The 71,817-nt window shown below is 39.3% G+C and overlaps 5 protein-coding genes across 6 annotated transcripts; 2 read left to right on the top strand and 3 right to left on the bottom strand.

Moving 5' to 3' along the window:
- Positions 1-32,585: 32,585 nt before the first annotated feature.
- ergic3 (ERGIC and golgi 3) lies at positions 32,586-51,014 on the bottom strand. 2 transcript variants are annotated; one of them, XM_026167338.1, is made up of 14 exons: positions 50,820-51,014; positions 49,175-49,245; positions 48,178-48,265; positions 47,956-48,075; positions 46,615-46,711; positions 46,357-46,522; positions 45,433-45,490; positions 43,000-43,014; positions 40,464-40,495; positions 40,209-40,305; positions 36,565-36,629; positions 36,268-36,404; positions 35,901-35,956; positions 32,586-35,781 (listed from the first exon to the last, which is right to left on the bottom strand). In XM_026167338.1, the coding sequence occupies exons 1-14, from the start codon at positions 50,905-50,907 to the stop codon at positions 35,702-35,704; spliced, it is 1,170 nt and encodes a 389-aa protein (XP_026023123.1). In that variant the 5' UTR covers positions 50,908-51,014; the 3' UTR covers positions 32,586-35,701. The 2 variants fall into 2 exon arrangements, with proteins under 2 accessions (XP_026023123.1, XP_026023124.1); XM_026167339.1 differs by lacking the exon at positions 43,000-43,014 and having other exon boundaries at positions 50,820-51,013.
- Positions 37,384-39,839, top strand: romo1 (reactive oxygen species modulator 1). The gene is made up of 3 exons (XM_026167358.1): positions 37,384-37,524; positions 39,157-39,287; positions 39,585-39,839. The coding sequence occupies exons 2-3, from the start codon at positions 39,157-39,159 to the stop codon at positions 39,691-39,693; spliced, it is 240 nt and encodes a 79-aa protein (XP_026023143.1). The 5' UTR covers positions 37,384-37,524; the 3' UTR covers positions 39,694-39,839.
- Positions 51,015-52,726: 1,712 nt separating the features above from the next.
- On the bottom strand, positions 52,727-54,961 carry hesx1 (HESX homeobox 1). Its single transcript, XM_026167357.1, has 4 exons — positions 54,859-54,961; positions 53,924-54,033; positions 53,693-53,794; positions 52,727-52,912 (listed from the first exon to the last, which is right to left on the bottom strand). The coding sequence occupies exons 1-4, from the start codon at positions 54,959-54,961 to the stop codon at positions 52,727-52,729; spliced, it is 501 nt and encodes a 166-aa protein (XP_026023142.1).
- Positions 54,962-57,695: 2,734 nt separating this feature from the next.
- Positions 57,696-59,400, top strand: LOC113022205 (tripartite motif-containing protein 35). The gene is made up of 2 exons (XM_026167355.1): positions 57,696-57,765; positions 57,855-59,400. The coding sequence occupies exon 2, from the start codon at positions 58,337-58,339 to the stop codon at positions 58,973-58,975; it is 639 nt and encodes a 212-aa protein (XP_026023140.1). The 5' UTR covers positions 57,696-57,765; positions 57,855-58,336; the 3' UTR covers positions 58,976-59,400.
- A 1,510-nt stretch (positions 59,401-60,910) lies between these two features.
- Positions 60,911-65,700, bottom strand: cyc1 (cytochrome c-1). Its single transcript, XM_026167347.1, has 7 exons — positions 65,570-65,700; positions 63,827-64,017; positions 63,450-63,576; positions 63,101-63,258; positions 62,850-63,010; positions 61,887-61,987; positions 60,911-61,584 (listed from the first exon to the last, which is right to left on the bottom strand). Exons 1-7 carry the CDS (start codon positions 65,648-65,650, stop codon positions 61,480-61,482), a joined length of 924 nt encoding a protein of 307 aa, XP_026023132.1. The 5' UTR covers positions 65,651-65,700; the 3' UTR covers positions 60,911-61,479.
- Between the last annotated feature and the right edge of the window lie 6,117 nt (positions 65,701-71,817).

The following is a 71,817-nucleotide window of genomic DNA, read 5'->3' as shown; positions in this document are numbered from 1 at the left end:
TAACCATAACCTAAAGCCTACAGGAGAATGCTCAGGTGGCAGAGTAGAAATTTTGCAGCCTAAATACTGTGATCAATAATTGAGGTGAGCAAAGTGTATGTGGCAGTCCAGCTTGAGCTTCCTGCCTAAACTAGCTCACAGGCATCACAACATTTATTAAATACAAGTCTACAGCTATTGTCTTAAGATCTTATACACAGATTTTTGATTAGTTTTTGTTTCGCAGGTGAGAATTTCCATAAATACCAGATTTTGTTTCACTTCTTCTTATGTTAGTGAATGACACTAATTTATAAATAAAAAGTTGGTTTTTGTGTTTTGGTAATGCATAGACTACTCAGAGAAAAGTAAGCAGCCAGGTCTCCTGGCGATGGGAAACTGTTTTTTGTTTAAAATACATTAAATATGACTTTAAAGCAAATGCATTTTAACCGGAGTAATCTTTCGTGCTAGCAACAGATTCGTTTTCGAGACTGAGGGGGAGGCTTCACACTATCAACCATGGCAACAAGGTTCTTTTTTGATCCCTTTCTCTGATCCTGAGCTAGACCCACATCAGTGTTGCAGTTTATACTTAAGTGCTACATATATGCCACAGGTGCATCATAACTGCAAACCTCTGAACCCCTATGTAACCTGTGACATAATGACACATGAACCTTCCTGGAAATGGAACTCCACTCAAGTCTATGCAGCTCCCAACTATTTTGATTGGCCTGTTCGGTGTGGTTAATTCCTTGAGTGCCTCCCATCTTCTTTTCTCTGCTGCTTTTGAATTTATCAGTGAAAGAAAGACAATCAGCACTAAAATATAAGGGCTTGTATATATACTAGAAAGTTCCTGGAGCGAAGACTTGGAAAAAATATCTTTCCCTCTCCAACAAAAAAAATGACCAAAACAAAAAGAGGAGACGCAGGAGGAGGAAAACCTGCACCAGAATTTTATTTGTTTCTCTTTGAAAACAACAGGTTGTCACCACAAGGTGATTGACACATAATGCACCATGCAAAAACATGAATGATGACAACAGTGTCGGACACTTGCATGGGCTGCGTTGTAGGCGCTCAAAAACTTCACAGCAGAGGTCTCAATTAACAGTTACATAGTTCCACAGAAGTCCTGCACACCCATGTTGGGTTTTAAGAGAGAGGAAATCAGTTGCTTGTGCGTGTGTCTGTGTATGTGTGTGCATGTGTTTAAGCACACAATGAGTTGTCTGCTGTGTCAGGGGAGATAAATGAATCCCGACTGGCAATCAATGGAAAACAGAAAAACACTGGTCCACCCCACAGTGTTATCAGCAACAACAACACTGCTGTCTTAACACACACACAGACACATCACATCAATGTATATACACACAGACACACACACACCCACTGATAAGAAAGCTCTTTGCATTATGCAACACGCAGTATCTGCTCACTCACAGTCACACACTATCACTTGATTTCAGACAGGCATCTCACTTCCTCCAGGCTGCTGACACACACACGCACACAGACATGCTCACACAAAGTTACTGAAACTTCTGACTTCTCTTTAAGTTGAAAAACGTTTAAAAGGTAGGTTTTCCTCAGAAAAACTTCCCCTGATATGAATGAAGACATACACATCCCACCACACTAATTTAAGAGAACAATGTTGCAACCACATTCTGCACATTGCTGTTGTATTAACTAAAAAAAATGAGTGAGCACAAAAACACACTGCTTACATGAGCAGGTAAAGACAGACTGTCTACTCAGATATGCCTGCAGCCACAGTAACCATGACTGCTACTGACTGCGGTTGCCTCATGGGACGATCAGTCTGGATGGCCGGACAAAGCCTCCATGCAGCTCTGACTCCCATCATACTGATGCATTTTTGGCAGTCTTGGTGTTGCTATGCACCAAGTAATCAACTGTGGGCCTTGGCAAGTCTTGGAGTCATTTGGAAAATGAACCGATCTTTGCAGTGTTTCCTGTTTACACCACCACAGCGGATCTTAACATCAAACAAGATTTGATTGAAGTGCAGATTTTCATCTTCATGGGATTTAACAAAAGTGTTTGGGAATTACAGTGATCTTTATGCATAGTCCCCCATTTTCAGAAGCTCAAAAATACAATTAACTGACATGCTGTTTCCCTCATTATTCCATGACAACTTAAGCAGATATCTGGAGTTGATACCTGAAAGCTGATTGTATTTGCCAGTTTTTTTACAATAGCAGGTCCAAAGTGATGTCAACACAAGTGATGGAGGCATCATTAGGTTGAAAATCAAAGTAAACCCATCAGAGAGGTAGCAGACACTGGCCAATTCAGCAGCACCAAAAGGCTTGAATGACAATGGAAGAAAATGAAAGTGCATGATCAGAGAATTATTTCCATTCTTAAACTAAACTAAAAGTCAGGAACATCTTTGAGGAGGCAGGTGTATCATTGTTGAAGTCTACAATCAAGAAAAACCTTCACGAGAGGAAAAACAGTATTTACAGCAATATGCAACCTGCTGTTACACTTGGGCCAGAAACATCCACAGGAGTCTGATGTTATGGAAAAGTTTTGTGGACATATGAAAACAAAATTAGCCTACACCAAAACAATGGGCTGATAAAAGAAAAACGAAAGGAAAGCTCATGGTGTCCCATTACTTTTGAACCACTTATATCAACCACTATGTATAGAAAAAAATGCAATACTTCAAAAACATTATTATTTGATTTCAAATTTACTTTGGTGATGTGAAAATTCAAAAAAATTGCAAAACTTCCAAAAATCAAAGCCTATGTACAAGAGTATAATAGTAACTTTTATAATACTGTATATAAAAAAAAATCCATCCAGCTTATTGTCATATTGTTTATGTTGTAATCTTACATGTTTTTCAAGCTAGTTCTGCCAGTCACAGACAATGGCCTATCAACCTACCTGTTAGCTGCCTCCTTACTGACAGCTGCTTTAGTGCCTATAATTCAATGCTTTTCTGAACATGAGCATTTAAGTCTGCTTCCCTGGTATCTCATGTACTACTTGAATCACTGTGACTTTTAATTTTGACAAATGGGAAAGCATGAAAGGAGCTGTCAAAAAGCCTTAGATAGTCATGATTAAGACAAACACATAAGGCTGAGAGAAAAAAGAAGATGAGTGACAACAGACAAGATTTTGTACTGATGAGTTATCTATTGCTGCAAATTATGAAGATAGGGCTGAAAAGTCCAGTGCCATAAACATGCCAGTTCATTTTGTGTGGGATTACACAAAATGGAAAAGCAGAAAAAAAATGGACAGATGGATCACTATTCACCTTGCATAACACCTTTACCTTAACCTAAATTGACCTTTGTGTCATTCTTTACCCGTAAACGCAACACAGAAAGTGTGTCACCATCAAATGGCATGCTATTTATCATGCAAGATCATAATACTTGACTGTGAGCCAAGACAGCTTCGCAGTTACGGCCTAAATAAAAATGACTGAAATATCTGTAGTAGTGAAAATATTTTCTGCAGTGATGTTAGTGCTACTGTCCGCACGTACTTCTTCTTTTTGTTATAGATTTCTCACCTTGACAGCTAAAAGAACACACTGCAAAAGGACCGCCATACACTTGCAGCAACATTAACACATAGTTTGCAGTGAAGAAACTCCTTTAACCTTTCACTAAAAGAGGAAGTCTGAACTTCACTGACACCACGATATGTGAGAGATTAAGTTTAAAAAACTGCTTTTTAAATGTGATATTGGCTTAAATCTGTTTGGTTTTGTTGTTAAAAAATGTAATATGACTAAGACCCCAAATGCAATCATTTTTTAATTTTATGCCATATACACAGGGTAATAGGTGATGATGATGATTATCATTATTATTTATACTATTAGTAGTAGAAGTAGTCATGATAGTGGTGGTAGTATATGGCAGGTCAGTTGTAGATCTTTTCATAGCTCTGCTGGACTAAGATTTGCATTTCACATGTGATGAAGCAGCAGAAAATCAAACTGCTCTATGAGCTTTGTACACGTATTTACTGAATGAATAAAAACTATGAATGGAAGCATATCTCCCTCCAATCTGCACATATGTACACCCAGCCAGAACTTCCCCATTCATGACTGTGCAACAGGAGGAAGAGGAAGAGGCCTCCATCAGCCAAACTGCCCTGTTTTCTCTTCCCCTTTCTGCTTAAAATAGAAAGTATAGGATGTACCGGACACTTTGTGTTGCAAGCGTGGAGAACGTGTTGCATGCAGACCGCAGGGCGCACATCTCTGTCTCTGAGTACACTCTGTAAAAATGTTGAATTCAGCAGATGTGTGAAGAACTTACAGGAATCATGTGCAATGCTTTCCTTTAAACCACCATCTCTCCCTCTTACTTTCTCTCTTTTTGACAAATGTATGAACTTTGTTATCTAACTGTTAGCAGTTACTTTGTTAAACTGCACATATGACCAAGAGATAGATGTAACATATCTCTGTCCGCAGTTGTAGGAATCCACAACGTGCACATGACCGAAGTCTCGATTTATCATTTGAGAAGAGCAAGAAACTGAAACATTATTTGATGACCATGGTGCTGCTAGCTTTTCTTTAAAAAAAAAAAGTATTTTTGTGTTCTGGGAATATCTCCTGCCTTTCAGGTCATACATGTAAAGCACAAGGCATTAAGTCAGGTACACCCCAAAAGGAGAAGCTGGGATGTTGGGTTGCAAAGTGGCTTGCAATGCAGCAATTGTAGGTAGTCTAAAGCAGTTTCCCCTATTTGCATTCATAGCATATAGGGCAACATCCAAGCAGCATATAGGATGCCCTATATGGTAGCTGGATTTTTACATAAATATCATTGAAGCTGACTATGTGGCCTACCAGAACTGAAACTATGCTCAATTTTGATAAAGGATGCTTGCGATGTTATTATTTTGCTTTTCATTTGTCTTGTCTGGCTAAAGCCAGCACAGTGGTTGGGAGTTTGGAAAGAAGCTGCAAAATTATATGTGTTCACCACCAGATCAGCCAGTAGTTACCCCAGATATTTTATTCTGAACACCACACAGACTCATGCATCTACCTGTTTTCCTTTGCCGTCCAATTCAAGGTTGCGGGGGCCTTTATCCTATCCCAGCTGTCATAGGGCCAGAGACATAGTACACCCTAGACAAGTTACCAGTCTGTTGCAGGGCTAACACAGAGACAGACAACCATTTACTCTCACATTTGCACCTATGACAAAGTGAGCAATTAGTCTAACCCTGTGCATGTCTTTGGACTGCCAAAGGAAGCTGGATTACCTGAAGTGAGACCATGCAGAAACTTCATACAAAAAGCCCCGGTATCAGCAGCTCGGTAGATTTCTGGTAGCAGTGGATCTCCCTCAAACACAGTACACAATTGACCTTGGACCTTAAAGGATGTTTTTTGAACAACAGCTTTTAAGAACCTTACCAGATGTCTCAATGCTGTTTAGACATCTGGCAGAGTTGGCTTTGTTTTTGCATCTAGTCAAAACACCATCAGAAGAATTAACTGCCCCACAGTTACTTATTTTTTTGGCAATTAAGAAAAACTAGAAGAACCATTTATTAAATTAAAAGAACTGATTAGATGATTATGAGTTCCACAGAGTGAAGCGTGACTTTAGTGCTACGTGGTGGGGTCAAATTACAAACATTCGTGAGATTCCAAAAGACTGAAGCAGTTTGTCTGCATTTATCTTTTACTCATTTTTGACCTGTGATATTGCACATCTGGTCAATAAAAATTGGAAGATCACAGTGCTTCTTATGTTCACAGAAGGAGTAATTGATTTCTAGACATGTTGTCAACTAGTCCTTTCACATGTAATCACTGAAGGAGAGTTTGAGTAAAAAATCCATGAATTTAAAGGTCTCCTAGACAAACCAATCATTTTATCCTGTGCTAAAGTAAAAAGGGATTATTTACTTTACCAGGAATTTGAACTAATGGCTTTGCATTGCAACGTGGTAAAGTTGAGCAAAGTTCAAAAACCATTTGCCACACTGGCCTCATTAAAACGAACAAAGCTCTGGTAATGTTGATATTTACAAGGGCTTGGAGTTGCTCACAGCGTGAGGTTCCTGGGCTCCTCCTTTCTGTGTTTTCCGTGTGTCTGGCTTTGTGCCCGGTGTCTCCAAGCACTCCAGTTTCTACCACATTTTAAATTGTTCATAGGTACATATGTGGAGAGGATGAACTGCTAACCTTTGAATGTATCAGTGCTGTGATAAGAACAGAGTCCTTTCCAGTCTGTAACTCTGATCAGTGCAGAAAGAAAAATAAAGGCAAAAGCTCATTTATGTAGATGTCTGGTGAAGTACCAGCGCACAATTTCCCCTAAAAAAATGCAATGACATTTAAATGTGCTCCTGGTACAATTTTTAATCGTTTGTGGTACAATGCAACCCCTTTTTTGCTTTTAAAGGAATAATTTCACAACATTTTACGCTAGTTTTTATAGAAAGAAATACAGCAGCTGACGCAGGACCGAAGCCACTCATCTCTTCCTGCTGACCCTCTGGCTTGCCCCGCTTATAGTATACTCAGTAGTTACACTGATTCTATTGTCACTCAGCCAATATTGTACACAGACATAAACAAAGCACACTGTCCTATTGAGCTGAAGTTAATCTCCTGCAGGCCTCTGAACTCACAGTCACAGTTTCTCCTTTGTATGACTGAGTACCCATTTAGCCCCATGGAGACAATTTTACTGTCCTGTGAGTCCCTCATCACATGTTTGTTTTTTCACTATTAATCATTAAATGATCTAGAACAAGAGTGTACACAATGTTTTAGTAATAATGAATCCATTTAGGGACAGTTGTAACAGGAATTACTTACAGGAATAGAATAAGCACACGTTTCTGTACTTCTGTATTTTCTCTTTTCTGAAGGATATTGCATAATTAAGTCTTCCAATAAAACTTTTGTTACTAAATTCTGAAGCAACCCATGTAGAAAGAACTTTTTGGGATTTTTTCTGATACAAAAGGACCAAAAGAAGCTGCCGTCAGGAGGTAGGTTAAGTGGTGATGATCGAACCATACATGCATGGCCATTTTTGATTTTATTTTAACTTGCCATGGTTTTGGTAAAGACCCTTGTTTAAATTTCATTCTGCCACATCTAAAGGCGATGACACAAGCAAACATTATTCATACAGACATTGTTTAACTTTAAAGGGTAACTATAGTTCATAATAACAGTTTACACAAATGACCTTTGTGGTTGTTTCATGAGGAGGACAGTCCTCTCAGATGATGACCCTACAGTTCCAATATGTGACCCCACAGTTTGCTGGTGCGACTGACATCTGTACACATAGTGTCTACCGGACTTTGCACGATCATTAGTCACAGCCAACACAGCATTAAACAATTTTAAGTTTCAGGAACACCTGAAAACTATTAACAAAAGAACACGATTAAAGCAAGGTGAATTCAAACTTATTATGTGATACTTTAAATGCTAAAATAAAACAATTCATCGCCTACAACATGGCCTAAACTAAGCATTTAAAATAGGTGGGGTATTTGCTGTGGGGAGTACAAAAGCATTATAGCCACCATGTGATTACATGTCGATTTGTACCACAACTTACTGCAACCCAAAAAGGGCAAAAATCTTTCAAGCGTTTCAAGTGACCACCATCTTTGAGGCCCATGTGTTGTATGTAAGGAGCAGTGAAGAAACCACAATTACTTACCACAGCATTTCCACTGGTTAGAAAAACAGAGAGAGAAAAACACACTAAAACAGACAGTTGCTTCATAACCTTAAAATAAAGTTCTCATTGTAATTAATTTAAAAAAGCAAAAAGTGAACAAAGAAACCTTATCTCACAGCAAACCCCCAACTAAATCAATTTCAAATGTATGTCAAGCAGCATGTGTGAAGTAAAACGCAGTTCTTCTTCTTTTTCTTGGTTTATTGGTGGTTGGCAACTAGGGTAGAGGTGCATTACCACTACCTACACTAGTGACAGCGTCTCTCCAAAAAGGTCTTCTGAGGTAAAATTAATCTTCAGTTCCTTTAGAGTTCCTAAAAAAAATTTCATTTCCTCATTGCCAGTGTGACACTTCTCAAATTAAAGCCAAATTCTCATTTGATGATGGTGCTTTTTTGAGACTGAAATATTGCAAATACAATTCCTCTTTTGTCCTCTATCAAGATGCTCTACTACAAAGGGAGTTCAGTATACCCAAGGTATCTTTCCATTATCTAGATTCACTTACCCTATCATTGGCAGTCGGGATAACATTCACACAAAGCTGGTAAAAAAAACGTGCTGGTGGCAGTTTTTGGTCAGTCTGAAAGGAGTCATATGACTCTTCCACAGAAAATGATCCCTACGAGCGCCACCTTCTCCAATCAGAGACACTATCAGAGGATGATAAAAGATGACTAGAAATCTATAAAGAACATAGTTTCTTAGTTTAGTTTAGTTTAGTTTAGTTTAGTTTAGTACATCTCCTAAATGACTAAAATAATACCTGGACACTCCGATGAGGCACACAGTTCATGCTTTATTCAGTAGTTTCAATAAGGTATGGTGTAACAGCCTGCACCTATAAAAAGTATACTCCCAGAAGAGAGTCTATATCATACCTAACTCAGAACATAACCTGCTCAGGGTAGTTTTAGTTTTCAGTCTATCAGCTGCAGTTTTGCTGCTATTTAAGGATTTGACAGTAGAGAATGAATTTAAAAGGACAGTTTAAGATGGATTATCACATTTTACAACATATTCACAAATAAAACAAGAAAATGTAAAAGATAACATAAAAAATAAAACTGTATAAAAATAGTTTTCATTAGATATAATGATGCTTTGTGCTGCTGGGTACACATGCTGCAGGAACACAAAGTTCTCTTGCCACCCAATAAGGTAGCTGTACAAACTTGAAGTGGACCAATCAGATAGGGAGAAGTACAAACATACAGAATGTTTGGCAGCTAACAATCTCACATGTTAACTACATGTGAAGGAGGCAGACCGTGTCTAAGGCCAGCCACAGTTTTTGGAGCTGGCAGCTTGTTGACGTTCCCAGCATTCCCTGAAACTGGAACTGTGGAAGATTCTCTGAACTTCTGGGACGTACCAGAAGGAGGAGGGGTGGAAAAAGGGCGGGAGATCAGGGTTAGTGCGGTGGAGTGTTCTTACCACTGGACTTTATTTTTAGGACTACAAGAAGAAAGACTGGGAGAGCGAGAAATGCAAAGACAAGCTGCTTCAGTCACATTTTAGAAGAAAATTGACTTATCATCATGACCCCAAGAGTGTTTTTATCATAATCTGCTATATATTTATTTGTGCTGCATCACTTCTGCATTCAGCAGCCACACTTGTCTGAGTTTGCCCAGCAAATTAAAGAAGTAGCTTCTCCTTTAGTGTTCTTCAAATGAAAACCAAAAGCAAGCAAGCAAGAAAAAGCAAGAACACGTGGGAGAGAGGAAGACGATTACATGTCTGCACTGGGTTGGCAAAATGTGTGTTTTTTTTTGTTGTTCTGGCACTGAGTCAAAACTGTGTTTGACTGCAGACTCTGCAGAGTGGTTAATAACCAGCAAACATTATGAAATAACCAGTGAGAATGTTGTGTTTATCCACTTCTGCCACTCTGTGACTGCAATCAAAATGTGAAAAGGGGCCGCCCTCAAAGGTTAACTATTGCACCTAAAGTGTGGGTTTGCAGCCACGTTGACATTTAATGCAAAAAGCTGGAGTAATCTTTAAACTTGAGTTCGATTTTGACCACTCCTTACTGAATACGTTTGAACCGCCTGCAGGGCAGGTAGTAAAGACGTGCCTTTTACCAAGATGTTCCATTTACCGCAAATTCCCTGGTAACAAAATATTGTTACATTACTGATTATCAACAATAATGAGTTCATGAGGTTGCCAGTCTGTCACAGACCACTATTCACACTTAACTGGTGATGATTAATCGGTAATTTAGAATCACCAATGAACCTAACCCCTGTGGACTCTGGAAGAACATGCAAACTCCACACTGAAAGGCCTCAGCCAGGTGGAGGATTTGAACCCAGGAACCCAGTGCTAACCGCCATTTCACCATTCTGCCCAATAATGGACATTTAATAGGCTAATTGCGTTTATAACAAGTGATACTATAGTTAAACTGCAGCTCAATAAATGAAATTTCTGAGACCTTCTACTGTCTTTTATCATGTTCTATCCTTTATGTTCATAAATACATGTGGTTTGAACATGTCTCTTTTTCTTTTTTATTTAATCTTTGGATAAAAGCATGATACATTGCCTGCATCAGCTGACACTAGTATAGATCAAGATAACTTTTTCCCCACGTGCACACACATGCACACACACCACAATCCATTTGAAGGGGACGTGTTTGGATGCTTATCCATCCTCTCCATATTTGGCGGCTTTTTGCAGTCACACACATTCCCCTGCTGCTCCTTCTCACCACGACTGGGACAGAACCCAAGAACCTGACGACCTCCCTACCCGCCCCTCCTTATCCTGCTTCAGCAGGTTCACTGGGTGATCTTCTGGGAATCAAAAGCACCAGCACTGTTTTTGGACAGCTGGGCAGCGGGAGTATTTCTTTCTCCCTCCAGGAAAAGTGACGAAGTGTTCACAGAGTGACACTGAGCCTGAACTGTGTTTGGCCGCACAGCCATTCTATATTTGTAAGGTTAAATGCCAGCCTGCTCTATATCATATACAACTTATGGAAAAAAATACAAAAAGAATGACCTTTCTCTAGAGTTTACTTTGGAGAAAGTTCCTGTCACAAAGCCAAAAACATGCACCTTTGTAAAATAAAAAAAACGTATTTCAGTGATCCACACGGCACTCTTTCACTCATGATCATGTGTTTAAGCAGAGGTGGCACCAACACTGCTGATTGGCCGGCTATACTGTAGCAACTGGCCCCACCTTCACTCATGCAGCTGTAGCATGCCTCATTCAGAGTCCTCTCCAAGAATAAATGTGCTACTATGTCATCAGAGAGAATATGATGTGTGCAATGCAGCTGAGTGGGTCAGGTCAGTGAAATCCTCCACTCGCTCTATTTCAGGCAGGAATCTGCTGGCAGGAGTTTGCTGCCTCGACACCCCGGAGACCAAAAAAAAAAAAAGGCTTCGTCACAGATTCTACACCTGACTCTGCTCTCTAGATAGCCATCCATGCCTACTCCTCTACACTTACATACATAGCTTTGAAGGGCTGTACTGTTCGAGGCATTTGGAACAGTTCCAGATGTTTTTGACTGCTTTTTGAATTGTATTTATATATGAATGAAATATTACATATGGGTGCTGTCTTCCTTAAGCTCCTGTTGTCTAGCAGAGGCCAAGGAGTTGCGCAGTATCTTAGCTGTCACCAGGGACTACACTCTTCTAGACAGAAACTTCAGATGTTGTGTCTGGAAACTGCTGCAGCCAGTCGCCTAGTTTGAGGGTTACAGCTCCTAATGCTGTACCACTGGGACCACTTTGGACTTCCACATCTGCTCCAGTTGTTCCTTCAACCACTTACTTCTCAGTTTTCTCATTCTCTTTCTTTCTGATATTGCTGTCAACTGGGATCTCCACATCTATCAGTACTGCTCTCGTCTGCTTCTTGTCAAACACCGACATTTGCAGTTGGTTCGCCAGCAGCTGCTTATGTGTCTGGAACTGAAACTCTCAGAGGATATTAGCTCTTGTTGTTCTCGGCCACTTTAGGAGGTGTATGCCATCGGGACTTACAAACTTCTCATCCATAAGCAGCACAGATGTGGCAGACTCTCGGGGGAATCTTTGCACAGACAGTCCTACCATTTTCACGTTCTTAGTCCTAGTCTATGTGTGTCTTGTTCCAGTAGCCCACCTCTTATTATGTATTTCTTGGTCCTCGACATCTGACCCAGTCCTTGGTTATGGCAAAAGGGATAGTTTCAAAATCAAAATCCTTTGGCATCCAGGGATTTATTTTAATATACTTTTTTTTTGAATGAGTCGCCCAGTTTTGGAGAAATGCAAGCCTACTGTAAAATATAATGGAACAACGTGCCACTTTCTGTGTGGTGCTCAATAAGCCAAGAAATGCATCTGAAAAAAAAGATATTAGAAAATATCTTGCAGAAATGATCATGGGCTTTTTTTCTTTCTAAATGACACTCAGTAACTGTGGCACCGTGTCACACTGTGGAAACAAACATCCAGCTACTTACAACGCAACTGTATTCAAACACTCAGCTGACCTGTAATGTTAGCTGCAGGCTTTTACGTCAAACTGCTACCAAAAAAGATTTTTTGTAGTAACTGAGTCATGATTTCTGGAAAGAGACGCTGCTGATGAGTTTTTAAAATGCATTTTTGGGCTTTTCCACTACTGTCGGTAGAATGCAGGCTATAGTCAATGTCTCTAAAACGGGGTGCGCCACAGTAATCTAGATGGATAAGGAGCACTAAAGGCCAGAGGAAAAATGCTCAAATTAACTCCTTTTAACTTCTCATAGAAATTTACTCAGTGGCAGCACTTGTTTGGGGCTTAACCAACATGTAACCAAAAGCACACCATGTTCCCTAGCCTTAATCAAACTCATTGAATTTAGGATTGGTATGTGTCTCCTGTTATGTGTTCTGACCTTTCCTTCTTAAGGTCTCAGTATGTTTAAGTTCAGTTTTCACGGAGTACTTTGTTAAGTTGTTGAACGCGATTTTTATTTGATTCCGTGGTATTTATTGCAGGAAGCCTCACAGGTTGTAAACTCAAGCAGTCGGTCCTTCAGAGCTCTTTAAACACACACACAGACACACACAGTCAGTGCAGAGTCAGGCTGACACAGCTGACGTGGCGTCCACACAGCACGTGGAGGAATGTGTGGAGGGAGGTTAAGAAAAAAAAGGGCTGAGAGTTTTCAGTTGAAAGGATCTGAAGGGGGAGGGCCACATTTAAAGCGCTCTTTCTCACTGGCACACATTTTGAGCCCTTACACAGGCAAAAGCACTACAACCTAAAGCTCGTGTGACAACCCTGTGTTTGTATTTTTGAACGCTTATGTGAGTGACTGAATAGGTGGCTGCAGAAAGCTGATTGGCCAGCATGACAGCTGTGGTGTCAACAGCCAGCTTGTGGGCTTTTCTCTTTTTCAAACCTGCCCCCATCATGTAAGCAACACCTTTTGTGCAGCATACTGTGCTTACTATGTGCGTCATAGTAAACATGAAAGTCAAAAGTCAAAGTGCATGAATTCAACACAGTAAGTTGTGCTTTTATAAGTTTTCAACTTGGAGACAAAAATGTAACTTCTTATTTTTTCAGCATCTCCCTTTAGGGGTCACCACAGCAGATCATCTGTCTCCATCTTTTCCTAGAACCTTCTTCTATTAGTTGATGATCCGCGTGTTTGATTCAGCAAAGACTTTACACTAGATGCTCACCTGATTCAACCCTCATCATTTTTCTGAGTTTTGGTCTGGAACTAGGAGCACACTGGCTTGTGGCCCCATGTGGGTGGATTGTTTAACATCTACAAAAAATCTCCACCACACTAGTGACATATTATTAGTATCAAACCTGAAGCTGCATCACCACCATCTTCCTACAAGCTCCAAATTGTTTGGAGGGGCGTGTTGCGGTCCAGTCTGACCACACTCCCACATTTTTAAACATGCGTACAACAAATCAGCCTGGTTCTTCTCTTTTGGTGTGTGGTAGGTGTATAGCTTTAAATAGTCAACTAATCATTATGAGTACCTCATCTGGGTACTTGTAGCGTAGTACATGTAGCTATGCTTGTTAACATGAACATGTAGGTACTCGAGTATGCGGTATGAGGCAATTCTAAATACCCTCATGGAAGTAGTCAGAGCTGCATATGGAATGTGTAGCATTTTGTTATCTCTTTTCTCCTGTTTTTGTATGTCAGGCTCTGTGGTTTTAAGCTTTGGTTTGACCTTGGAGGTATTTTAACATAGGCTGAATAAGCCACATGCCCATAAATCTCACAAATTCTGCTGGAAAAAAGACAAGTAATAAATACTTGCATTAGCTTTTAAAAGCTATGAAAAATGGAGTTTCACTTCCATATTGTGTAAAATGCACAAATGATTCACCTCTGGCTCCTTGAGAAAATATGCAATGAAGTTGCAAAGTTTTATTGTTGCTCAGGAGGCTCATGTTCCTCACACCCACAACCAGGACTACATTTACATATGCACTTATGAGCCTACAAACATCATGACATTCAGAGGTGTAAAATGGAAGAGAAAAACAATATTCATGGCCAGAGCCTGTACATTCCTATTGGGTTAAAGTAGCAAATAAAACATAATCTGCTTCACCATACAAACCAGTGAAAGCTGCTGAATAAGGTCTAATTTGCTCATGATACCTATGCGCTGGTTGGAGTGCTTTCACAGCATGAATCTGCCCCCCTGAGAAGAAGCTGCTGGAGCCACCATGTCTGCAGATTGCACAGGACAACAGGAGCAACATGTCAGGATCAAACTGCATGATAGGAGTCTGATAATGGCTTTAGTCCAACAGACAGTGTGTCAGAAGCATGAGCGAGCATAGACCATGACATTTATCCTCTGGAGACAAAGCTTGATGAAGATTAAAGCACTCCTTTTTTCTTTTTCACTACTCTCCCTAGTCAGAGTGTAGCCTACTCAATCAAAATCATTTGTAGTTGCCAGAAGATCGCAAAAAGCAGTTTGTAACAGCTAACAAGTTATATTATGTCACAATATGTCTAAAATGCCAAGTTTTAATGAATACATAGAAATCAAACTTTTTTTGTGCATGCCTACACCCATCATACTCATCACTAGATTTGAAGGTGGTAAAGAGTGATGACATCTCCAGTCAGCTCTGACTTTAATTGGAGGGGGAAACTGCCTGTAGGTCCCATAAGGTCTGTTTGACCACTGAAAAACAAGCATAAGAGGGTGATTTTGAGGTCAACTTGGAGCTTTTTTTTAACCTCCTGTAACCTGATCTTAGTGTGAAGCACTTTGTGATTTTTATCTGTAAAATGTGCTATATAAATAAATTTTACTTACTTACTTACATGCAAAGTGTCACTGCTGAATGGCAGGTTTTATTGCCACTGCTTAAACCCTGACTAACTGCTTTGCCTCTCCCCATCTTTGTGCTAAACTGAGATAGCTACTTGCTGAAGAAGTGTCAAATTTAGGGTCATGACAGTGGCACTGGTATTCATATTTCTTGTGAAATAGTAAAATGATATTGAATGGTAGGGTCACATGGTGTGTAAGAGGGAGAAAAAAAACTACAGGCTGGTTTTCTGTGGTTGCCAGTTTGTTTGTAATTGGTAAATCATTTGTTTTTGCAGCTTGTACTATTATCATTCAGGTCCGCCCACTTTCATCTGTCCTGCAGCCCTTCGTGCATTTCTTGATCACACGAGTCCAGACTCACCGGTTCACCTGTTCTCTGTAAAAATGTCTGAAATGTTTCAGTAGTCTTGTCATGTTACTATGATCCCAGATCCTTGTGTGTGAAAAACCAGAAAGAAAAAGTAAATCAATGTCAGAATTTTAATATTACATGTAAGACTATCTTAACACGAACTTGGCTTTTGCAGTGTGTGGATGTTGCAGCACACACCTCTAGTTATGGCTGTGGCATATCTTTAAATTATAAGTTGTTAGGGTATTTTTTTATAGCTGACATTAACTGTGGGGATTTTTTAAGCCTCAAGGGTTCTTTAAAGTCATGAAACTCCTGCACAACCTCAGTTGCATTATTTCAAAGACACTTGATCTATTATTGCATTTTTTCCATCCATTTACACATGGTTTTATTGCACTAAAATATTTTCCAGTTGCATATCGGGAAAAATGTTTCCCCTCCTATGACTCTATCTGCAACAAACAAGTCCTCTTTGTTCTGTTTCAGCTTAGCAGCAACACCATTCAGCAGACCATGACTTTCTTAACTTGCTGAGAAACTACACCAGGAGTTTGTTATCTTAGCTGGCGTACATTTCTCCAGACATGTCTTTGATTAAATAGCTGTATTTTTCAGTCATTCTCCAAGCTAGCGCTAAAGGTCCTTCTTCATTACAGACACCAGCACACTTGCACTCTGACCCAGGTTGTTTTTTCATCATGAAAAGAACAGCCCTTTCGTATGCTGTAGCTGGAAGATGGGCATCTGCAGCATGAATCTTTTACCAAATCAGGCTAGCATAGCGTGCATAAACAGTAGTAAAACTTTAGAACTTATAATTTGTACAACCACTCTTTGCATTTGTTACTCCCTTATTAAGGTTTATGCAGAGCACCGACCAGGATCTACTCATGCAGCAGTGTTTTAAAGTGCAAAAAAGAATCTTATGCTGTACTCCAGGTATTGTTAGCAATACCAATGGCTAGGAAGCAACACACTGACAACCTAGCAAGACATTTTCAACCTACTGATTCTGGAATATGGTCATAAGTGGGACATCATTCCCAGCCTTAACACTCAAGATGTAGCATAAAGGTTCCCCTCTTTGGCTGTTTGCTTCACCTGGCATATTTAAATGGATTTGAGCAGAGGCAAAATAAGGTTTTCTGGACATAGACAAGACTTATGACCCTAAACTTAATAGGGTGTTGTATGTATGTAAAGTGCAGTGCTGGACGATGGGTGGCACGGTGGTCAGCACTGTTGATTCACAGTAGAAAACTATGAAACTCTGAGGCCTTCTCTGTGGGAGTCTCTATGCTCTCATTGTGGCTGTGTGGGTTTAGTTCCTCAATCCAAAGACATGCACCTTAGGTTGCATAGCAATTCCAAATTGGCCGTGGCTACAAGTTAGATGTAGTGCATAGAATAACTAAATGTATTGGTAAATTCCAGTCCATTTCCATAAAGTCAAGTTTATTTTTGATGGAATGTTTGAGACCAGGAACACGCTGTTTACTTTACATGGAACCTCGTGCATTTTTTGGTGCCCATATTATCAGGTTAGGGAAGCCACAAGGTCTGCATGACTGGGTCTCACCATAAATATAAAGTAAAACACCTGGTAAGTTATTTAACCATGTATGTTATTAGATCAGAATCAGGACTGTCTGTGGATACCACACGTTTGAGCCACAGCAGTTCAGTGAGGTGGCCTGCCACGCACAGTTTAAAGGGTACAAACCCTGCTTATAAGGTTTCACATTTTCTGATGAGTTTAAAAGACCACACCTCCCAGTGCAGCATCTTTGAGTTCAGCAGATTCTGTAGTTCTGCTGGCTTCATCATACTGTGACCTTCAGCTTTTTCATTTGAATATCCCAGTCTGTAGTCTGAGCTGTGGTGGGAACATTTTGCTGATTTGAATCACTTAATTCAGTTTAAAGCTCTGTAGCTGTTGTGTCTCATTGTAATGGATTAGCCTATACAATGTGCACAAAGGTAATTGCTCTCATACTGACTTTTTAAATAGGCTTTTAATGAGTAAATAAAGCACAGTGACTCACAGATGAACATGGTCCTTTATAAGTCACCATTGAGGGAAGCTCACTGGTGATTCATTTCAGTCAGCTGAACAAAGACAAAAGACACAAATCCATCCACAAATGCAGTCCAGATGCAGTGGAGTGTTTTTAACAAACACGTGTTTGGAAATGTAAAAAACAAAAACAAATAAACCAGCGAGGATTGTGATGAGGTAATGGAGATCAGGTGTGGTGAATCACATTAACTGATTCACCTCCTGTTTGGAGGAGGTGGGCGGACTGAGGGAATCCAGAAAGGCAGGGAATGTCGGAAAAACAGGGAGGGACCCTGATGCATTAGCATTTTAACAATTTTGGGAAGACGGTGCATGATATAAAGTGGCGCACAATACGGTTTCCGGTGCAATTCATAACAGAATGTTGTAATGAAAAGATGATTGTCCTAGGAGTACAATACGTCATTTACTGAGTACTTTAGAGCTGTGCTCATCACTTTCAAGTAGCACCAACAGGAAACCTACACCCCCACCTTCAAGACAAGTGGTAATTTCATATCCCACTTGTCTTGGTGCCTGTGCTGTGAGGGAAGCTCAGTATAGCCAGGATATCATTTCCTTATTTGGTTTTTCTTACATTACCTTATCAACTCAATAAATCAACTTGTGGTCTCCCAGTGCATGCTCTTTCCCAGTGCACGTTTGCGCAGAAAATCCAAAGAGGTTTCACAGTGCAAATGAATAATACTGGATTAAAGTTGGTGAGCTTTAGACACTGTGGTCAGTAGGACTGGAAAGATAGCAAAATGTCAGCTATAAAAGTGTAGAGCTAGGGATGTCCTGTTGAATTATATTACTATTTAAGGCCTAACATGGCTTTAGAGTTGCCATAAGACTGTATGCTGTATGCTATCAGCACACGCTTGATTTTGGACATGTTTACTGATGCCACGTTAGTATAACAAACCCAAAGTATTAACAAAGAACAACTAATTAATTGTAAAGTGTTTTATCCTAATGTCATTTCATCCAAAATTGTGAAATTACAAGAAAGGGCCTCAAAATCTGACTTTTTGCTGGGTTGACTGAATGGAATATTAGCTTAATATTACATTACGGCATGTAGTTGTCTGGCCTGTTTAAGCAATGTTATCCACTCTGAGTGTTAGCTAGTATGATAAAATGACTAAATTAACAACAATCAGAGAAATAGCTATTTTTTTGTGATATATGGCTATAAATATAGAGTCAGAGAGAATATCTGAAAAAGTCTATAAAAGAATGTTTTTGGGCTTTTCTGTTGAATGTTAGCCTCTGTATTATGTCACAGGTCAGCTGATGGCCAAAGCAGACGGGAGATGGACTCAAATGAGACTGAAACCATGTAAGTTTAAAATACGCAACCAACTCTGAATGTGTGCTATCATACTGACCATGTATTACTATAGTAGAATATAATGATTGCACAAATTCATAGTCACTAATGACACTTGTCACTAGTGCTGGGAGATGCTGCAAATTTTGGTATAGATCTGATACCAAGTAAATTAAGAACAGTATTGCCGATACCGATACCGATACTTTTAACCTAAGGGAGCTTGTGTAGAGGAGAGGAGTCTGTCTTGATGTATTCTGTCATTTAAATCTGCCATAGGCTATAAAGAATTAATGTGATGATATTTCTTCATTTTTAAAAAAAAAGATAAAAATGTATTTAACACAGTTCAGTGGGATACAGTGGGGTTAGGTTAATTGGGGATTCGAAATTGTCTGTAGATGTGAATGTGAGTGAAACTGACTGGCTGTCTCTCTGTGTTAGACCTGCCACAGACTGGCGACCTGTCATCGTGGAATTGCAAAAGAGAATGATGGACAGTGGGATACATACTGGACTTTGAGGATAGAAACAAAGTATCGATTCACTTGCGGTAGTATTGATCCGATACTGATACCAGTGTTGGTATCGATACAATCGATATTTGGATTGATCTGCCCACCTCTACTCATCACGTTTTGTTTAACAACAACAACAACAACAACTAATAATTTCCATAATTTAAGTTGAACAATAAAAAAACCCTGTAAATGCATTATGAGATAATGCATTTACAGGTGCCTACACAGGTGTGTCCAACATTTTCTGCCTTTTCTCTCTCCTAACACTTCTCAACACCACAGGATCCACAGGAGGATTTAGTGGAGGCTGAAGACTCTCTACAGTAAGACAGTATGCTGACCTTGGGTTTTTCAAGTATTACCCGCTTATTATTTGTGTTGTTTCACACAAATGTGAAAGTGTGAATATTTCATGTTTAAAGTATTACCAGAGAAATGTATTTCCTTTTGAAACACTTATCCTCATGCTAGTCCTCTTAATTATTTTGCTGCCAGTTGACATCACTGATTGTCACCTCTCAGTCTCCTTCTGACCTATCAGAAAGTCTTACATTTAAAAGTTGATTTAATTTCTCAATTACAAAATGAATCTCACACATCCTGTACATCACCTACTCTGCAGGAGCAGGTTAGTTTTGCAGCAGAAGTTGCCCTTGTAGTGTACAGTCTACTCTGGTAAGCACCAAATCCATTTGTTAAGTGAGAAAACCCAGTGTTAAACCTGAAGTAACCCCTCCAAGCCCTTAATCCTGTTTCGAAGTACAAAACTCTGTTTTGGCTGCTTACACTAATATTTCTCAAAAAGCTGAAATGTGACCTGGAAACATCCCAGTGTGTAACAGAGGGTGTGTAACTGATTTAACAATAACAGTTTTGTCAGCAGTCTGACCACAGCCAGCCAGACATGTGCAGACTGAATCCCTGCTATTTAAAGAACACTGAATGTAGAACTTCGTAATTATGATTATTATTGTTTGAAACATGTATGTTTTGGAAAAACCCGAAGTTCCTCCTCAGAATAGTTGATGGTAGACTGACTCATTAGACAGCTGTCTGTTGCCTTCAGTTCCTCCTTAACAAAAGAAAAAAAATAAATAAAATGAAAAAGAGGGATATTAAGAGTCAGGACTGACTCCTAATTCCTCAAGTTTAAATATAAAACAGCTTGTTAGGATATCATGAAGTGAAACTCAGACAAAGCAGTCTGAGATATGTTTCACTTGGGGTTTTTTTTTTCTCATCAGAGAATTAAGCAAACCAGCAAAAAATAATAATACTTTGGTTTTAATTAAATAACACCAGTTCTCAACAGCAGTCACTGCAAATGTGTTATATTGTAAGTTTATACCACACAATATTAGTATCAGAACCCTACTGACTACATGATCCTCTATGAGCAAAAACCTGGCAAAGGTGGGGAGAAAAAACTCCTTTTAAACAGGAAGAGATCACCAGCATACCCAGGCTCAGACAGAGGCAGCCATCTGTTGTGACTGGTTGGAGCTTGAAAGACTATGAACAACATCCAAGTCAAAATCCAAACTACGAGAGCAGAAATAAGAGGTGCACGCAAAAAGTCTTGGGTAAATGCATGGGGTGAGACAAAGAGGGAATTGAGAAGAAGTGTTAAGGGCTTCATGGGAAGACCTGCAGTCAGAGCACATATCTGATTATGGATGTGACAGTTTTGACAACAGGAACTCAAACTCAGAATAGGAGCTGGTTTAACAGGAGACAGGCCTGAAAACTAAAAGCTCCATCTCCCATTGTGCTTATAGAAACCAGAACTATATGTATGGAAAATGATTTTCAGCTCAATTCTGGATTTGACAGGGAGCCACTGAGGAGCAGTTAATAAAGGGGAAATGTTCATGTCTTTCTGGTTCTTGTTAGTGCTCTCTGTTTTTTGGATCTACTGAAGGTTTTCCAAAGAGAACAACAAAAAATGACAGTACTGTAGACATATGTCTGTGAAGGTTCTCAGTCATCCAGGTCATCGTAGTCAAAGGAGCTTGCAAAGAAAACCGTCTGGACTTCTTTAAGTTACATGAAGACGTTTCACCTCTCATCCGAGAAGCTTCTTCAGTTCTAAGGTCAAATTTGACCTTAGAACTGAAGAGGCTTCTTCAGTTCTAAGGTTCTAACGTCTGGACTTCTTTAAGTCCAGACGCTTTTCTTTGCAAGCTCCTTTGAGTACTGTAGACAGTATCATTTGTCAGTAACGACATACTAATTATTTTAACAATACATCGAAGACTAAATCTAAGATAACTGTTTAATGTGTGAGTTAAAGGACGTATCCTGATCAACACACTGACTCCAAGGTTCCTCACAATGGTGCTGGAGGCCAGTTCAATGCCTATTAAAGTATATTTCTGAGATTTTGGGAGCAAATGCAATGACTTCATTTTGCTTTGTCTAAGTCTAAGCATTGGTATGCCATCATCTTGAACCAAGTGTTGCAGAATAAGCACTATGTTATAATAACTTCACAAACTATAGAAACAGATATAATGTTTAACTTGTCTTAAACCAAATATCCACTTATACAACTCACAGGAGAAACACTGTTAATTCAGGGAAGGGAAGGTGCACAGATGCATACTATTACGGTGGTCAGGATATAGTACTAAAATGAAAGCACAGTACATAAATGATAGTCTATACAATGGTACAGAAGGGATTTGTAGATATGTTGTAGAAATGAACAGCACGTTTTATATTTACAGCACATTTTATAGATTGTTTGGCCCCACTGGATATTTGACTGGTGCTCTTTTAATATCACCATGTAGCATCTTTGTCTTAAGCAATGCTTAGAAAGCAGAAATCAGGAAATGATCAATTTTTTAAATTTTATTTAACAATATCATGACATTTTCATTACTGTATAGTGGGATTGGGGTGAGTTATTCATATGAGTCAACATGTTAACTTACACACTTTCCTGCACTTAATTCTTTATCAATACCTAGTTGACCAATAACCAAATTCATATACCATAGTAGTTTATAAAAATCAACAATGTGAAAAGTGACATGCTATAAACAGTTTGAAAATCTATAACACTGAACAATTATTTGGTATTTACTCATGTTAAAGTAATGACTTTTTTAACTACCCACAGGAATGTTGGAAATCAGGATGTTTTTTTTCCATAAGCTGAAAAGCCCAGAACAACCTCAGCGTGAGTCATTACAGATCAGAGGCACAGTAATGCCTGAAAAATTAAGAATAAAATGATGGTCAGCTTTTTTTTTTGGTGCTATTTGGTGCATGTTTGATATTTTCCTTTTCGTTGTGGGGAGAAATGAACCAGCTTCGTACGACAACCATGAGTCAATGAAGCTGTCTGTTCATCAAGGGAAGTATGGTCATTTTTAAAACTGTCTGCATCTAGCTGGCAGAGGAAATCGGTAAAGGAAGTTCATCAGTCATCTTGTCCAAAATCCCTTTGGTCCACTTTGTCGCCTGTTACCCTGTGTGATTGCTGTTGAGACTGGACAAAAATGACAGGATACCCAAAGGAGGAAAGGTCCTCCTGTCCATCTAACGTTCACACCAATTACCCGTTGCACCCTTTGTTTGGCTGCGTTAGATGCATATCGTGTTTTTTTATCTAGAACATTGTCTTTTATGAACACTGGCAAGAGGACTTTCCTGAACTTTCAGGAAAGGGGAAGTTTGTGTACAATAATTTTGTTTCTTATTCACTAAAACAAACAAATAGCCAGTGAAAAGTGAAAGAAAGCTAAACAATAAAACCCCAACAATCAGACGACCCTCTGTTAGCAAGTACTTGGTGACAATATAATGGAAAACTCCCTTTTAACAGAATAAAAACCTTCAGCAGAACCAACATCAGGGAGGGGCAGCCAAGACACACTGTGGGAGAGAGCCAGAGATTAATAGTAACTAATAATAATTAAATGCAAAATGGTTTCTAAACACAAGTAAAAAATGCATCACTGGAAGCTTCCAGTCTGGCCTATTTTAGCGCAAGGTTCAGCATCAGCTGATCCAGCCCAAACTATTTGCTTCATCTAAAAGGAAAGTTTTAAGCCTAAAGGTTCCACAGAAGAGAGGAGTCAAAGATGAAGGCTCTGCCTCCTAATCTACAACTATTCATTCATATCTCATGTTGTTGAGCTAATGAGCCAAATTACAGGAGACCACATTATGACAATCCAGAGGACCACAGAAGTAAGTTCACTATGCAACACCATTGCTTTGTACTTGGAAGTTACTTTTGACATTGCAATCTTGCATCTACATTTAGTGTAAACAGAAGGAAAGATTCATGCCAGATTACACTAAAATACAGACTCACATCCTTATTGAGGATCACATCTTTTAATAGCAAGCATAAATGAGAGTAACTAACAGGGCTGGAATAATCCAGAGAATGTTCCACCTTTAGTTAATAAATAATTAGGTCCAATAGGTATTTTAATGCAAAACAGCCTGCTGTCAAGAAAAATACATTTTCATGGGCTCCAGCCTGGCAGTCCTCATAGCTGATGCCACACAGGCAGTTAATGGTTCAGCCAAATAAAACAAATACCAAATATACCAAATATAACAACTAATATAACAAAAAAAAAAAAAAAAAAAAAAAGGTACAGATGCTGTAAAACATAAAACTACAGTTTTTATTACATTTTTATTTTAAAATGTACATCTGTATGACGTGTTAGTACTTGTAAGTTATCTGGTTATGCATCTCACAAAAAATAGAAGATGTTTATATTGTCCAGGTTATACAGAAAAGTAAATGCAGATAAAACTGGACAGTTTTACTGTGGTGCACAGTTTACAGTGATGGGCGTTGCACTGTGGTGATGTTTTGGGGTAATTTTCTGGTCACACCTCCAGTGCCTTTTTAGCTTCATTTAGCACATTTAGGACATCAGCAGGTAGTTTTATTTCAGTGAACAACAATGCTGTAACAGTACCAGTGCTTTTTGTATTCTGGGAAGTTAATAGAAAGCCAAACTTAAAGCTTGTTGTGTTCTACAATAGTTTTCAAACACCCAGTGTAAACCTGGCTGAATTGCCTGAAAGGAGGTTTTTTTTTTTTTAAATTGTCTGTTAAATGCTCTGACTGTTGTTCAACAACATTAAATGACTGTATTTAAATTGTTAGGTGTATCCTAGACATGCTAAGAAATATTCAATTTGCAGCTCAGTTTTAGCCTTAATGTCTAGACACTTGTGAATCACCAAATCAGTGCTTTGCGCTGAGGGAATTCACCACCTGCTGAAGCAAGTAGATGCGGTTTATATTGAATGTGTAGTAACTTGGCAATTGTGTAATAAGAGATAATCCCACCTGTTATAGATTATTTGTAATTCATCAGATTTTTCTTTTCTGTGTAACAAACTGAGCTCTGCTCTGTCCATTTTCATTCCTGGTTTCCAGACAGAACATCTGGTCCCCAGAACTACTGACTACGCCTTTCATTTTTCTACCAACAAACCACTGTGAGAGGTTTTTCCTGTGTGTGTGTGTGTGTGTGTGTGTGTGTGTGTGTGTGTGTGTGAGAGAGTGCGCGCGCGCGCATCCCAAATCCCAAAGCTAACATCCGAACCTAGTAGATCCCAGCTGATAGTTCAGCGGTTCGCTCTGATGGCATCACAATCCAGAGACAGGAAGTCGGTGGATGAGTATGTGGAAACACACAAACACACACACAGCTGACAAAGAGAGAAAGTATGGACTTGATGTGCTTTTAAACCTCAAAGAATCACTGGTGTTCATCAGTTTTGATGGTTTTATGTCATTCAAAGCTTTATACTAAAACACAGACACAAGAAAAAAAAAGACCCTTACAGCCCTGCTGTTGTATTTAATCTAAGAGTACAAGCTGTACCGTAGTAACAAAAATATAACCATAAGGAATTGTACCAATTTAACAGCTCTACACCACATTTGGCATGTTTGGCTTTTCATAACCTACAATTACCAGCTGAACTGGCACATGGGAGGACTTTGCTCTCAGGGCTTTCTGCCTGTCAGACTTAAGAGATTTTTAATAGTGCTGAATGTGTCCATTCAAACTCAAACCAAGATAATTTTTCTGAATCAAATCAAGTATTTTGATGCCTAACCCTAACTGTGACGGAAAACTTTATTCTTCTAATAGCAATAAAGGTTGCTATTGATTTCACTGAAGCTTGTTGCCCAGAGATTGAATTCTGGAAACTATTGTGATTCCTTTAATGCCATCATTGGGTCAAAATTAAAATTTATTAGCTTTTATGACCAAATACCTATGAAAATGATTAAAATCAGATGTATTTTTTAGTGTTTAGCTCAAACAAGAAGGAGATTGCATATTATATAAGATAGTACAGCACTTGAACAGTTTGTTTAGCATTTTGTAATTTATTTTATTTCCTTGATCCCAGTAAAATGAGCTATCCATACATTACCCAGCACAAAAAAAATATTTAAAACTACTGTCACAATCAGGAAATATGTGCGCTGCACTGTGCAAATGTTCGTGAACCAAAATGAATCTGGATTAAGAAGGTAGTGCAGTCTGCATCGTATCTACCTACCTGTCACACCCCCATTTCACAACATGAGGAAACAGCTTTACCTGGAGGTGAATTGGAGAAAGTGGTGAAGGTGTTTTGAGAAAGAAACCTGCAGCACTACGCCAAATAAAGCAGGACAAAATCTCTTTTTTTTGTCACAGTACAATATGAGCCACACTCCACTTTTCCAGATTTTACTGGAAATGTGTTCTTGTAATAGCTTATAAAAAGCACTACATGTACATGGAAGTGTTGAAGTATAGTGACCACAGCACACAAACTATTCCAGGAATTTTGTCCACTTTATCACTGATGCAGTCAAACTTGATAATCACAGTCTAAAGATCACAGGCAAACCTCCCCGAAGAGGGAGGAAGAAGAAAATCTAAGGGTAAGCGAGAGCAGAAGTGGGAGATGTTCTACAGTAACATTTAATCTTATCTCATTTGTTTATAAAGTCGTTGCAGTGCATGCGTCAGTTTTCTGGAAGCTGCAAGGATGGGAAATGGGAAGGCAGAAAAAAGAGAAAACTATTCCTTTTCATTCCACACAGGGTGGGAGACATAATGGTTTAATGGAAGTGAAGTAATGAGATCATTTCTAGAATAACAGCGACTGAGAACAGTTTTCCTTTTTTTCCTTTTTTTTCTTTTCTTTTTTAAACAAAACAATCAGACTCTGTTTCAACCAATTTCTTTGTTTCTATTCTTTACTCCCTTGACTGTTACAAAACATTCTGTACAATTCCAGATCTGGGAAATTTTTCCTGAATCGTATCTGAGGTGTTTTCAATAATCCGAGGGCTAAAGGAAATGAAAATGTTACCTGGTGGGCTGGTGTGTTTGCTGTGTGGACCCAAAAGTAGACACAAGAGAGAGGTAAAGAGGGAAATGGAAACACCTGGGGAAACACAGCTGATAAAAATCAACATGATGCCAGAGGGGAAGCAAAACTAAACACACTGAACATGGAAACACAAGACTTTCAAAATAAAGCAGGAAACACAAAGAGAAGTAAAACGGGACACACATAGGAAGGGGGAAACGGGCAACACCAAAATAATAAACAAAACAAAGCTAAACTGATTAAATAATAACTGAATAAAGACAGTATGACCTCCTTAACTTACTCAAAAACAGGAGAAAACGGGTGATTAAAAGAAACGGCAGCTCATTCCTACCCACTCCACTTCCTCAACTGTCACCAAGTGACCGCAGCCAGCGGCTGCCACAGGTGTACTGCTTGGACGTTGGGAGAAACACAAGAACCTCTCTCGCCGCAGCGCTCCAGCCTCCATTTAATAGGCGGGTTCTCCAGCTGGAACCAGTCACTCCTGAGCTTGATTGCACAAAACAAAGACATACAATGCAGGTTCGTAACATGGGCATACATGGCATGGCTCTGGCCTGGGAGCTCCTTGTCATTGTATGTTTATATGTGGGAAGCTGGAAGTGGTGAAGGCAGCAGGAAGTGCCAATCAGGCCTCACTGACAACAGATCATACTTTAATTAGGTATAATGAAAGGGTGAGCTGGGGTAGAAGTGGGTTGCAAAGCATCTTGCAGATGCACAGCAGCTGTAGGCAGGCTAAAGCTGCTTTCTTTCTTTCTTTCTTTGTTTCCAATACCACAATAAGGCCATGCTGCTTGAAATATCTTAACCCTGCAATGTCAAGTGTGTCATATTTTATACATGTGGTTTCTAGACCTGTACATTATAATTTTCCATTAAAAAACCTGAATAAATTGCACAATATATTGTTATGCAATACACAAAACAGCCAGTTTTAGCAAAAAATATGTAAATAAAACCTCCATGCATCCATCCATTTATCCAGGGTCATGAGGGGGCTGGAGCTTTTTCCAGCAACTACAGTGTGAGAGAAGGGGTACATTATGGTTCAGGCTTTACAGGGTTAAAGTTAGATTTCTTCTTTTTCTCATCTTTGCTGCTTAATCCCACAGACAGAAAACTAGCAGAAAAGGTTTCAATTTTTAATCAGTTCCAGCCTCTACAGTTTGAGCGCAGCACACATCTGGCATTTCCAAAGCCACAAAATACCCTAAACACACGCAAACTCTGTCTGACCTTTTGTCTCTGTGTGTGAAGATGAGCAAAAGTCGATAATGATAATTTAAGGTTATCACAAAATGTGTCTGTGTGCTTGTGCGAGTGTGTGTGTGCGAGGGGTTTACAGCATGTGAATTCACAGCCACAGAAGGGTGTGTACTGAAGGGTGGGACACCGTATGAGGTACTGCGCGCGTAGGTGTTTAATTAAGAAGATTTGTTGTAATCTGTTCTCAGACTTCACAAATAATAAATCACACATGAGCAAGAAAGACGAGTTGGGTAAGAGTTAGTTTGTTCCCTCAGTGGAAATGCTGTTATAGCACTTACTGCCAGCAAGTGGAGACCTCAAGTGACTTCATCCACACTGAAAAAGTATGTGAAAAAGTGCACAGATGAATACAAACGTTTCTACAGTATCATAACAGCTTATTTGGCCTGTTTAATTTCAGTATTGGGACATAAATGAGTTTGCAGGAAACTCATAACATTACCCAACACATTAGAGTGTATGAAAATTTCACTCTTTCCTCATGAGATCCAGACAGATGTAGGATATATGCCAGATCTGTCATTTCAACTCAAATTGCAGATGAGATGCAGATGAGGAGTTGCAGTGTGAAAACGGCCGAGCTCAACCCTTCAACTGCACTGAAAAAAATGGCAATACCATGCACACATGGTAAATTTTTTGTTTGTTTGTTTTTTGGGGGAAAATTGCAAAAATAAACAGCTACATTAATACATATTTTAAGAGGTCATGTGATTGTCTTAGATTATCTCTGAGCTGGCAGGATTATTCTGAAAGTTACTGACAAAGTGATTCAGAGCCACATGTGGATGCAGGACTTGAGATGAAATGAGATTTTTAATCTCAATGAGATTTTGTACCTGGATAAATAAAGGACTAATAAAAACAACCTGCCAAAGGAGCATTCTCCAAAAGTCTGAATCTCTGCTGTAGGGACGGAGCCCACTTTTTCAAAGATATTCCCGCATTTGGTGTTTTGATGATGCTGGTCTGGATGCTTAAATAGGGCACGCCTACTCGAACAATTTAGTAATCCCTTGTGTCTGGTGGATCGGGCTTTTGAATTCATGGAAGAGACCACTCCTGCCAGGATAGAAATGTTTCATCATCGGATAGAGGGGATTATTTTATGAAGAGTTCAGATGACTTAAAGTAAATCACAGATGCAATGGGCCATCACAGTGTTAAAGCACAACAAAAAGTGACCAAAGGTTAATCTTTTCAATAAAAAAAAATTATGACTGCGGGTCATCTGACAACATCTGACCAGTGGTAAATAACCTGGCACTTAAATATCACCTTTTTACTAAAAAATCTCATTCACAGAATTACACACAGATTAGCAGACAACCTGCTCTACTACCTGACCCACAGCCAAAACCCGCAAATCACCCACTATAAAAACAAGCTGAACCCCAGGCCAGCCATAAACTCAACCTAACATAATACATCAAAGCCTGAAAACAATCCCTAAACTTATCTTGATTTTACATCCACGGTGCCACCAGCTGTAAGTGCTCTTAAGCTGCTGACATTTCGCAACTGCACCAGGAGCTGTAGTCAAACCTGACCTCTGAACCCTCTTCAGAAACCAGTCTGACTTGACAGCAGCACTTAATGCAGTGTTAAAAGGTTGTGCTCATTTCAAGCATTTTTTTTACACCAGTGTAGGACTTTCCACGCCCAAAAGTCTGAGAGGATCCACTTGGGCATAATGTGATGTCAGTTTAACCATCAGGGCAAATGTTGGGCTCAAACGCGCCCTCTAATTCATTAATTTATTCTGACACATGCAGATACTACATTACAAGGGCACCAATAACACATGCGAAGTCCAGGCAGACATCAGTGAAACAAACAGCTACTTTTCAGTATAATCCAGGGAGCAGAGATCAGGACAATTCAGCCTGAAAACACAAACAACAACGCCTTAAACCTAAGACCTTTCAGGTGTCACATCGTCCCTCAATTTAAACCCAAAGATGGCCTCAGGTTGATGTCTCGACCACCCAAGACAGAAAGCAGGTAAGCCAGAATAGTAAATATTGTAAGATAACATCCTCCATCCATTCTCTTCTGATTATCCGATTCACGGTCGCGGGGGACCATATTGTTCTAAGTATACAGCTCTCGGCTGTCTGGATCAAGTTGGCCCTAAAAATACTATTAAACACATAATACTTCAAACTGTTAAGCACTAAGCAAGTCTTTTAAGGCTGCAGTGTTGTGTTTGTCATAGGAAACTTGAAAAAAATAATTTTAAAAACTCTGCAATTTAAAATAAGATCATCAGTTCATTAAAAACAGTTGAGTTAATTAAGAAACTGCTTTAAATGTTCACAGATCTTCACCAAAAACACAGTCATGGGTAGAAATCTCTTACAACCACATCTGGATGGGAAATGACCCCACATAAAGTCACGACCCAACAGCTGACGCAGGGCTTTATGAACTTGAATATGCACTTTTGTTTCCTCTGGGGCTCATTAGGTACATGCGACTGAGTTCACATCACTTACAGAGCACTATGACCCAGACACAGTTATATTTCCAGTATCCAACTACTGTCTGTGGACTGTAACACTGAACTGCTCAGCCTTGCGTGGCTCTGACACACTCTCACACACACACAGGAAGTTACTCAAGCAAGCTGTAATTTCATTCAGATGCTCCATCGCTCTGTGTGTGTGTGTGTGTGTGGACAGTTGAAACAAGTGGACTGGTTGAAGTATATAGTCGCCATCTAGTGGCTGATGTAACTACTGCCGATTAAGAAATAAGAAGGAAAGTATTTAATACTTTATTATGTAAAGATGGAAAAATAATAATTCAGCAGGACAATTAAAGTCACAAATCCCAGCTCTGCTATGATAAAGGCAAGCCAAATATAAGATGCTCAAATCTCAGGAGTAGTAATTTAGTGCTTTAGCACTGTGTGTCTTGAGCATCTTCCAGGCTTTTGCCTTACTTTGGGGTCAAAATGTTATAATTAAGAAAAAAATGTTAAAAAAAAAAAACCCAAATAAAACAAAACAAATTAATGTATAAAGGCCAAAAATAAATAAGGAGGCCAGTCTATGTACAAGCAAAGCCTACCCACCAAAAGTTCAGGCTTCAGCTCTAAGGACTCGGTTTCAGATATTTAGTTCTGCTCATCTCCCTGTATGATGTCTTTGACAGCCAATTAGTTGAAAGCCAGATTAAAGGGAGAGGGAGGTAAAACAGCTTGTTTCAGAGGACAATCTGAGAAAATGCACCACAGATGGTATGAAAGATGGATGTAGCTCCATCACCTACTGGTTTCACAGGTTCTGGTTTGAATCCTTTGAAATTTTTTGCATGCCCAATCTCTGAGTCCTTGCAGCCTGTCATAGGGCTAATGCAGGGATTCAGAGATTTTCAATTGGACATGCAAACAGTTTGATGCGACAAATCATTAGCCATTGAGTGTTTCATAGCACAGATAATCCTCCATTTTTTAAACATAGTATGACAAAAATTTATATAACAGGCTTAATTTCTCATTCGGGATGAGTTCAAATGAGTAACTGAGCCCATAAACAAACAGAGGTCAAGATAAGATCCACTTTCCCATAGACTTCTATAAGACAGGAAGTCTTTTTGGAACCACAGCTATCACCATCAGGTGGCTTTCAGATAGGATGCAAGTTTTAGACACTTCAGCACTGGTTTAATTTTTCGGACATGGAGGCTGTGCCCATGTTTGTCTTTAGGATCTCCACACAAGAACACCAAGGCATAAGATAAATAAGGATTATTTTGAACTGTTGACCATGTAAAGCTAATCTAGAGTCCAAGAACCAAACCATGGAGCTGGAAATAAGTATAATAGCTCCCTATGAAAGATCCAAACTCTGCTTCTGGTTTGATTTGATTAATTGTACAGATTGTACTAAGATTACATTACAATATTAAAACCAGCACAGTGATGCAGTGTTGGCACCGTCCCCTCTCTCTAGGCTTTCCGGCGTCCTCCGCGCATGTTAGATCTAAATTGGCTGTGGACGTGGGGGTGTGTAGTATAGGGAGTACCCTGCCTCTAGCATCAACTCTATCCCTCCACTCCCTTCAGTTGGATAAGAGGTTAGGAAAACGGATGGATGGAATAAAATAAAAAACAACAACAACAACAACCCACACACAGTGGAAGCTGGTGTATTCAACATTTATTGTCTGTCATTTTAAAAACTGTTTGAGGACAATCAAAATATAAATACATTTCTCTCTGTCACTCTCCCTCTCTCTCACATACACACACAAACACACACACACGACCCCTGCCCCTGATTATGATGTTAAAAGGTGCAACAAAACAACCATCAACAACTGAGAACAACCGGGATCTTTCAAAATCAACCAGATTTCAGAAGCTTTTACACACAGAGAGATCCTTAGAGTATACAGTCATAACAAGCAGGACCCACCACACTGACATGAGCTTCAGTCACAGATTCACACCATGTTTTGCCGTCCTCCTAAGACCATCATGACTCAATATGTGGAACAGTTAAAACAGAAGGTGGGTATAACTTGAACCATATTTGAGAACAAGTTTAAACTTGGACAGTTTGATGAGATTTGATCAAGTAAGAACTGTGAAGAAGTTATTTGCATAAACAAACATCAATACTGGGAGGAAATCTGGTAATGACTTTGCAACTGACTTTTTTTGGCCAACACTGCATTGACAGAAAACTGAACTTTGAGTTTAGAGGTCCAGTGAGACTTTGAGGGTTTCCAGCTTTCCTTGAACACAGCAGGAGGGAGAGCTTCTGATTCCCAGTTCCAAGCTGCAGAATCTAAAGCTAAAGATACCCAACACTGGACTGAAAGTTGGTCTTCCCCCAAAATTATGAAATGAACTAAAACCTCAGTTCAACTCAAGGCTCAAAAAAGCTCACAGCATGTTCTTGAAATTGTTCATCATTGATGTAAGCCGAGCCTGAAAAGATCGTTTCCAAACCAACGATTTCAAACCCAGATTTCGGTTCAGTCTGATGATCTTCAGAATAAACAACAGGGGCGAAGTTCAAACTGGCAGAAACATCTGGACACCACATGGTGACTCAACATGTGAGTCAGGAACACAGTCAGACTCAACCCAACATTTACACGCTCTCTTCTTGTGGTTTGAAGCTGCCTGCTGACCCCTCTCATTTAATGACTGAAGCTTTTGGGTGAGAATAACACTCGGGTCACGGGGATGAGGAGGAATATCGTCATCTAAAGCTACTGGCTGCACCAGATTTTTAACATCCGCATTTCACAAACAAACAATAATTTAACCGCAGTCTAAGTGAGCAGATTTATTTTTAGTTACCCCGTTGCATGAGAGAAATAGACAAACCTCAACAAATCAACCGCTTCCCTCGGTATTCTAATTCAAGAATATCGTTTTTTGTGTTCAAAGTGTTGAACTGTTGGATTCAGCCCCTCTCCTGAGGCAGTGATCTGTGCATCTGCACATATCCCGAAAACAAAAAATGATGGTAAAATCATGGGAAAGATTTCATTTCCAAGTCACATTATGGGAAGAGTCAGGGGTCATTTTGGCCTCTAGGGAGGCAACTTCCTCTAGAACCGTAAACGAATTACAACAATTTTCTGTTGACAGTCACTATAAAATGTCATGTGACCAAATCTCACTGTTCAGGTTTAGGGGGAAAAGAAAGCTGAATGACTAAAACGGTCAAGGGAATGCTGAGGAGAGGAGGATATGTAGAGTGCAGTCTGGAAGATGTGTCATTAGAACCACAGACCACCAGTCAGCTATTGTGATTCATCTTTGTATTTTCTTTCCAACCCGGTGAGATGTCATAGCGTCGAGTTCTTACACTAACCTCAGACCAGTAATCCTCAGACTCAGATAGTGTCCCTATGTGTGTAAACCTGATGAAAGTCAGACAGATGGAAACGGTGCAATTAAACAAATATTCCAGCAGTAAATCCGAGGGAGTTTTATTCAATCCCCATTAGTTTTCCCTCCTCGGTTATCAGGTGGGCAGAGAATCAGTCCTGACATCTGTTTTTTAGCCGCCATATGTAGAATTTTTAAATTAATGACTCCTTCAACTTCCAGTAATAGTTTTGAGGCATTAAATGTTATAACTGTTAGCAAGAAAGTAAAAATTTTAATCACGTCTTTGAATTTATTTATTGTTCAGCAATTCCAATAGTTCTAATGCTGTGCCGAAAGAGGGGTGAGTATCTGAGACAGCTGTCTCTGATGGTGGAATAATGATGGACGACACCGACATGAGGCTATTTTAAGTCAACTCAAAAAAGCAGATTGAAAAATCAGACGTCTTTACATAGTGTCTTTAAATTATGTGGGAATATTTGTAGTGCTCTGATTTTATCATTTCGTTTTTTCCCAGCTACACAGATTGAGGGCTGGGCTACACAGCTTTCATTTATACAACACTGAAACATTTCTGTCATCTATTTAGCACGCCTGTGTTTTACTCCACTCAGGTCTTGCTTGGTTTATAACATGGCCAGGGTATTTATACGAGCTCTGATAAAGACCTGCAGGCCACATCGCCAGAATAAATTGGTGAAAATGACATTTTTCATCTTTTCACCGGACATTTTGTTTATGCGCTGTATTTGAACTTTTAGACATTCAACACAGGAACAACACTGAAACTAATATACTGGGAAAGTGCATCTCAGGAATCAACTAGGTGTTAGCGTGACTCTTTTTTTTGGAGGGACAGAGGGGTTAATTACATTTTAGCAATATTTAAACACTAAATTCATCTTCTCACTTGTACAGAAACAGACATAAAGGGAACATGTGATGAGAATTTGCAAGTCAGACTAAATTGAATATTTTTCTTGTTAATAAATCCCTTTTGAAAAGACCAAAAGCAACAAATGTGTGACTATCTAAATACAAAATACTAAAAAAAAAAAAACCCAACTGCCCAGTTACTTCTTAAAATAGCTGGTTAGTTAGCTTCATTCATTTGATTTACAACTGTTATTCAAAACAGCCAGTTGGCAGCAATGGAGCATGGTTGGTTTAGCTCTTTTTGTGGAACTTGCTGAGAGTAAGAAAGATAAAATAAGACAAACATAACCAAAATAATGAGTTTGTAATCTCAAAAAGTTTGAAGACCAAGACCACGAACTGTATTTTACATGATTGTGACTTTTAAGGCCTACTGGAGCTTCAATTTTATAAAATGTCATCAGTGAGTCCAGGTTACATGAAGTGAATAAGTGATAGATGGCCTGTCTTTCTTATTCCTCTAGACACTGGGGTCAACCACGATTCTCTAACAATCATTCGGTGTAGTGATCTGACAGTGGACCGGTGCGCAGGTCCTTTTTCCCCCCGGAGGCTGGGTGTGCATCTGCTGCTGTGCTTGTAATCAATCACAGAAAAATCAATCTCTGATTCTGTCTCTGTCCTGTGTGGAGAGGAAAATTCAAAAACGCGCAAGTTCCTCTCCAGACTTTTTCAAGAACAAAAAGAGAGGCAGAGAAATTTAAAACCTGGACGATTTAAAACTTCTGTCTCTCTCTGCATTTCTCTCCCTCGACCTAAGAGAAGACAGAGAGATGGAGAGCTGTGCTCCCGCTTTCAAACTTCTCCCTCCACCTTTCTGCCCTTCTTCTCTCTGTCCTTCTGGCTCTGTCATTGTCTTGGTCTGTGTTGCACCGTGGAGGCCACTGGGGAGCGCTGTTAGGATGTCTTCCCCAGCTCTATCTTCTTCTGGATGGCACGAGCTGAATGGTAGATGAGCGAGTCGATCAGACCGGCCACTGCACAGGTCAGGAGGCAGGATAAACACAGAGACACAGTTTGATTACATTTTTAATAATATATACATATTTTATTGCACAGGTAATAACACAAAGCATATGTAAATAGCACCACTGACCTGTAAATACTCCTCCAATAATGGCACAAACTCCTGTTAGGAAGTGTGTAAAGGACCTGAACAGCGAGAGAGAAATTATTTGGTATTTAGATTTGGCAAAAAATACATAATGATATCCTGGTATTCTCGCCAGCCTATCTGAAGGCTAGACCGTCCCCATTTCACAGCCTCGCACTTACAGCCTTCCCGGTCTTTGAAGGACCCGGCCCACGTAGACTGTGAAGGCCGGGTCCTTCGAAGGATGCGGCCTATGAAGGTAGCTTGAGTCTTATAGATGACCTTTTTACATTGTGGCAGAGTCACAATGTAAAAACTTATCGTGTTTGAAAAACGGTCAGCAATAATGAAAGTTACTGTTACAACTTGCCTGTGTTTCTCTGTGAATTTAACCATCATGGGTGACAGCTCATATAAAACAAAGACGCCTGGCAGCCCCTGGTCTCCTATTAGCCCGTTGGCCACTTTCTCGTGCCTGGTCACTGAGAACTGGTTTGTTTTTACCACCTGGTGAAAAAAGTGAAAACCGAAACACAACAAAAACCTGAGTAATCCAGGCTGTAATTTATGTGTTTGTTGTTGTTTTTTAATTAAATAACTTCTTAAAATCACATATTATGCTTTTGGTGCATTTGAAGAGTAAACATAAAGAGACAGTTCGACTAACCTCGCCGTCAGTTTTCACGTAGATGGTAGGAACAATTTTCACAAAATACTGGTACATCATCGATGCTGTGAGGAGGAACGTTTTTACCATTAAAATATGAAAGCAGTCACATTAAAAAACATAATAAAAAAGTCTAGACTTCAAACCCAACCACAGCTCTATTCTATTGTCTCAGATATTAAAACAAGTGTTCATGACATGTTTTATATTTAGGACTATTTTTAATTCAGTTTACAACACAGTACAATCTGACAAACCCTAAAAACAGAGTCACACACACACAGTGAAGCTTACAAAGCTGGATCACAGCATGTCAAATAACTTCAAATGAATGCATAGAACTAGTTGTTTGAAGAGTCCTTCTCCTGACAATATTTTTATATTTCAGCTTTGTGCCACTTCTCATCTATACCTCAGGAAATGAGACACTTTCTGCTGGCTGCTAAGATTGATTTCTGGATCACAGGCACTAAGGACAGGGAAGACCAGGAACCGCAAATCCATTATTATATCCCAAAGAACCAAAATGTTTTTGATTAGTAAAGCTTTTTGTCAGAATCTTGAAAATTACAGGAGGGGGTTCTGTACTCAAAACATATTATTTAAATTTGGATTAAATCTACATCACAGGTTTTAAAAAACTGACCTTAAAACAAAGGAGTAACAGTGATGTGTTAAAGAACACAATAGTGTGAATGCATTCACACAATTAGCTGCTTAATGGAAATAAATGGGAAAATTGTATTAAATGTTGTAATAAAACAACCACAGGATGGCGCTGTTTGCTCCCCCCTCCACGTTACTGTAGCTCTTTATAACCTTCCTCTATCTTTTCCTTCTTCCTCTATCCGGTTATGGAGGTCTGCTTGAAAGGCATTTAAAAGCAGCTGCGCTCAAACTCACGAGAAACCTGAAGTTTCAAATCTAAAACCCCCCTCCGTTTTAAACACACAATTAAAGGTAAGCGTGACTTCGGAGTCATTCTTTTTAGAAATCACACAGTCGGTGGGACCAGGCCTCGTCTATCTGTCAAGGCCACAGGTGACGTTAGCATGCTAAGCTAACATAACAAACCACACGGAGAGAAAAAGGTGAATTTGACAGGTTTCGCAAAAAGGAGACCACACTTTCCTTTGTTATCTTTGCTTACATAAGCGCCCTTAAACGGCAAACGTTAACACGCATGGACAAGCTATGGACAAGCTAACATTAGCCTAGCATCCCAGCTAGGGAACAGAGTAAGTCTACGACCTGATTTGTATTAATGCGAGTCAAGGCAACAGATTAAAATGTCTTTAAGCTGTAATGGTTTTAACTTGAGTGACTTAAATTACAGATTAATCTCGGGTATGTTTTTATAATATTTACTGGCAACGATGCACAAGTGTATCCAAAAAGTCAGTAAACATACAGAAATGCGCACAGCTGGAAAGGGTGACGACTAATTGCTGATGGTAACTGCAGAGTAGTGGAACGCGTGTACAACTGGGATCACTGGGTTAACTCTGTGACCTTAAGGCAAAGAAACCCAAAACACAATGTACATAATTGTTATACTTGAATACTTTCATTCCAAAAAACTCAACAAGGTTCTTGCCGCACTTTGTGAGCTGTAATGACGACCCTGCAGTGATCTGAGATTGTTTACAAGCTTCAACCTGAACATTTACCCCTGACAGCTGCTCACCTACATCCTTGCAGCTATTCTTAGATTTATATTAATGCAGTTTGCACTACTCTTATACAATCTCAATCTTTACTCTTCTTTAACACAATTTTTAGTTATTTTTGTTATCATTCTTGTGCATAAATACAATCTGTTATTATACACTGTACTATTTTTGTTATCTTGCTCTTCTAGCACTAGTTTTCTTTCTATTTTGACATAAATCAGAGGCATTGAAGCCTCTGACACCTGAATTCACAAGTAAAGTTCAAAGCCCTGGTTGTGCCACTTAAAGAATAATATTCTTCAGAAGAGTACAACCCAACATGTAATTTTCTCATATGGGGATAATATTGTTGGCTGATATTGCCAAGAAGATTACGTTTACTGACAGCGCTGGCTGAGATTTATTTCACGATGTTTACATTTTTATGGCTAACATGAGGAAAAAACATCTTGAACAGTTCATGTATTTGGGTACTGAAGTGCTTTTTCTCCTGGCAAAAAGGGGGAATGAATAGCTTTATCAGACAAAACATTTGAATACTAGAATCAGCCCTGAGTTTCAGAAATGGTGAATCATAAGTTGCAATCTAGAACTTGCATTGGTTAATCTAATCAAATGGTCAACAAAAATTATATGCTATAAGTTTTAGTAATTGTAGTGCATTTACTTATATGGCTTTGTAATCTGGAGTGTTTCTGTTGCCACTGTTTCTGCAGATAAAATAGCTAATATTGATGAAATTAGAAAATATTATAATCTCACAAGTCATCATTTGTAGACCTACCACAAGCCGCTTTTCACAGAGTGAATTAAGGATTCCAGAGGGTCTGTTTTACAATTTTTGAATAAGAACAAATACATAAGATGATAATTTATCTAGCTGGTCTTTAACCTGTTTTTTTGTTGCAATCCTCTGTAGATGCCGGTGGCTGTAGGTCCATATGGCCAGACCCAGCCAAGTTGCTTTGATCGGGTCAAAATGGGCTTCATGATGGGTTTTGCAGTAGGAATGGCTGCTGGTGCCATGTTTGGTACTTTCTCCTGTCTCAGGTAGGTTTGAATTTGGTGTGGGAACAAACTATTTATATAAGATGTAACAGTATTGTGCTGCTCTAAGTGGTAAATACAGACAGTGCATTTTGTGCATCAAGATGTTTTGCTACAATAATTGAAAAGAATCTTATTAAAAATGTGTTTTATGGAATTTTTAAATTTGGTGTAAATGTTGCTTGCTTCAACTAGATGAAGAAATGAAAGCTTTAACATGTATCAATCTTGGGGCTAAATATGGAGTGTCTCACTCTAGGTCACATGAATAAAAAGTAAGACTGTTATTTCTCTTTCCAGGATCGGCATGCGTGGCCGGGAGCTCATGGGAGGAGTAGGAAAGACCATGATGCAGAGTGGAGGGACGTTCGGCACTTTTATGGCCATTGGTATGGGTATTCGCTGCTGAAGACAAGAGGAAAGACCTATATACAAATATTCAACAATGAGACTCTTCAACTATTTCCAGTCACAGCTTTCTGTCCATTCAGTGCTGCCATGTTCTCAGCCAACAGTCTAGTTTTGTCAATAAAAGTTCAAATTCGTGAAATGGTTTTCAGGGGGCATGTGATTTACTTTTTGATGCCTTTAAAACAAACAAACAATTTGTAACACAAGTAATTATATTTAGTTCAGTGACACAACAGGGAAATACTTTTTCTTATCAATGCTGGTTTCTTTCGGTTACCAGCCAACCTTCTATTTTAAACATGAGCGGAAACCTGGAAGTTCACAAATGGCACATCTCTAACCACAGTTAAGAGTTTGGAGGAGTTGATCAATTTGTCACTGAACTGTTGTTTGACAGGTTAGTCCAACTTGGAAACATTAATCTGAGAAGTAAACCCTGAATCGTTTGAGAGCAAGTGCCAGGCTGCTCCTGCAGCACTATTGATATTAAAAACAAGAACTTGTATCACTCACCCTGTGGTGCTGTGACATCAGTCCCATCCAGGGGGTTAACAAGACCGGGGTAATCTTTACCAAACGACAGGTGTTTTATCAGATGGGTCATGTTTATCTGTAGAAAGAGAGATTACAAGTTAGCGGATCTCAGAAATTTCTCTGAGTAACTAGAAATAAGCATAAAATTTCACTGCTGAAACAGCCAGATAGCTTGGACTGTAACATACTTGCAGTATGTATTATGAGAAATGATCAAGAAAATATGTTACTTACATTGTCCAAGCCAAAACTCTGCAGGTCGTGTACTGCAAAAGAAACAAAACCACTTTAAATCACTTACTAAAAAGTAAAAAAAAAAAAAATGCAAATACAGGCCATGTGTAGTAAATGAAATAAAATGTGTTCAAATCAGCTTGTGTGATTGAGTAGTGCCCCTTTGTTCAGCTGTTTGACTCAATTTGTGGATGAATCTGTGGCTCCCTGGCACAAAAGTTCATTCCAGAGTTGGTAGATATCTGTCAAATACTGGAGTATCTAAAATGGGATAAATTTAGGGCACTTTTATGGTAAGGAGGTTGGATTTAGAGGGACTGACAAGCAGCAAGTTCTACAATGGCTCCACAGACAAACTCGTCACCTTTTTGGAAGAACTACAATCACACAAACAAGTGACAGCTGCACAGTGCAGAAGCTGATCAGGGCAAACTCTAAAGCAAACGCCAAAGGTTTGAGTTCACCACATGCTTAGCAGTAATGTATTACCCCTTTATTGCAATTAGTACTTGTATGTGCAGTAATAAAGGTACTGGTTTAGTAAATCTTATGACAAAAAAGAAAGTAATACCTCTTCTAATTCAGAAAAGCATATTTAAAATACCTTCTTTTTTTTTTTCTTATACAAGCTGTAAGCCTGGTCCAGTATAATAGGTGCCATTATGTATTTGATCAATTTGAAATTTTACTTCTCATACACAGTCAGGGGACTAAAACAGCACAGAGACCAGAAATGTTAGGTCCACAGATGCTTGCCATTATTATACACAATGTAACTTGGAGCTTCGATCATCAAGCAAAGAAGAGGAGCAGTCTACAGATGTCGAGTTATGTTGAACCTACACAATCTTTCCATTTTCAAACTTTAAAGATGATGCTGACTTAAAGGGAGCCGATTCTGCTTTATTCCTGCTCCATGTGTTTTTTTCTTGGACTCTACTGCAGTAGTTTTGCATTATTTACAGTCAAAAATAATTCATCTTATACTGAGTGCAACTCCTCAGTTCGCCTTCTCTGTGAAGTTCTCCCTTCCCGCTCCCTGTAAGCCTGTTGTGCTCACAACTAAAGTAAAAGGACTACATTAGGGACATCCCCCATTTCTAAACACAAAGCCAGTAGGGGGGAAAAAAGTGAAACTGAGTGTTTAGAAGGCGGATCTTTTGTCTCACACCATTACTTGTGTGCTGATCTCATTATTTTAAAGTTCAGCCATGTTTAATAAGAGCGTCCACCAGTGGAGCAGTATATACTGTCATACACACACACACACACACACACGTGTGTGTATGACAGTATATACTGTCACACACACACGTGTATGACAGCCAATCAGAAAAGGCATAATAGGTCCCCTTAGAAGTAACAAAAGGCTTTACACAAATGCAGCCGGACTCCCCAACACCCATCAGCAACACTCCCCTTGAAATCCAACACTTGTGTTTTTTAGCTCCTGCTTTTTCATCACGTTGCTTAATTATAGCATAGGTATATATATATATATATATATTCACAGTAAGTACACTGCTCAAAAAATTAAAGGAACACTTCTTTAATCAGAGAACATCATCAAGTTAGTAAAACTCCAGTTTTAGCTGCTTTGGTTTGAATGAAATTAACAACAGACGCACTAGAGGGGCAACAATGAGACAACATCCAAGACAAGAATGGTCTTACAGGTGGAGGACACTAGCATTTTTCCCATCTTTTTCATTTCTGATAGTTTTTTGTTATATTAGTGTTGCATTTAGCTAGAGTCAGCATCACTGCTGGCAGCATGAGGAGACACCTGGACCCTACAGAGGTTGCACAGGTACTCCCAACTCCTTCAGGATGGCTCATTAATACATGCCACTGCCAGAAGGCCGTCTCCCAACACAGCCTCAAGAGCATGGAGGAGATTCCTGGAGACAAGCAGTTACTCTGGGGGACCTGGACAGGACTATAGAAGTTCCTTAACCCATCAGCAGAACCGGTGTCGGCTAATTTGTGATGAAGCAGGATGATGACAGCCAGAGCTAAAAAAATGACCTCCAGCATGGCACTGGTCTGAATGTCTCTAGCCAGGCAATCAAAAACAGGCTACCTGGCACCGTGGAGCCTGACTGGCATTTGCCATAAAATACCATACTTGGCAGACCCATCACAGGTGGCCTGTGCTTTTCACAGATGAGAGCAAGTACATGCTAAGCACACGTGGCAAATATGGAAAGGGCCCAGAAAAGCCACACAGAGCTCTACAGGTTAGGCAAAAACACCCTGACTGCCCTTGGGTATGAGGATGAACTCCTTGGACCCATTGTCAGACCTCATGCTGATGTGTTGGGTCCTGGGTTTGATTTTGGAAAAATGGTTGAGCCTTTTTCACTTTTGTTTTTCAGGGTGTCTTTAGCTAATGTGTTTTCCCCACATTTTTTTGAGCAGTGTTCTTCATTATGTGCAACTATTTATTGTAACAATAACCAGGCTAATAAACTGCATTAAAGCTGTTCTTCAAAAGAATAAAAAAAATAAAATCTGCAAAAAAGGATGGACTTACTTTCCACAGCGTGCACTACAGAAAAAAGAGAAAAGAGTCACAATAGTAATGCAGGTAGACAGCAAACCATGTTACATTAATGTGGTTGGGCATGTCAGTAGGGGCTGCACAACTTTGACAAACTGAGTTTTTATGCTTAATATTTTTAGATTTATAGCATTAAGAAACTAATAACTTAACTCAGGGAATGAAAACAAGCTCTTTCTGTTTGTGGTTTGGCTGTTTAGGAGTATTAAAAGCTTAACTCCATTATACATTTTGATTTATAAGCTTGAGATTTACAGCACAAAAAAATATCCAATTGAGGAGGATTATATTTGTCAGCTCTAAAAGGTTTGAGCCCCTTGTGATTTAGAAAACAGTTTGTATCCTGTCGGAGTAATTGTGCAGTCCCAGACACACACAGTACAGAGGGTTTAAGCTCAGTCCAGGCTGGAGATGATTTGGGACCAGAGTAAGGATGAAGCTGGTTTATTTCAGCCACAGCCTCGCTTACAGTCCTCAAGTGATTCTTGTCTCTTGTTTCTTCTGATAAGCATTTAATATTACACCGTTGAGATTCAGTCATGATCTCACATTAGCAACTTAAGAACAAAGGTCAGTGTTTTATGTTCCAGATAGGAAACTAAAATCAACAGTGGAAAGTGCAGTAAAACGTCAGCTTCCTTCACTGTTTTACCAGCCAGCCAGGTTTTTACTAAAACACATTCTTTATACTTTTAAATTTGGTATTCAGACAGTTTTAGAGTCAGATCAGAAGTAGTGTTGTGGCAGATTTGCCAAATAAAAATAAATGTTTTTAGCATGTGGTAGCTGGCTACTGTTAATTTCCTGCTCTGGTACTCCATGAGGTCTAAGTCATCAATGAGAATAAGAAATGCCCTAACCCACTGTTATTGTGTCTTAGCTGAAGATGTCCAACTTCCACATCCTGATAGTACACATAAGCAATTTTACTAAATGAACCAGTCAAAGCATAAATAGCAACAAGTGTCTTAGACCTCATGGGGTGACTGTACATATGAGGGAAACATTTAGCAGGCAGACAAAAAAACAACAACAACTTCCAGTCACAATAATGAGCAAAATGCATACACAATGATGGCAAACACAACAGAAACACAAGGAAGAAATGAATAAAAGGAATAAAAATGTAGACAAACACTATGTGAGAGGTAAAATGATGAGAAAATTGCACTTTGGCTGAAATAAACTTGCTACGAACAGTTCAGAACAGCTTTGTTAGCTCCAGAAAAAAACTTTGGTTTATCTACAAACTCAAAGTTCAGCTATCTTCTAAAGAGAAACCTCTGAGTACAGAATATGACCCCCATCAAGAAACACTGCAGTCAGCTTTGTAAAACCTGATGTGGGTTCAGTCAAACTCCCAGGCAATGCATGAAAAACAACACGAATGACATGCAGTGTCACTCGTACCTCTTTCCATTAATTGCAAAGCACGAATAACCGAATGTATTGTTTTCTGCCTGTGAAATCATAAAACCTTTTCAAAATAAAAGACTGAAGATTTCAGAACTTAATGGATTTTAGATAATATAACACACTGACCATTGCCTTTTTCAAAATAAAAAAACCAGCCTAAATTTACATTTTGTATCCGCTGACCGGTGAGTCCGTGTCTCAGATCCTGTATTGGTAGACACGATCAGCTGACTGCACTGTAGCAATCCCAGCTACTGTATGTCAAAATCTTCATCACTGAGCTAAAATCAGTATTCTCAACAAAGCAGTCTGAATAGTGACAAATTGCTGTCATATTTATTTCACAAGTAATAAATACTAAAGCCAAAATGATTTATATTTATTGTTATTATTTTACATTTTTCAAAATGTAAAATAATAAGCAAGCTTATTGTGCATGATTTTCTGTTTTTAATGAACAGATTTAGATGTGTGGCTCAATGTGGACATTTGATTGATGGATGGCTGGATAAATGAATAAATACAGACAGAGAGACTGATGAACAAACATACCCATCAAAGGTTTATAAACACCCTTATGATAGCGTCGTAAACTTGTCTGCTAGTCACTCCAAATTTATTTGGAAAAATATAGTCACAGTGATTCTTTCTGTTTAATTTAGGTGTCGTTCAACAGCGCAGTGATGAAATCCAGGTGAAACACTCCAGACTACAGTGTTCGTCTCAGATCACTGCTGAATTGTCTGTGATAAAATATGTTGGGTGTCTTTGCCTATAGAAACATCAATTCATCAAAAAGCTTCTTATTTAGAAGCTTTATGCTTATCTTAGATCCCAACAGTTCTATAGATTCTGGCTTTTTAAAGGTATTTTGGGCTTCTGACTATAATTACATACAAAGCTCTGCCAATTAGTAAAATAAAAATAAACTAAGGGTGTTAAAAACCTTTGGTTAGGTGTGTCTGTGAGCTGAATGGAGTGGCAGCTTACCGTGGACATGAGACTGCTGGAAACTTTTTCCTGGAGCGAAGTGGAAATTTCCTGCCACCTAAAGCATAAAAACCCCACCACAAAACATGAGACATATGTATACATAGATATATCCATTTATTAAATTCACTTTGATAAAAATGTCAAGTGATAGCATTGCAAAGGAGTTTTTGTTTAAACCGCAGTTACATTTATAACATATTATTCCTAGTCAAGTCAAGTCAAGTCAAGTTTATTTATAGAGCACATTTAAAAACAACCAAGGCTGACCAAAGTGCTGTACAGTAAATACAGATAAAAATACAATAGAACACAATTTCGTAAAACACCTCGCTGATCAAATAAAAAATAAATAAACAAATAAATTAAACCTTTCTAAAAGCCAATGAAAAGAGGTGAGTTTTAAACTCCTGTTAAACTCTTTCTTGCAAAAACGCTACAAAATTATTATTTTTTTTTCAATATTATCTTGTTATATTTTAACTTTGCTCAAAGATCATCTCAGATCATCTTCCACACAGTGGTCCCAATAACAGGGCACAACATTGCTGCATTAGGCAAATAAGGCCAGCTTATGACTGAAACTGGTGCTCAAGGAAACGGCGAATTAAAAGACACACAGACAAATAAGAGTGACATTTACTTATGTAAGTCTATTAATAACTTTCAAAACAGTTTCTTCATAGGCTGGAAATTCTGGATCTTGCAATACAAGAACCAGCTACGTCAACATAAAGTTACACAGTTGTGTATCATTCTGAGACTTTCTGAGTTGTGTCATCCCAGGTATGACATACTACTGATGACTACTCATCTCAGTAGTATTCTCGTTCTGAACACTGGATGTCCTCCCGAGAGATAACAAGCCTGCTGATCTTTGACAGCCCTGCCATGTTATTAAGGATGACGTGTAAGACTTCATACCTTGTTGACTTCCAGGAAGCCGTAAACCTGACAGCCTTCATTCTTCTGCTCCTGCATCTTCTGAGTGAAACCCTCTCTTTTACATTGCTCGATGGTGTCTGCACTCTTGAACGCCCAGCCTCGCCGCCGATACGCTTCGCGCACATCATCACAGGTGTTGCAGCATCTGGACACACACACCAAGAAGAACCAAGGCGAGTTAACACAGGGTCATACAGTAAACAGAGACAGAAAGAGCAGCCTGTGTTTGTGTCTTACTTGAGATCTTCAGTTTCAGCTCCGTAGCAGCTCTCGCATCTGTCTGGGTCCAGCGTGCTGGGATCAAACACTTCGCCATCATCAGCCTTACCGAGCTCTGAACAATAAAACACAAAATAATCATGATGATTAGCAGCCAAACAACATCCCTACTTCAGCACATAACTCTGAGGAAGATAAACCCTTTCTAAATTACATAGTTGTGTGTTTTTTTATATATATTTGTCAGTAAAGAGACCCAATATCCTGTCAGTAATGCAAATATGACAATATTATAAAAAATATAAGAAATGCTCTTTTTGTACAGATTCTTGTCATCTTCATATATTTGTATTTTGAGGTTAATAATGAGACCACATAAGCAAAGTTACAGATGAAACTGACAAATATTTCCAATTGATCATCCTTGATCATCCTCAAGTTGAAATCTGATATCAGAACAGACCTGAGCAGCATCTAAGCAAAACAAAAGGTTCAACTGCTCCCATATTATAAGAGCCACAAACAGCTTTTAAGTAGCGGTGCCTCCTGCATTCACAGTATTGTTGACTGAGGTCTTCTATAGAAGAAATACATATGAGCTTATACATCAAAGAACTGTAAGACACTCTCTTTGTAAATCATTTTCAGAATGCTTTCATTCTCCTGGCACAATAAAAGAAAGAAACACTCCCAACAAGTTTCACCATGCATTCCTTTATCTGGGAATTAAAAACACTCCATGCAAACATTTTTCCCAAGTGGTGCTTCCCCAATTGGAATCTTTCATTTTTAGTGTTCTGCCAATAACAGATATCCACCTTAGTGAGAGTGAAACAGTCGACCAATGATGCTCCATTAACAGGAATTTCCCAAAAGTCCCCACAGTCAGTGGTGCTTTCTATACTAGAATGCCGAGAAGCGACTTGACTTCTGGATTTGTGAGCATACGTTTCTTAATTTTCTTAGGGAGTGACAAAACTATAAAATTCCTCAATATTTCTGACTCTGGAAACATTAATAAGTCACAGATCTTACGTGTGTATCAGTGATGCATGTTGATCACTGGAATGTTTTTATGTTTGAGAAGCAAAAAAAATAAGCAGGAAAATGGAACGAGTTTGCTGACTCATCGTCTGTTTTAAAACTATGCCCAGAGAATTTTACAATGCAGAGGCTCTGCAACAAGAAAACAAGCAAACAAACAAAGGAAAAAACTGAACAAAAACAATCTAACAAAAAAATCATCACATTATTTGTTAATCCACTGCGCTGCCAAACCAAATATGCACACCTCCACACACTGTCCAATCTGCTGAGCAGTATCAGCACCTTAATGGTGAGCGTAACATCAGCTTTTACCGTGCTTTTCTGCCTCCTGGGTGACAGGTTTGAGCTCTTTGTCCAACCGCTGTTTGAACAGATTGTGTTCAACGTCCAGCTGCTGCTCACCAGCCACGTCCATTGCATCTATACTAAGATCTGCCAAGAGAAAAAGCAAATGTAGGTCTTTATCATTAACATATGTTATGATTAGCATGCTAACTTCATCAGTCTGGAGCTTCTTGAGAAAAGAGAACTTACAGGCACACGGCATGTGAGGGAAAATAATATCGATGTTGATTTTGAGTTTGTCTCCCCGTGACGTGTCGACGTACAGCTCAGGATGGACCTGCCGGGCACAGGTGATTGTTAACTTAGTCATCCACGTAAAACAGAAACACCAGTAAAAACAAACGTATTTAATCAGTCAGGGAACAATTTATCTCTGATGCTTTTTGTTTTTTTAAACACCAAAGAAACAGAAAGTTAGTCTTCATTTCTGCACTAAACACAGTAGAGATTCTGAGAAAACCCTGGAAAAAAATTGTTTTTGTTTGTCCTTCACACTTGTGTGTGTAGACTTTTAGTCTATTTCACTGTTTACATGTGCAGACTCATCAGAGCAGTCTAACAGGTATTTCAGGCCATCTTTATCACCACAGTCTGTACCTTTAATCATCGGGAGAAAAAATTAACACAATCAGGATCTTGGAAACCACGTCATCAGTGTCAGTTAACTGGTATCAGAGGAAACCAGATTTATGATTATGGTTCTTTGCAGATAATAAATATGGATTCATTCATAATGGAAATTTAATTGGAAATTTACTTTATCAAGGAGAAATAAACTGAGACACTGCACTAAGCCCCAGTATGAGACTTAAGTTGTCTGCTGTAACCAAAAGTATTCGTTTGGTATCATATATGAGAACAAGAACAAAAATAATCATCATATTTAGAGACAAGGCAGTAAATATTTTCTTACATTTTACTGAAAAGATTTAGCTCTAGTTCTAGAATATTATCTAGAATTTGCACATTCAAAAATAATTGTGAAATTTCTACTAATGAATTTTCTGACATGTTTGATTAGACCACTGGCCTGCACATGTAGAAGCTCAGAAACAAGTGTAAAAAAGCAGATTTGGAACTAAAACCTGTTATTTTTTACTTTGTGTGCCAGGTGTTGGGTTTAATTTCACAGGGTGGAGGATGACACCATCTAAAGAGGACATCAAAATAAAGTGGATAAACTCACCTCTTTAGTCAGATAGTATTGCAACTCAGAGACAAACAGGATTAGCATGATGACACCACTGATTATAGTCACTGCAGAGACAGAGGAAGTATGCATTTTAACACCACACAATATCACATTTCTGTATAATGAGAAAACTCTGAACTATAACAAAGTGATTACATGAAAGGAATACGTGTACAACAATAACATGGAAAAGAAGCAGCATTATTGTTACTTGTACCTTCTTTCCAAAAGTAATCCAATATTCATATATCACCTAATTCTGGCATATACAGACTGCATATATACATACATAATATGGCACTAATAAGTTCATAAACTAGCCTACACCACAGTCAGCTCAGCTGGAATACTGGATAGTACTGAGTCAAAGATCTTCTGCTGAATAACTACATCTAGGTCTAGATATTTTTTGACACCATTACATTTAATATTTACAGAATACATTTAATATACATAATGTACTCAATTGTGCAGCATGGTGGCACAGTGATTAGCACTGCTGTGAAGCAGCAGTGTCAAGGCGATATTGAAATTTGGTCTTGTCCTTTGGCATCACTAAATGACACGCTGGGTCAACAGTGAGTCAGAACTGATGCTCCCAAATGCTCTTTTTTTCAAGGATCATGTTCTAACTTTCCCTAAATCTAAGCAAGTAGTTTTCAGTCCCTAAATCTGAATAGCAAAAGCAAAAACTGTTTGAAAATCAAATGAATTAGCAATTGAGGAAAAACGATGAAAGTGGAAAACACAAAGGTCCAAATGTGAGCCGAACCTCTGTCTACTGTGATTCTTATGTTTGACACCCCTGGTTTAGATGATACAAATACATCCCTCTTCTTCTTCCATATTCACAAAACAATGTGTTTTGACAGTCATTTAACAGTCACCAGTTTAAAAAAATCCCTAGATTATAAATAACAATAGCCCTGTTGGAAGATCAAAAAGACTAAAAAGTCTACTATACCTCACATTATTTATAAATCATCCTCTACACAATTTTAGTTCCTACCAAACTACACAATACTGTTGTAGTTCACACATCATGATAACAAGACTGTCTCTAAGCAAATGTCTGCATACGGCGTTATAATAGATATGTTGTATATAACCTTTCTAATGATGCTTGTCCCATCTCTTATGTTATTGTCATCATAGTATAATTAATTTAGTTCAAGCCTTTTCACGTCTGTTTTTACCTCTTGAATTCCCTCTCTCGAATTAATAGTTTTACTCTATAAAAACCACAGGAGAATGATTACAAACTAGTCAACAGTCTTGTAAAATCATGAAAAATCCCCAACAAGTCCTTCACAAAAAGCCTGTGACACAAACTCCTCAAAATGTGTGATTTTAAACCGGTTTCTCTACATTTGCACCCACACTTTATGCTCAACTGTTCTTGAGCTAGCTGCATCGCTACTCTGTTATCGGAAATGTAAATATTACCGGCATCTATTCTGCTTGATTTCCGGCTTCCCTTGAGTTGCCACAGGCATGCTAATACTGTAACTTTATTCATGTGTACTGTATTTGAGCACTGATAGGAGAAATGAAGCAAATAGCTGTGTTGTTAGCCGCTGCAGCTAACAGGCTGTATGTATGAATGGCTGCTGCTCTGTGACAAATTAAAGCCTCTCACCAGTCGCCCCTCCCCACGTCTTCACTCGGAAATCCTCCAGAGTTTTAGGATAAGCGTCAAACTGCTTCAGTTTATTTAACGTGTCCATTTTCTAAACCTCCAATCACCCGCTACAAAAAATGTTACCGACAGATTCCTTCAGACACACACACCAGCCCTCAACTTTCACTTCCGGGACACGCGAGGGGCAAGCTTGGGCCAATCAGCGTCGGCCGCGTATTTTTTTTCTTTCTCCTTGCGTTCCTTGTTTTCTTCATTCAAAGGTCTACCTGTGGACACGCTGGTTTACATACAGTTGCATACATTTTACAACAATAATCACCTTTGTGGTGATTATCAGTAGTTACATTTAAGGCTATTGGCAATCAACAACTGCATTATAATTAACACCAGTAATAAATAAATAAATAAGAAAGAAATATTAACGATTCATTAATACAGAAGATATCAAGAAATTCATTATTTATTTGACTGTGGCCAGTTATTTGTAATTTTTTATGCTTTGATACTTTTTGGATATTTCCCACATATGTTGATACTTATTCATACTTGTTTCAGCTGATGTATCAAATGTCAGGCACCAGAAGGAGCTTGTATGTTTTTGCAGTTCATGTCTGGGTTCAGGCACAGCACTGTGGTTTCAAGTTACTCAGTGGCTCTAATTTGGCTTAAGGCATAAAAATGCTGTCTCACTTTGTTAGTCCAGTGTTGGACTGGTGGATGGTGACATGTCCAGGTTGTATGCTCTTCAATGCCTGTCCCTGAATGGGTTGAAAAAAACTGAGAAAGAGCCTAAATTATTGATCGTATCTCCAGACTCCCCAGAACCAAATCCAGTGGTGCATCTTTTGAGGTGGAACAAGCTCAATCCATACATCCTACAACCCAGAGAACCCAAAAGATCAGTGCCCATATCGTAACATGAGATACAACACTCCAGAGTCCTGGGTGAGAGCTATTTTGGCTGAATGACAGAGGCCCAGCTTCACTGTTACGCAGTCTTTCACCACCAATAAGGTGGCAAACCTGCTCAAGTCACATAGTTAACTGTTCCTGTGAGACACAGTAGGGATGGGAAAGAGACATATTAATAGTAGGTGTTGCAAAAGTCAAAATCTGAGCTGGAAGCACTACAAAAATTTCATGCTTGAGTGTGGACATAGTTACTCAACATTTGAGGATTTGTGGAAGAGGTGCAGTGGTGAGCACTATTGCCTCATAGCAAGAAGGATTAAGGTTAGAACAGTTTGCATGTTCTCCTTGGGGGTTGCAGATGCATGGGTTTTCTCTGGATGCTACCAAATTTCAAAGACATGTTAGGCTAACTGGTGAGTCTCATCTAGATAAAAATGTTCAAAGCGATGCATAGTCAAAGTAGCATTTAGTAAGGAGTATTTTGAGCTCTCAGTAAGCACAAAATATAAATGCTGGCCCATTGCTGCAAATGTGCTAAAGTAAAGATTCACAGTGCAAAAAACAAACAAACACAAGACTCAGTAGCCTAATCGTTTTTAATCAAAATGTGCATTGCTAATAAAATAAAGACCTATTTACACAGTGAGACACAATAAGATTGTACAGAGACAGCATTACACAGACCGATCTACAGCAGATCTCACTAAACATTTTTACTTCCAAATCTCCAGAATGTCAAACATTATATTTTATCAGTATGTTCAACTTGAGGAATTTATTTTCAGTGCCAAAAAACAATTACCTGTATTTGTACCACTAACTGAGATAAAACAGTGCGAAACAACTCTGACATTAAATTGTCTCCATTTTTTTTCACTGTCATGTTTTTGAACAGAAGAAAGACAAAAGACAGAACCTGGAAGAAACTGATGATGTGTGGAGCAGTAGAACAATAAATCCTGCATAAGAGCAGGAACAGAAAAAGTCCTTAGTCAGCCTTCTTTTTCTGCCTCAACCTGAGAGAGGAGCTCTCTGTCACCTCGCCTGCCCAGCCTGACCTTCAGATGACCAATGACCTCATGTCCGACCCCGAGGTCAGCCACAGCTGTCTGAACCAGCTGCAGTCGGGTTTCTCTGAGCGAACGCCTCAGTTTGGCGCGTCGATTTTGAAACCAGATCTGAGAGAGAGAGAGACTGGGTTATTCTAAGTGGACATTTGATATTTTTTCTTATATATACACACATATATTATATGCACTAAGTCTGCTAAATACTGATACCCTAAACACAAAGCCCCAGCCTTAAAAAAGTAACTACATGACACAGAAACTTATTTTGTTAAGATAGTTCTGCTTGGTACTGTTTATTAAAACACTTTTCAACAGTGCAGACATGGTATTTCTCATTTCCATAGTTCTGATAGTCTGGGTAAAGATTCAGTTCAGTTGGTTTAGTTGCCGCTCCTCCCTGAGCCTGGTTCTGCTGGAGGTTTGTTCCTGTTTAAAGGGAGTTTTTCCTTCCCACTGTTGCCAAAGCACTTCCTCATAGGGGATCATATGATTGTTGGGGTTTTTTGTTTTCTTTGTAGTATTGTAGGGTCTTTACCTTACAATATAACACTCGTTGAGGCAACTGTTGTTGTGATTTGGTGCTATATAAATAAAACTGAGCTCAATTGAATCTAATTATTTATCAACTCCAACTCTAACATGGCAGATGGCGCAGGACTATGTGAAACTTAAGCACACACATCCAGATCTGTTTTCTAACATGTAGTGTTTAAACCTCACAGTTGACCTATAAGACCTGCAAACAGTTTGATGGATGAAATCTAAGGAGTTTCAGGGGAAAAGCACAATCACTGGGTCCTGAAATTAAATATAGTAGGAGCAAGGACAGGGAATGACAAACGTGAAGCGGTAATACATTTGGTTTTTCAATATTCTGTATGAAGCTACCTGTATTCTGTCCTCATCCAAGTTGAGTCTCTCTGCCAGCTGTTCCCTCAGCTGAATACCAGGATAACAATTCACCTGAAACACTGTCTCCAGTATATTCACCTGGGAGGATGCACACAATGATATTAACCCAGGAAAAAACCTGTATTTCCTCCTATAATAGATGGATGTCGTGATTACTGTATCATAATTGAACAGAATTATTGAAGAAGTGGCTGATAAACTGATTACCTGGCTGGTGGTAAAGGCAGTGCGTGGTCTGCGTCCGATATACCAGTTTGATGTCGGCTGGGAGTTTAGCTGCTGCTGTTGTTTTCTGTTCTCGCTCTCCACATTATTTTCTGGTTTAATGGAGAAAAATAAAAGAGCATTTCACATTGATGCGGCAATTATAATCAAACGCAACATTTAGGCAGCATTAAGCCAAATTCTAAAAGTAACACTGGAAGTAAGATTTACTTTTCACACTGATGAATCTTACAAATGCAAAATATGAAATATATAATTTAAGAAAAATTATGTAGATAAATGTAACATAATAAATTATGCTTTACTTTGGCTTGATTTTGAGTTTTGTGTAATGAGCCAGAGAAAGCTTAGTTTAGTGGGTTACTTCCAGTCTGTTGCCACTGCTCAACTGTAAAATAAAAATGAAACCTGGTATGAGGGACAACAAGAAAGGAACAAGCAGGAGAACAAAGAAAGACATGAAAGAGAAGAAAAATGCATGTTCTTCAAAAGCAATGGATTTAAACATAGACTAATAAACTCAGTTTGTTTCCTGTACAGCAATAGGACATAAGGAATCGCCCCCAATCAGGTTTTAAAAAAATACTGAAAGTGTCAGACTGAAATACTCAAAGTTTAGTATCAACTGGAGGATGTTATGTTACAAAAATTACAGACTGAGCAGTTTTATAATGACACAAACATGAATCAATGTTGTGATTCAGTGTAATCTAATTGCAATTTTTTCTACAAAAAAACCAGACAAAAATGAACCTTTAAACCTAAACTTTAATATTACATATGATAACTGGTTTAGTTTAGATTTTTTTGTTTTTAAATGCTTTGGAAATCATGTCGTATTACAGACCAGAGGTTAGCACTTCATCAGTAACAAACAGACTACCCATTACTAACTCTTCAGACCTTTTGTTCCTTACCTGCCCAGGGTCGGTGGAGTTTCAGGCAGTTTCCGGGTCTTTCCAAACCCAGAATCCGATCAATGGAAAATGCCAGCCTGCTTTCAACTGTCACAGACGCCATAATGATTACTCTGACTTATAAACAATCCTGAAAGCCGAGGGCCCCCGGCCTGCAAACAACAATCTTATGTCGTTGTAAAGAAAGAACGAATCCAAAAATCAAGCAGTAGTTGATCGCACTTTGGTCCTTTAGCTCTGTAGTCTAAAATAAACTGAAGAGGCCAGTGCCTGTTTTAGTCTGAGGTGCATGAAGCAGCAGGACAACAAACTGATGACTGCTGGTTTAAATGGGAATGGGAGGTTTACAATGGTCACCAATTAGAACTAAGAAGTCCTTTTTTCCATGTGAATAAGATTCCCCGAGGTTCCACATAGGAGCTAATCTCAGCTAATTGTGTCTGTGTGACCTAAAGACAGCATAAATATTTAACTCCAGTCAAATACAAGACGGCAAAAGTATTTGCAAAATTCACAGGAAACAAAAACAGCTCATCTGACAGCATTTGTGCAAATGTGTAAGTTTCTCTCCCAGATGATAAACTGTATGAGTGTATGTGTGAGATTAGGTTGGGAAGTCTTTTTTTGAAAACTGCCACCATGAAACAAATACAAAGCAACACTGACTCCTTTTCTTCTAAATTAGCAAAGTAGAAAATCAGTTTAGTTTTCACAGTAAAAAAAACCTACATCCTTCTGTTACAAGACTGAGGCAGAAGTTAAACTAATAATAATGATAATGATAATAATGATCCAGTGAGATCCACTAATGCTATTAGCTTAATCTGTTTGTGTTGTGATGCAGATGAAGCTCGTAGTGTCTGAATGCAGTCTGAATCAGCAGGCAGGAAACCCTTTTCAGAAACAGCTTAGCTCCTAATGAAGGCCTAGGGCAGCTTTAAATCAACAGCACACTTGTTTGTTTATCCATGAATGAAAGGTGGGACGGATGTGACTACATGCAGAGAGAAAAGCCACTTAAACTAAACCTCAGTGTGACTGTGGCCGTAGAGTTGAAGCAATATTTCAACATTACTTATCACAAGGCCGGGGACAAAAGAAGAACACCTTCCTTGGCTTTGTCCAAATTTAAAAATAATGAGAAACAGAAATGTAAAAACAGCAGTAACAGCTTCTTGTTTTCTCTGTAAATGGTTTTCAGAAACATTTTCAGCATTGTTTAAAATGGAAAGGTACAAACACTGCCAACTCCCAAATGGCATTTAAGACCCCGTGTGAAATCAGTCTCAGATTTCGTCTGTTTGCACTCTGCGAGATGTGGAGATTCAGCAACACACAGCAGACACAGGGAGCTTTAAAAGAAGGGAATACTAATTATCTGTCTGATTTAAAGCATCAACACTTCCTCAAACACCAGCATGAGGTCGAAGACAGACACACAAGGGCCAAAATAAAACTCTACAACCATCAAACTCTGGAAACAAACACAGCCAACATATAAGCACCACAATTTTTAAACAACAATTTAAGTATGTTATCTTTAAAGCACTAAAAAAAAAAAGAACGTAATCAACATAATAAGGAAAATAAGGACACACATAGCTTGTGATTCAGGAGGATGACAGGGTATGTGGCTATGTGTGTCGTAAATCTGTCACTTTCAAAGGTATGAATACAGTATACATGCTAAAATCCTAACATTGTGTGTGAGGACACATAGATAACATACCAACAATTTGAGGACATGACTGACACAGTGTGTACTCTAAGTTTTTTTTGTGCATCTGTAAATGCTATTGTTGCTGTGCTGTGTTTAAAATTTAACATAATAAGTGTTTTCTTTGTCAGTCATTTCTGTTACAAATTACATATTTTTCAACTAAATTTGACCAATAAAAACTGATTTTGGTGCCTTTAAAACACCATGATGTCACACCCAAATGCTACACATAATTCTGTTTTGCATTAAAATATCTTTACACTCTACACAGGCCAGCCTTTCTCACTTTATCTCCGCTAGTTCCTTCTGCAGAGCAGCATATCAAAAATCCCTTGCACATTCCAACATGTTCACTAGAAAATGAGGGAGTGACAAATAGTTCATGCCGAGCAGGAAGAAGGGTGAGTTACAATAAGTGAAAAGATTCCTCTCTTAAATAAAGACTGGAATTCATTTAAATTGGCTTTGGAATTTTACTCCTGTTTGCTGAAACAAATGACTGAGACAACCTTAAAATACAATGAAAATAATGAAAATAAAAAAATACATAGCAGTAAACTGGTTACCTTATCTTGTCTTATCTTATCGTTAATAACAGGGTGGAAGTCTATTTTTGTCATGTGTGGAAGAGAAAGCATATTTTGTTAATATTAATTCCTTATTTTAGCTCTGAATATATGACAGTTCCTAACCCTGTGATGCTAAATGTGTTGTATTATTATTCATTCACTCTGCATCATCAATGTGAAAAACTACTGTTTACAATCACACACATGCAGTTTTTTTCCAGTGAGGAATACATTATACAGAAATGCCAGATATAGCAAAAATTATATTTAATATTGGTATTTAGTTTATTTAAAAAATAACAGAAGGCTTAATAAAAAGTTTGGTTCTCAAATAATTTGAACTGAATTTTGTGGCAATTTTTTCATGGTTCAGCCTTTACAGAGTTAAAGCTCCGCCCCTTATGTAACACACTTGAGATATTCCAGTAACAGTTTGTCGTTTTTCCGCATCTTGCTTTCCACCCCTATCCCCTCCCGCCCAGCACACACACTCAAGTGACTCGAAACTTTATTTAGCTCAGGCAGATCACATCAGCAGCATCTACTGTGAGAGAGCAGGAGGAGGTTCCATAATTCTGGCACTTCAACCTGCTACAACACCGTATGCTGAAGTTTGCTGTAAGTTTTACTGAAGGCATGATCCAAAGGTAAAGTAAATATCAGTGAGGATAAAGTTGTGACTGACTACATTCCTTCTATGCTTTCAGATTCACCCAGAGAGAAATGTCTTTCAGATCAAATGATGATCTGTCCTGTCCTGTCTGCCGTGATATATTTAGAGATCCTGTTGTCCTCTCATGCAGCCACAGCTTCTGCAAAGCTTGCCTGAGGAACTGGTGGACAGAGAAACGAATACAGGAGTGTCCAGTTTGTAAAAGAACATCATCGAGGAGTGACCCAACTTGCAACTTAGTATTGAAAAAACTGTGTGATTCAGTGTTACAGAGGAGACAGAGGAGAACTTCTGCAGTGTCTGAGACCCTCTGCAGTCTCCACGGTGAGAATCTCAAACTCTTCTGTGTGGACCATCAGCGGCCAGTATGTGTCGTCTGTCTGCATTCAGATGAGCACACCAGACACAAATTCAAACCAATTAATGAAGTTGCATCAGTTAACAGAGCTCACCTCCAGAAATCCCTGAAACCCTTAAAAGAGAAACTGAAGCTTTTTTAACAAGTTAAAGAAAACTATGAGAAAACGGCAGAGCATATCAAGGTCCAGGCCCAAACCACAGGGAGGCAGATCAAGGAGCAGTTTCAGAGGCTGTGCCAGTTTCTACAAAAAGAAGATGAAAACAGAACAGAAGAGTCAGGAGATTACAGATAAGATTAAGGCTCTGAGCAGAGAGATAGACAGTCTTTCAGACGCAATCAGTGAAGAGAAGGAGCTGAGAGCTGGAGACGTCTCATTCCTGCAGAACTACAAGATCGCAACAATAAGAGCTCAACGGCGCCCCCTGCTGGATGACCCACAGCTGGATCCAGGAGCTCTTATAGCTGTGGCCAAACACCTGGGCAACCTGGCCTTCAACATCTGTAACATGAAGAAACTGTTTTCCTACTCACCTGGGATTCTGGATCCCAACACAACAAATCCAGAACTCGTTCTGTCAGAACATCTGACCAGTGTGAGACGTGAAAGTGAACAGAAGCTCCCTGACAACCCCGAGAGGTTTGATTACTGTCGCATTGTTCTGGCCTCTGAGGGCTTTAACTCAGGGACTCACAGCTGGGACGTTGAGGTTGGAGAAAGCGAGGACTGGTTTGTGGGTGTTGCTGCAGAGTCCATTCAGAGAAGGGAAAGCGCCCGTCCTGTTTATGGAGAATAGGATGCTTTAATGGTAATTACATAGCACGGTGCTTATCGGATCCCTCGTTGGCTCTTACACTGAAAACAAAGCCCAGAAAGGTCAGAGTTCACCTGGACTGGTACATATCTTGGTATGAAGTAAAGGGCCTCAGTGAAGTTTATCAGAGTCTCCTGGATCTGTTTGTCTGGAAGTGTGGATTCCATTGAGGGAGGAACTTGGGAGTATCGCGCTAAGGATTCATTCATTAGGATTTACAATTAGTGTTGACTGAAAACCTTTTGTAGCCATTCCAGCTGTCATTCAAATACATTAAATTACAGGTTCTACACCAGCATCACCACGTAGCTGTGGGAAACATGTACCTGAATGTATGGATTTAATCATAGTATAATGTGCCAAATTGAATGTACCGGTAAGTGCAAATGATGCCATTCAAAGTATTGGAAGACGTATTTAAATATCTGAAAATTTCACTTAAAAATAAATTAATCAAGTGCAATAGAATATATTTATTTAAAAAATATATTGTAATTTTTCCTTTTAAGTTCCTTTCTAATCATGTCTTATTTCTACATACTTTGCACATTATTTGAAAAATCTATTTTCCTTTAACATGGCTAATGTGTCTGAAAACAAAACTTCAGGAGATGTGTTGAAGTGCTTGGAAAAAAAAGTCTTACAGTTTTTACCGAATGCCTAAACCCTAACTGTGATTCCTGTAGCACAATCTCTAAAACTATTCAGACTTATAGCAAAACCACTCACTGAGTTTGCAAAACTAAAAGCACAAAAACTGCTTTGCACTCAGTTTGCAATTTTGTAACACACACTTTGCAAGACTGTAGGCACAATTCACTGCACAACACTCAATTTCCAAATTTCCAACACACTCCTAGCAAAAGTATACACATGTATGGCTATCATTAACACTAATTTGCCAACTGTCTGGCACACTTTCACATGTGAAAACTTTCTTAGATAATTCGTTCACTTTGCAATCAGCCTAAGCACTATAATACAGGTAAGCTGTGTGTGCGGAGTACAATGGTGGGAGCAGAAAGAGTGAGAAATAGAGGAGGCCGAGGAAGAGGACGTGGAGGTGAAGAAGTAGGATGAAGAGGACGACAAGGACAAGGAGGAGCAAGAGGAAGACGAGGAGGGGGCAGAGGAAGCATGTTCACTGCAGACCACGTAACCCATATAGTCATTATGGCGATTGCAAATAATCCTATACTTGGAAATAAACACTTGTGTTTGTTTTGATGTGTTTGAATAAACACCAGTACTTGAAGTTTGGATCCCTCTATGCTTATGGATCTATGACAGAAGTATGAGCTCAAACTGACATAGCCTACCTTGTGCACAGGGAAGGCAAAAGCCAGATGTGTTTTGTATTCATACCATCGGTGTGCAGTTGGCGCATTGTGTGCTTAGTAGATGATGGCTTGTGTGTACTGTTTGATACGGAAACACCATTTTTACGAAGGTGTGAAGAGTTAATCTAGCTGTGTTTGCTTTTGCAAGAGAACTACAATGTTTTGATTATTGGGTGACAGGTTTTCTTATTTGTGTGAAGAGTTTTGCAAAATTAGCCAATAGTTACAAAAAATGTGCTTAAGCAATCAGAAAAAACTGTAAATGCTACTTGACATCAATACAATATTGTTTGTTTCAAAATTTATTTCAAACAAAGAAATCTGAAGATTTGCGGCAGTGTCATCTATATAGAAAGAAAATGTAAACGGTTTATGTGACTGATTTTATTTTTCTGTAGTTTAATGAAATACAGAGTTGAATCAGACCAAAGAAGCCATGACGTTTCTCTCTGGAGGTCAGAAGTCGGGAGATTGTTTAATGAATATGTGACAAAGTTTAGAAGCAGAACGTCACAGGCAGCATCTAAATGTGTGAATTTCGCTGCTGTCTGAAATAAAACACATGCCCACAGAAAGGTTCCTTTAAGATAATTTATTTTGTACAATAAAACTGAAGTCTAGAGCATGCTTTGTGGAGAAGACTGTGGAAGAATGACTTCTCACACACCCTGGATGTTTCACTTCTCACCACTTGCATTGCTATTGAGTATCTTACAAAGATGGACAGTCAATCAACTTAGCAGTCAATTGTGACAAAGAGACTGATACGAGATGTCAAAACAGGAACTGCTACCAGTAGTTAACTCGTTGCCGATCAAACAAACTTTGCAGCAGGTGCGTTCAAGAACACCACAAATCTGAAACAAACATGAACCACAATATGCAGGATACTTAACAAAAAACAAAAAATTTCATAATATTTGTTCTACCATGCCACCAGCTTAGTAAAAAAAAAAAAAAAAAATCTGTAAGAATAAACATAGTACATCCACTCCAAGTTCTGTTCCACCTCTCAGAAAGGCATGTTTGTGTTTGTCAGTAATTATGTGGCTAAGATCATCACACGGTGAGCATTGTGGGGTCATTGAACGCAGCCCTCTCCGTTTTCGGCCCAGGTTGGGGTGTGTGGGAGGCGTTTTGTTCCATTTACTTAGGAGGCCTGTAGGCGATCTTCCTGCTCTTCAGCACAGACCACCTGTGTCTCTTCATGTAGTAGAGCAGAGGCACAATGATAGCTGAGCCCATCAGCAGCTGATAGGAGAAAGAGAACACAAACATTAACCAATGCCAAGATCCATGCTTAGACATGTTTTCTATGTTTTAAATATTCTTGAGACGACAGGAAGGTCACATAAGAAGTTGTACAGTTTAGTGCATGACATAAAAACTTATTTTATACCCACAACATGTGTCCTGTAAAATATCTTACAGAGTTGCATGTGTTGATTTAATTAAACATATCTAAATTTGGAGTATCACTCAATTAAGAATGGGTGTCATTTTAAGTGCTGGCAAAGACAAAAAATAGGCACTCCAGTTGGTGAGAGGTGTACCTTCAGTCCCATGCGTTTGCGTTGGTCATGCTCGGGCTCAGCAGCCCACCTTAAGAAAGTACACACATCCTTAGCAACCTGACTCATGGTGGCAGGGGTTCCTATAAGAAACCAAGAGAACAGAAACCATCAGCAACACTTTTTTCATTTGTTCCTTCCAACCCCCCCCTCCAAACTGTCATGCTTCATTTATCAATGTAATAACAAATTACTTTGCAATAAAGTTATTGAAGTCATTTATGTGCAGCAAACGAGTTAATTTAACCAATTTAGCGCACTGGAAACACTTAAAATATGCTACTCAACACAGCAAATGGATTCACTCAGGCCTCACTCTGAGTGCCACAAGTCACAAAGAGGCGTCTTTCTGTCACAGCCTCTCAGAATGGTGAACAGATTTTGATCTATAAACGCCAGTGTTTAAAAAAGTAAACCTGCGGAACGACTGGGCAATATTTTCTGCCAGAAAAGGATACATTGAGCAAAGAGCTGCAAGTGTTTTTGAAATCCATGAATTTCAGAAGACTTCAGACAAAAAAAAAGCCAATTAAATGCTTGTTACTGTCTATTTGGTGAATTCCCACATTCATTTCCATCCACCATTATATTTTATGACGATTTTATTTTTTAAATTCGCCTTAGACAATATGATCACTACTGAGCAATCCACCCTGCGCTCTTAGTTTCAAACTTGAGTCACAGCTAACCAGACAGCATGGCCCTTGCAGTCTCCTATGCCCCTACCTGGAAGCTCATTAGGTGCCTGCAGTGAAACCCAAAAACACAAGTGTATGTATATTAAAAGGTAACAGGAAAGGCATGTTTTGCATGTCTTCGTTTTTTGGTTCACTCCAACAAACTGAAACTCTTTCTAAAGAGGGGGAAAAAAACAAAACAGAAAATAGTGCTCCCATTTCTGTAGCTGGAGAGAAGATTATCCAAACATGCACCTGCACTTCTTACCATCATCATACTCCAGAATTTCATTGTAGATCGGTGGGGCCATGCCAATAGCCTGCCCAGGGAAGTAGGGGTTGTAGTAAAGTCCCTCTCTCACTATCACTCCTGCAGGAGGGTCGCAGTAACCCGTCAGCAGGCTGAACACGTAGTCTTCTCCTCCGTGTCTGCAGGGAGCAGAAGGGTGAAATGAGTTAATGCTAAGGATACTGCAGATTTTGCACCTTTCAGAGTAAACACAGGTTTTCAGGACTTACCTGGCGTTCACAATGTAGCTAAGGTCTGGAGGCAGGGCGCCATTGTTGGCGGCCCTGGCTGCCTCGGGGTTGGGGTAGGGCTTTGGGAAATAGTCTGACAGCTTTCCTGGCCGGGTGAACATCTCGCCACTCTCATCAGGACCATCAACTACCTCTACCTAAACACAAATCATGAGAAGAGATGGGTCACCACCTACGGGCAGAACTTACTTCTACAGATAAAAACAATGAGACAATTTATAAAAAAAAAAAGATTCGGTCTGACTAAAATACCATTATGTGATTAAATTAGAATATTGGCAGAATCAAGACTATTCACAGGATCACATCTCCCCACATATAGACTCACCTCTTCAGCGATGGTCTTCACCTCGTCCTCTGTGTGCGACACTCCCACGAGGTTTCTGAAAGCCAGGTATTCCATACTGTGGCAAGCTGAGCACACCTGCTTATACACCTGGTAACCACGGCGAATACTGTGGGAGGCAGAGACAAAGATATGAAACATAACGAGTTATTTTAAAAGAGCTGTCTGAAACTGCCAAAACAGACTTTCAATGAAAAATTCAGTCTGTATAAAGAAAACAAACGTGAATAAAGTGAAATTCTCTGCAAACTCAAGTCTTCAAAGCCAGCTAATTTTTAGTGGCAGTTTTACATTCAGTGCCTTTCATCACTCAAAGGATGTTTACAAGCACTTGAACAGTCTGTATACATTCAACTCACCTAGCATGGTCCAGAGAGGACAGAGGTCCAGCGTGACTCCAGGGGTACTGAGGGGGATGAAGCTCCAACTCGGATGCTTTAACCGACTGGTGCAATATCAGTGCAAGCCCGGCTCCACCGGCTGTGACCACACCCAGCGTTGTCAGGGCAACCTTCTTCCCCCTTGGCAGGCTGGCGAAGGACATGCTGGCCTGTGAATGGAAATAAGCACAAAAAGTTACTTTAACAAACTCATCCAATAAGGGTAATCTACAGCCGACTATCCATTAGATTAAGTTACTTTAAATTATATTAGAGCTGAAATGTACTTTGCTTGGGCATGGCGCCCAAGTCTACGGGGCTACTGGATATCCAAGCACATTTGACAATTTATTTTTTGGTCTGAGTACATAATTATTTTTCAAGTTTACAGTTTCCCAGTGAGGCTAAGGTCTTCCTGCTTTGTGTTGACCTTTTGGCTGGTATCCTTCAACATCACACAGCTCTCTCTGTGGACTACAAGAATAATTCTTGTTCTACTCTGAAGAATTGCTATGAGCTGAAGGCCAAGGCTGAGTAAAACCTGCTGCAGGTAAAGAAGTTTGTGTGCAAGGTTTAGTTAATTGAGTGGCCCTTTTTTTATAATCCAGTCTGGTTGTCCTTATGAAACTGCCCTTCACAGCTGATTTTGTAACCAGGTGTTAATGGCAGCATGCGATAACAGCATCCTCACATCAGCAAAACAAACATAACACACCAACCTCCACCTCTGACATAAAATAATGCATGGCAACATTAATTTAGGGTACTTTATTTTAGTTAAGGAAGAAAATCAATATAGTAGTTAATAGCCTAATGATTGGCATGCATGTCATTTACTAACAGTAATGCTCCAATTTAGCCATTTCTCGCTATGCCCTTCTCCATCTCTACTGGGATACTCCCTCTGATTAAGCATTAGTAAATAAGCAAATAGAGTTTGGGAATCATATCTTCGCAGTCTGAAGATTATATCCCCAATAATCAAAACAAAATGATCTCAAAGAAACTAAAGCTGAAAAACGTCTCCTTGTCCCTGAACTAGGTCACAAGCTCAGTTGGGGCCAAATGACAATTATGTTCAGCTTCTTAGGTATTTTCGGTTATATCCATCGTCTGAAACGCGCATCAGTGAATTGTAGACAGGGCACAGATATTTAGTTTGGCGATTGAAATTGAGGACGGTTTTTATTCACCGGAAGTCCTTTCAGTCCTTGAGATGCTAACTCTTTAGCAAGCTGTTTAGCTCAGCGACTTCAGCGGGTGTCGTTACTGACAGAAGTCAACAATCGCGACCCACGCCAGCTGAGTTTAAATATGCACAAATACAGTGGCCAAACAATTCACATTAATCTTCATGCATCGCTGGCCAACGTATATTTTAACCACGTTGCACGTTTGCCGGGTGCTGGACACGACATCATGGTTTAGCTCACCGGCTAGCTTCCTAAACACATTGAGGAGAACCTGCTTTAAACTGTCTTTGGCATTTCATTTTGGAGATACTGATGCCGTATCACTATCAAGAGGTTATGAGTGATAAAACGTTTAAGAAATTAAAGCTACAGTTGTTGGTCAAATCCTAAAAAGTGTGGGAACACGAGTGACCTTGTCTCACCCCGCTGTCCGCACCAAGCTAACCTTAGCCAAGACACCTCACAGCACCGGTTTTCTATTAAATCGTGTCCTAAACACGTTCATGTGTGATAAATACTACTACACTACCTTGGAGGTCCTGAGAGTTTTCGGGGTGCTGAGGAGAGCCCTCCCCTTCCCCGATAGCACCACCGCTCGTAGCGCCGCCATCTTCTTTGCGGTTCTCGCTCTGCTCTGGAAGGAGTTGAGGCAGATAAACAGCTTGTTCCGGTCTGAAACTTCAAAATAAAGACGGCCAGTGTGAAGCGTTTTGGCCTCAGTTGTCAAAATAAAATCGCTGAGACCATGCCCTCCATATCTACAATGTATGAAAAAACAAGGGAATTACTGAATACTGAGTACGTTCAAATTACTCTAGATTTATTTTGAGTTTTGCATAATTTGTATGCAGTTGGTTTATTTAAGTAACAAATTTCTGACATTTTCAACAGCTAGTTTGCCATAAACTGTGGCATACAATATTTCAGAAGTCAGTAAACGCAAGACAGAATACATGTGTGTAAATAAGCGAGAGAGAGATGTAATAATGAAGCTGCAAGGAACAGAGGTAGAAGATTTTAAATACCCAGACAACCACTCACACCTACAAACAGTTTAGAATCAGCAGTTAAACTAATATGCATGTCACTGCACTGTGGGATGAAGCCAGACTGCCTGAAGAGAAAACCCACCCAGACACGAAGAACATCCCATCTGGACAGCAAATTCAAACCTAGGACCTTTTTCCACTGAAGTAATTGTGCTAACCACTACACCATCCTAGTACTATATAATACATTATATAATATAAATGTACATATTTTCACAAATTAAGATATAAGAAAGAAGTAATACAACTTTATGCTTATTTATTTATTTTAAAATAAATACCTCTGCAAGTGGAGAATATGGGCCTATTGCGTATTTATTTTCTTCATACTGTCTCTTATTATGAAGGTAGATACAAAAGTACACCGGATCTATAAGATGCTAGCTAACTTGACATAAATCTTACACAACTAATTTACACAACATTTTTTTTTGGGAGGGGGGGGGGTGTTAAGTAACGTTTATTTGTAACATTCTGTCATTAATAACATAAAACTAGTATTTACAGATTTTACCCTTACAGCTTCTTTCTGACCAGATTTCTAGCAATGAATGAAATGTAAAGTTGTTGTTTTTTGAAGAAAATGTGAAAATAGCCCCACCTAGTGGCCGCTCCAGGACTTTTCAGACATCCATCCATCCATCCGCTTCCGCTTATCCTTTTCAGGGTCGCGGGGGGCGCTGGAGCCTATCCCAGCTGTCATAGGGCGAAAGGCGGGGTACAACCTGGACAGGTCGCCAGTCTGTCGCAGGGCGACTTTTCAGACATTTTTACCTAAATTGCAAAGGCTGATGTCACACTTCTATCTGCTGCTATTTTAAACTTTTTTTCCCCTGTAGGCTGACCTATGGCACTGTGAACGACTGAAAGCATGGTGAAATTTAAGGCTTTTACTTTTTAAATCAAATAAATCAATAAATCAATAAAGTAATAAGTTATTAATTAAACTAAGATCTTTCAAAGCTACAGTCCTTTTATAACAAGAGCTTTCTTTGTACCCCCTAAACTGTTCCTACATGAAGTCATATTCATGATGAAAAGATTTGTTTTCTTTCTTTCTTTCTTTCTTTCTTTCTTTCTTTCTTTCTTTCTTTCTTTCTTTCTTTCTTTCTTTCTTTCTTTCTTTTTCATGTACTCACTTTATTTATCAAAGTGGCAAAAGTGAAGCTTCATTTTAACCATAGGGTCTCCATCCTTTGCCATCCATCCATCCATCCATCCATCCATCCATCCATCCATCCATCCATCCATCCATCCATCCATCCATCCATTTTCATCCGCTTTGTCCGGGGCCGGGTCGCGGGGGCAGCAGCCTAAGCAAAGAGGCCCATCTAATCTAGTCCATCCTTTGCCCTTTATGCATATTTTTAAGGGATTTAAAAAAAACAACAACAATATGAACAGAAGGAATAATTACAGAGAGCAAATTTTCTCACATTGTAGGTGTGGTACCTGCAAATTCCAGAAGGTGGAAGCAGAGTTACAAAAAATAGAATTCACTTAATAAGTTCATAGTAAAAACAAATAAATAAATATGAGCAAAAAATACAATTAAAGATAAAAAACAGTAGATTTCAATACAGATATAATAGATTTATGGGACTTGTTTTTAATTGTGAACACAGAAACAGGAAAATTCTCTGCAAGCATGAAGCTATAAAAACCCAAATATAAACAAAACCATTCAATAAAACCAGAAATATACTATGACCCCCAACATATTTTGAAACAAGTATAAACCGGGGAAAAATACAATTTTTTTTATTGTGTGTAATAGTAGGTGTTATTACAACATGAATGAATCTTGTGTCTCCAGTATAGACATGAGACATTTTTCAGAAACACAGATGAAGAAAGCAGAGCTTATCTAAATAATAAAACAACAAACATCCAGCTTGAAATATTAAGATACATAAAACATCTAACTTGTTTAAATGAAGTGAAGTTCATTGTAAGCTTAACTGCAGATGGATGTTTGCTGTTTAACAGCAGGCAGGTAATAAAGTATTAATCAGCCCCAGAAGTCACTGTCTTTGCTGGTGATTGTTGCTTGAAAGAAAAACTATTCCAGTTCAATTCGGTATTTTTTTTAGTTTACTTCTGTTGCACAGGTACCATTTTGCATTTTTGGGGGAGACTGGCCTGCAAGGCTGTATTTCTCATACCGTGAAAGGTCACCAGAGATTCTTTTTCCTGTTTCAATTAATATTTGTTTTTTGGTTATTTTTCTTCAGTAACATCTGTGCAGTTGTTATCTGGCAGAAACTTGAATGTAAATCTTGCTTCTTCTTCCGGTTGCGCCCTTTAGGGATCGTCACAGCAGTTCATCTGGGTCCACCTCACCCTATCCCTAGCACCCTCTTCTGTCCCACCAACCCTCTGCATGTCCTCCTTCACTACATCCACAAACCAAAATATATATTTTTTGCCTTTTAACTGGCTTTTTTTTTTTTTTTTTGATAGGTACAGCAAAGGTCGAAAGGAAAGTGGAGGGAAAGAGAGAAGGGAAGACATGCAGCAAAGGGGCACGGCTCGGACTTGACCCCGGGTCACCCGCTTTCAGCCATGCGGCATATGGTCACCTGCTCATCTGATTGAGCTAAACCGGCGCCCGGCAACTCGATATTTAACATCCTTTGTCGAATACATGCACTATTCCTTCTCTGCACATGTGCGAACCATCTCAACCCCATCTCTCTAATCTAGTCAACAAACCTTCTCCACCTGAGCTGTTCCTCTGATGTAATCATTTCTGAATTTGCTCATTCTGATCACAGTGAAAATCTCTGCATCTTCAGCTCTGCCACCTCCAGCTCCACGTCCTGTCATTATTGCAGGTCTCACTACCATCTTGTAATTCTTCCCTTTCACTCTTGCTGCTGTCCTTTAATCATGGCTCCTTTATTGTGGCTCAAGAGTTGGGAGTTTGCCTTGTAATAGGAAGGTTGCTGGTTTGAGCCCTGGCTTGGACAGTCCCGGTCGTTGTGTCCTTGGGTAAGACACTTCACCCATTGCCTACTGGTGGTGGTCAGAGGGCCCGGTGGCGCCAGTGTCTGGCAGTCAATGCGCCCCAGGGTGGCTGTGGCTACAATGTAGCTTGCCATCACCAGTGTGTGAATGGGTGGATGACTGGTTTTGTAAAGCGCTTTGGGGTCCTTAGGGACTAGTAAAAGCACTATACAAATACAGGCCATTTACCATGTTAAATGGACTGATTTTTGTATAGTGCTTTTCTACTCTCGTGAAGCACTTAAAGCACTTTGTACAACATGCCTCATTCACCCATTCATACGATCACTTTCTTATGCTTAAGTGTTTTTCTATCTGATAATCACACACATTCATACTCCGATGGAAGCATTGGAAAGCAACTTGGGGTTAGTATCTTGACCAAGGACATATGGCATGCAGACTGGGGCAGCCAAGGCTCAAACCACCAACGTTCCAATGAGTAGATGGCCTGCTCTACCTCCTGAACACAAATCACCCCTCACAGTTGTCTCCACCTAATCCACACAGCTTGTACCGTGTTGTTTGCCTGTCTTGTGCATTTTCTGTTGCCCTGGATGATTGACTCCAGGGAGATACATTTGTCCACTGTCACTATCACAACTCCTTGCATGTTCATGTTCTCATTCACACACCTTCTGTCTTACTTCTTCTTGCTTTCATTCCTTTTTCCTCCACATAATGCCTCCCCCTCTTCAGATTCTCAGCTACCAGTTCCATACTCACTAAAGATCACAATGCCATCAGCAAACATTGTAGTCCTTGTCTGCCCACCCGTCTATTACCACAGCAAACAAGAAGGGGCAAAAGTCACATCTGTAGAGCTCTTTATGGCATGAAGCCATACAACTGCTCACCGATCACCAACTCTCTTCTTAACCTGCTTCAGCTACTGTTTCCTGTAGCTTCTCCCTCATCAGCATTCTCATCAGCATTCTCCCTCTGTAGTTGATACAGCGCTGCACATCAGCCATGTACTTGAAAATTGGTACCTGTACACTTCTTTTCAATCCCTCAGACATCCTCTTGTTCTCCAGGATTGTGTTAAATAATCTGATGAAAAAGTCCACTGCCTGTATGCTAGACAGTATCATCTAGGTCAACTCCCTGTCTGCTCTTCATAACCGTGGAAACTGGAATGTAAATAAAGCTCCAGATTTTTTTTTTAGCATGTTTGTTAAAAAAAATAAAAAACATATGACACTTAATTTAACAGGTATCTCTTCCACAGCATGTCTTTTGCCCTGTCTTCTTCCCCCTCCCCCCTCCCTGAGCCTGATTCTGCTGGAGGTTTCTTCCTGTTAAAGGGAGTTTTTCCTTCCCACTGTTGCCAAAGTGCTTGTTCATACTATCTCTGTTGTTTTATTGTAGGGTCTACCTTACAATATAAAGTGCCTTGAGGCGACTGTTATTGTGATTTGATGCTGTATAAATAAAACAGAATTGAACTGAATTCAATTGTATGGCAGTAACAAGGCCTGGGTGCAGCTACAGAAATGTTTTGAAACAACAGAGGGTTATTACCTTTTCACAGAGGCCCAGGTATAGACAGCATTTTATTCCCTTTATAAAAGAAATCATTATTTAAAAATTGAATTTTTATTTACTCCGGTTATCTTTGTCTAATATTTAAAATTTGTTTGATGCATGTCTGAAACAAGTGTGATCTTCTGTAATGCTGCTTTTTGTCCCTATGTATGATTCCAACAGCTTTAAATAGACAGTCTTGGGAGTTTTCAGGATGCAGAAAATTACTAAACTAATCACTCGCTTTCTCAAAAAATCAGCTGTGAACATCAAGTACATCATTTCTAAGAGGTCAGAAAGAAATGTCAGTGCACGTGAAAGAGGCCATCATTAGAAGGATATAAAAAATAAACTCATCAGACAGGTAGCAAAAACTACAGGAGTGGCTAAATCAACAATCTGCTACATTCTCAAAAAGAACAAATACACTAGTCAGCTCAGCAACATCAAAAGGCCTGAAAGACCACAGAAGTCATCTGAAGTGGATAATTACAGTATTCCTTTCTGGGGAAGAAAAACCCTTCACAACATGTATCCAAGTAAAGAACACTCTCCGGGAGATAGGCGTGTCATCGTCACAGTCTACAATCAAGAGACACCACCATGAATGGAAATACAGAGGCGATACAGCAAGGCGCAAATCACTGGTTACACTCGAGAAGAGCAGGTTAGACTTTGACAGAAAACATCTAATAGAACGAGCACAAAGGGTGGCATGATGGCTAGCAGGATCACCTCACATCCTGTGTTTGCATGTCATCCCTGTGTCTACGCGGCTACTCCCTGGGTACTCTGTCTTCCTAACACAGCCTAAAGACTTGTATGGGGTTAATTGATGATTCTAAAAACTGACCTTCGACGTGACTGTGAACTGTCAATAACTGTCTGTGTTTTTCATGTACTCCGCCTGTAACAACTGGGACAGGCTCCAGCCCCCCACAGTCCTGAAGAAATTGCATCAATGGAGTCTACAAATTTCTCTAAATTTCTGACACTTATGTCTTCCAATGGAACCAGGTCGCTAGTGTTTACTGATGATGTGACTGCTGAACGAAGCAGCTGGATGAAAGTGAACACGGCTCTGCTCTCTGCTCAGAATCAGCTAAATGCTACAAGACTCATCAGACAATGCTGCACACATGCAAATGGACAATGACCCAAAGCATACTGCAAAAAACAATCCTACCCACAT

The sequence above is a fragment of the Astatotilapia calliptera genome, chromosome 5 (assembly GCF_900246225.1).
Source record: "Astatotilapia calliptera chromosome 5, fAstCal1.2, whole genome shotgun sequence".
Classification (NCBI taxonomy): Eukaryota; Metazoa; Chordata; class Actinopteri; order Cichliformes; family Cichlidae; genus Astatotilapia; species Astatotilapia calliptera.
The sequence above is the reverse complement of the archived record's forward strand: the minus strand, read 5'-3'. Positions and strand labels throughout refer to the sequence as shown.

Excerpts from the sequence above, each read along its gene's own strand:
- romo1 (XM_026167358.1), top strand. The coding sequence starts at position 39,157 with ATGCCGGTGGCTGTAGGTCCATATGGCCAGACCCAGCCAAGTTGCTTT. Across the intron at positions 39,288-39,584 it reads GGTACTTTCTCCTGTCTCAG|GATCGGCATGCGTGGCCGGG; the intron begins GTAGGTTTGAAT and ends TTCTCTTTCCAG.
- ergic3 (XM_026167338.1), bottom strand. The coding sequence starts at position 50,907 with ATGGACACGTTAAATAAACTGAAGCAGTTTGACGCTTATCCTAAAACT. Across the intron at positions 49,246-50,819 it reads GACGTGGGGAGGGGCGACTG|TGACTATAATCAGTGGTGTC; the intron begins GTGAGAGGCTTT and ends CTGTCTCTGCAG. Across the intron at positions 36,630-40,208 it reads TGATGTCACAGCACCACAGG|CATCGATGATGTACCAGTAT; the intron begins GTGAGTGATACA and ends TCCTCCTCACAG.
- hesx1 (XM_026167357.1), bottom strand. The coding sequence starts at position 54,961 with ATGGCGTCTGTGACAGTTGAAAGCAGGCTGGCATTTTCCATTGATCGG. Across the intron at positions 53,795-53,923 it reads CTGCCTTTACCACCAGCCAG|GTGAATATACTGGAGACAGT; the intron begins GTAATCAGTTTA and ends GCATCCTCCCAG. Across the intron at positions 52,913-53,692 it reads TGGATGAGGACAGAATACAG|ATCTGGTTTCAAAATCGACG; the intron begins GTAGCTTCATAC and ends TCTCTCTCTCAG.
- LOC113022205 (XM_026167355.1), top strand. The coding sequence starts at position 58,337 with ATGAGAAAACGGCAGAGCATATCAAGGTCCAGGCCCAAACCACAGGGA.
- cyc1 (XM_026167347.1), bottom strand. The coding sequence starts at position 65,650 with ATGGCGGCGCTACGAGCGGTGGTGCTATCGGGGAAGGGGAGGGCTCTC. Across the intron at positions 64,018-65,569 it reads AAACTCTCAGGACCTCCAAG|GCCAGCATGTCCTTCGCCAG; the intron begins GTAGTGTAGTAG and ends TTCCATTCACAG. Across the intron at positions 61,988-62,849 it reads AATTCTGGAGTATGATGATG|GAACCCCTGCCACCATGAGT; the intron begins GTAAGAAGTGCA and ends GGTTTCTTATAG.